The sequence below is a fragment of the Bufo gargarizans genome, chromosome 1 (assembly GCF_014858855.1).
Source record: "Bufo gargarizans isolate SCDJY-AF-19 chromosome 1, ASM1485885v1, whole genome shotgun sequence".
NCBI classification, from domain to species: Eukaryota; Metazoa; Chordata; class Amphibia; order Anura; family Bufonidae; genus Bufo; species Bufo gargarizans.
The window spans coordinates 36675142-36747230 of record NC_058080.1 but is presented as its reverse complement, the minus strand read 5'-3'; the positions used below and the strand labels follow the sequence as shown (position 1 = coordinate 36747230).

General features: G+C 45.4%; 1 protein-coding gene across 1 annotated transcript; it reads right to left on the bottom strand.

Moving 5' to 3' along the window:
• Positions 1 to 35179: 35179 nt before the first annotated feature.
• Positions 35180 to 49382, bottom strand: LOC122925095. The gene is made up of 2 exons (XM_044276648.1): positions 48301 to 49382; positions 35180 to 35556 (listed from the first exon to the last, which is right to left on the bottom strand). The coding sequence occupies exons 1-2, from the start codon at positions 49362 to 49364 to the stop codon at positions 35484 to 35486; spliced, it is 1137 nt and encodes a 378-aa protein (XP_044132583.1). The 5' UTR covers positions 49365 to 49382; the 3' UTR covers positions 35180 to 35483.
• Between the last annotated feature and the right edge of the window lie 22707 nt (positions 49383 to 72089).

Below are 72089 nucleotides of genomic sequence, written 5' to 3'. Positions count from 1 at the left end.
CGCTACTTTAAGGCCCAAATTCGGAGCCTTTGTGAATTAAATGAGTGGAAATTCTGGCATCATACTCCCAATAATTTTGTCCTTCCGGACTATATGCCAGTATTTCTTAATGATCTTACGAATTTTTCCGTATTGTTCATTATATGGCAAGATCATCCTAATCTGTTCATCCCCTTTCCCTTTTTGGAGTATAGTATTGTCGTCAAAAAAGGAGCTCCTATCCATATTACGGACCTTATCTATAGTTTCATCTAGCACTTTTAAAGGGTACTTTTTTTTTACTAAGAATTGTTGTTTCATTTTAATTGCCTCCTCCTCAAATTGTTGATCTGCTGTGCAATTTCTTTTTATTCTTCTAAACTGTCCTTGAGGTATATTAAGGAGCCATTTTGGAAGATGACAACTATTATACAGTATAAAACTGTTACGAGCTATAGATTTAATAAAAGTACTACATTTCATTTTTGTATCTTCTATCTGAATCTGTAAATCTAAAAACTCAAGTTTAGTTTGGCTAGTTGTGGAGGTAAATTTTAAATTAAAATTGTTATTATTAATATCAATTAAAAATTGGTCTAAATTCGGTTGGCCTGTCTGCCAGATAAAAAATATATTGTCGATATATCTTTGCCAGAGCACCAGGTCTGTCCCCAGCCTGGGAGTAATGAGTGACTCCTCCCAGTGGGCCATAAATAGATTGGCATAACTGGGGGCAAACCTGGTGCCCATGGCAGTACCCCGGGTCTGCAAATAAAATTGACCATTAAAATTAAAATAATTATGTTTAAGGATAAAATCAATCCCATTAATGATAAAGTAAATTTGTGCATTAGGAAGAACCCCATCTTTGAGAAGCATATGGATTGTTTTTTAATATAAACGCAACAAAGACGCACTAATACCAAATATGCGGTTTCTTTATATTTGGTGTATCCTTGACATATACAATCCAGATTCATAAATAGCATGCATAGCTAATGAAAATTATGAAAAGGATTATGGAGGATATTCTGTTTTATTGAAAACCATAATAGTGATTGATTTGAAGAGATCCCAACATTAAGATCCACTACAGATTTTGAGGAGAACCCGATCCATTTCAGAATTTGAGGAATACCTGGTTTATTCCCAAGTTGGACTGATTACTGAAGTCCTCTATAAAAGGAGAGACATTAAGGAGGGGAGGTCAACCACTGAGGAAGGGGCCACTAAGAGCCCCGAAACGCGTCTGGTACTGGACCCCCCAATTGGACTTAAGGACCACTTATTCTTGCAGTTCCGACCCTTCTTGGAGAAAATACACTGAAGGTTGATCGTATATCTGCAGAGCTGTGGACTACAAAGATACTGCTGGCACCAGTAAGTGAGGAACTCTGATTGTTCAATTGAAAAACAGCTTGTCTAAAACCCTTTGTGAAATCCACTGGGGGTTATCATATACCATCCTATTGTGAAGTCGAGGCTCACACGTGCAAGCGGAGATCATACCCTGACCATTACGTGGGACGCCGCGAATTGCTGATCTGAGCCGCCTAAGTACATCTATTATGTGAGTAGACTGAACTAAAATATAATCGACAAATAATTCATTTGGAAGTTAACGCTGTTACCTTGAACTGTGCAAATATATTCGAATCCACGATTACAATTATACAGACTACTAGTCTCTGCAACAGAGCCCAGCATATCGGATCGACTATTTCAATTGAAATTCCGAATATCATCCGTCTTTTCTTGTATATGGCACACCTCTGACATTGGACTGAACATTTGGATAGTTACGGATATATCCTATCCTCCATATATGCGAATTATTGGCCATATCCGCCTTTTTCATATATCAAATAGGTCCTTTTTACCATTGTGTTACAGTTAGAGTTGAGCGGACACCTGGATGTTCGGGTTCGAGAAGTTCGGCCGAACTTCCCGAAAATGTTCGGGTTCGGGATCCGAACCCGATCCGAACTTCGTCCCGAACCCGAACCCCATTGAAGTCAATGGGGACCCGAACTTTTCGGCACTAAAAAGGCTGCAAAACAGCCCAGGAAAGGGCTAGAGGGCTGCAAAAGGCAGCAACATGTAGGTAAATCCCCTGCAAACAAATGTGGATAGGGAAATGAATTAAAATAAAAATTAAATAAATAAAAATTAACCAAAATCAATTGGAGAGAGGTCCCATAGCAGAGAATCTGGCTTCACGTCACTCACCACTGGAACAGTCCATTCTCAGATATTTAGGCCCCGGCACCCAAGCAGAGGAGAGAGGTCCCGTAACAGAGAATCTGTCTTCATGTCAGCAGAGAATCAGTCTGCATGTAATAGCAGAGAATCAGGCTTCACGTCAGCCACCACTGCAACAGTCCATTGTCATATATTTAGGCCCAGCACCCAGGCAGAGGAGAGAGGTCCCGTAACAGAGAATCTGGCTTCATGTCAGCAGAGAATCAGGCTTCATGTCACCCACCACTGCAACAGTCCATTGTCAGAAATTTAGGCCCAGCACCCAGGCAGAGGAGAGAGGTCCCGTAACAGACAATCTGGCTTCATGTCAGCAGAGAATCAGTCTGCATGTCATAGCAGAGAATCAGGCTTCACGTCAGCCACCAATGCAACAGTCCATTGTCAGATATTTAGGCCCAGCACCCAGGCAGAGAAGAGAGGTCCCGTAACAGACAATCAGGCTTCACGTCAGCCACCAGTGCAACAGTCCATTGGCATATATTTAGGCCCAGCACCCAGGCAGAGGAGAGAGGTCCCGTAACAGAGAATCTGGCTTCATGTCAGCAGAGAATTAGTCTGCATGTCATAGCAGAGAATCAGGCTTCACGTCACCCAACATTGGAACAGTCCATTGGCATATATTTAGGCCCCGGCACCCAGACAGAGGAGAGGTTCATTCAAATTTGGGTAGCCTCGCAATATAATGGTAAAATGAAAATAAAAATAGGATTGAATGAGGAAGTGCCCTGGAGTCCAATAATATATGGTTAAGGGGAGGTAGTTAATGTCTAATCTGGACAAGGGACGGACAGGTCCTGTGGGATCCATGCCTGGTTCATTTTTATGAACGTCAGCTTGTCCACATTGGCTGTAGACAGGCGGCTGCATTTGTCTGTAATGACGCCCCCTGCCGTGCTGAATACACGTTCAGACAAAACGCTGGCCGCCGGGCAGGCCAGCACCTCCAAGGCATAAAAGGCTAGCTCTGGCCACGTGGACAATTTAGAGACCCAGAAGTTGAATGGGGCCGAACCATCAGTCAGTACGTGGAGGGGTGTGCACACGTACTGTTCCACCATGTTAGTGAAATGTTGCCTCCTGCTAACACGTTGCGTATCAGGTGGTGGTGCAGTTAGCTGTGGCGTGTTGACAAAACTTTTCCACATCTCTGCCATGCTAACCCTGCCCTCAGAGGAGCTGGCCGTGACACAGCTGCCTTGGCGACCTCTTGCTCCTCCTCTGCCTTGGCCTTGGGCTTCCACTTGTTCCCCTGTGACATTTGAGAATGCTCTCAGTAGCGCGTCTACCAACGTGCGCTTGTACTCGCGCATCTTCCTATCACGCTCCAGTGCAGGAAGTAAGGTGGGCACATTGTCTTTGTACCGTGGATCCAGCAGGGTGGCAACCCAGTAGTCCGCACAGGTTAAAATGTGGGCAACTCTTCTGTCGTTGCGCAGGCACTGCAGCATGTAGTCGCTCATGTGTGCCAGGCTGCCCAGGGGTAAGGACAAGCTGTCCTCTGTGGGAGGCGTATCATCATCGTCCTGCCTTTCTCCCCAGCCACGCACCAGTGATGGGCCCGAGCTGCGTTGGGTGCCACCCCGCTGTGACCATGCTTCATCCTCATCCTCCTCCACCTCCTCCTCATCCTCGTCCTCCAGTAGTGGGCCCTGGCTGGCCACATTTGTACCTGGCCTCTGCTGTTGCAAAAAACCTCCCTCTGAGTCACTTCGAAGAGACTGGCCTGAAAGTGCTAAAAATGACCCCTCTTCCTCCTCCTCCTCCTCCTGGGCCACCTCCTCCTGGGCCACCTCCTCTTGCATCATCGCCCTAAGTGTTTTCTCAAGGAGACATAGAAGTGGTATTGTAACGCTGATAACGGCGTCATCGCCACTGGCCATGTTGGTGGAGTACTCGAAACAGCGCAACAGGGCACACAGGTCTCGCATGGAGGCCCAGTCATTGGTGGTGAAGTGGTGCTGTTCCGCAGTGCGACTGACCCGTGCGTGCTGCAGCTGAAACTCCACTATGGCCTGCTGCTGCTCGCACAGTTTATCCAGCATGTGCAAGGGGGAGTTCCACCTGGTGGGCACGTCGCATATGAGGCGGTGAGCGGGAAGGCCGAAGTTACGCTGTAGCGCAGACAGGCGAGCAGCGGCAGGATGTGAACGCCGGAAGCGCGAACAGACGGCCCGCACTTTATGCAGCAGCTCTGACATGTCGGGGTAGTTGTGAATGAACTTCTGCACCACCAAATTCAGCACATGCGCCAAGCAAGGGATGTGCGTCAAACTGGCTAGTCCCAGAGCTGCAACAAGATTTCGCCCATTATCACACACCACCAGGCCGGGCTTGAGGCTCACCGGCAGCAACCACTCGTCGGTCTGTTGTTCTATACCCCGCCACAACTCCTGTGCGGTGTGGGGCCTGTCCCCCAAACATATGAGTTTCAGAATGGCCTGCTGACGTTTACCCCGGGCTGTGCTGAAGTTGGTGGTGAAGGTGTGTGGCTGACTGGATGAGCAGGTGGAAGAAGAGGAGGAGGAAGCCGAGATGGAGGAGGTGGCAACAGGAGGCAAAGAATGTTGCCCTGCGATCCTTGGCGGCGGAAGGACGTGCGCTAAACAGCTCTCCGCCTGGGGCCCAGCTGCCACTACATTTACCCAGTGTGCAGTTAGGGAAATATAGCGTCCCTGGCCGTGCTTACTGGTCCACGTATCTGTGGTCAGGTAGACCTTGCCACAGATGGCGTTGCGCAGTGCACACTTGATTTTATCGGATACTTGGTTGTGCAGGGAAGGCTCGGCTCTCTTGGAGAAGTAGTGCCGGCTAGGAACAACATACTGTGGGACAGCAAGCGACATGAGCCGTTTGAAGCTGTCTGTGTCCACCAGCCTAAATGACAGCATTTCATAGGCCAGTAGTTTAGAAATGCTGGCATTCAGGGCCAGGGATCGAGGGTGGCTAGGTGGGAATTTACGCTTTCTCTCAAATGTTTGTGAGATGGAGAGCTGAACGCTGCCGTGTGACATGGTTGAGATGCTTGGTGACGGAGGTGGTGGTGGTGTTGGTGGTACATCCCCTGTTTGCTGGGCGGCAGGTGCCAACGTTCCTCCAGAGGCGGAGGAAGAGGCCGAGGCGGCGGCAGCAGCAGAAGAGGCCGAGGCGGCAGCAGCAGAAGAGGCCGAGGCGGCAGCAGCAGAAGAGGTAGCAGGGGGAGCCTGAGTGAGTTCCTTGTTTTTAAGGTGTTACTCCACTGCAGTTTATGCTTTGCATGCAGGTGCCTGGTCATGCAGGTTGTGCTCAGGTTCAGAACGTTAATGCCTCGCTTCAGGCTCTGATGGCATAGCGTGAAAACCACTCGGGTCTTGTCGTCAGCACATTGTTTGAAGAAGTGCCATGCCAGGGAACTCCTTGAAGCTGCCTTTGGGGTGCTCGGTCCAAGATGGCTGCGGTCAGTAGCAGGCGGAGTCTCTTGGCGGCGGGTGTTCTGCTTTTGCCCACTGCTCCCTATTTTGCTACGCTGTTGGCTCGGTCTCACCACTGCCTCTTCCTCCGAACTGTGAAAGTCAGTGGCACGACCTTCATTCCATGTGGGGTCTAGGACCTCATCGTCCCCTGCATCGTCTTCCACCCAGTCTTGATCCCTGACCTCCTGTTCAGTCTGCACACTGCAGAAAGACGCAGCAGTTGGCACCTGTGTTTCGTCATCATCAGAGACATGCTGAGGTGGTATTCCCATGTCCTCATCATCAGGAAACATAAGTGGTTGTGCATCAGTGCATTCTATATCTTTCACCGCTGGGGAAGGGCTAGGTGGATGCCCTTGGGAAACCCTGCCAGCAGAGTCTTCAAACAGCATAAGAGACTGCTGCATAACTTGAGGCTCAGACAGTTTCCCTGGTATGCATGGGGGTGATGTGACAGACTGATGGGCTTGGTTTTCAGGCGCCATCTGTGCGCTTTCTGCAGAAGACTGGGTGGGAGATAATGTGAACGTGCTGGATCCACTGTCGGCCACCCAATTGACTAATGCCTGTACCTGCTCAGGCCTTACCATCCTTAGAACGGCATTGGGCCCCACAATATATCGCTGTAAATTCTGGCAGCTACTGGGACCTGAGGTAGTTGGTACACTAGTGTAACGGTCAGCAGAGGAAGAGACCGTAGAGCAGGACTCAAGTACAGTGCAGCAGACAAGGAGGCTGAAGTAGAAACCGGCTTTATTAAAAGAGAACTCTAACTGCCGGAGAAGCAGATTTACAATATGAACAGCTTGAGAATTCACAATAAAGATAATGGAAATTTGCATAAAGAACACAAATGAATCACAAACACAAGTACAGACAATAGCAGGCTACTCTCTTCTAGGTAGTCCTATCTGTCCCCGCTACCCGGGGTGCACCTCTACGGTGCACTAAACTAAATCCTATTCCACTATGTCCTAGCTCAGGTTAGCATCAGTGCACTCACAGTTCAGTGTCCGGCACATGCAGGCAGATACAGTCTGGGTCCCGATCTGGTTGCTTGCTTGCTTGCTTGCTTGCTTCAGCGTGGCTCAGCTCTGGCCTCTCTTTGTAGTCTCTGTAACTCTGGTTAGAGATAATCAGCAGCTCTGGACGTGTAATCAGGCAGGGCCTGGAATTCACTCACAGTTCCTCTGGTAAGTGCCTCACACTACAGCAGACAGCACACAGATACTGTGTCAGCAGGCAGGGAGAAATCGCTCTAATCTTCCCTGTGGATCTCCCTCTCAGTGCACAGCGTCCTTCTTCCTGTGTACTCAGACACCTTCAGCCCAGGCTCTCTGCTCAGCCCGGGAAAAACACTTAACTTCTTGTCCTCTGGAAACAACTCCTCTCACTGTCCTACTCAGCCACAGTGGCCTCTGGTGGCTGGAGGGAAACATGACAGTCTGATATATATATATGTGTTGGAAATGTTGCTGGATGATCAGGGCTGCCTCTTACATGCCTCCCCACTTAAAGGTGGCCGTCCTCGGCCTTGTTATATAGTCCATAGAAATAATGGTTAATGTAACTTTTTATACAGCAGTACAACATTGTCCACAATACATACAGGTGGACCAAATGAACTCATCAGCAGCGTACCTGTTTGGTGGAACCCCTGCAGTAAGCCTACTGGATCTCCGGAGGTCCTGGCTATCTGTTACGACCTGACTCTCTCCACTAGGAACTGCCAGTCTGGATTCATCCACCACAATAGGAGGTTCGGGTGTGTCCGAGGGCCCCTCTCCATTACGGGCTGGCAATGGTTCTGTGACAGTGCCTTCATCACCAGTAACCTAGGAGGCTTCTTCAGTGTTGGGAGCAGTCCACCAGTCTTCACCATAATCTCCATCAGAGATAACAAGTTCTGAGTATGGGGCAGGAGGAGGTGTCCTCTGAACAGGTGCGGGATCTTTGGACCGGCATGGCCGTAACATATTCCTATGTAGAGTCCGTGAAGCAAATTCCTCATTCTCAACCTGCACTTCGTAGACCGGACCATGTCACCCACCACTGCAACAGGGTACACTCTCTTGATCACTTTATACGGCTGTACTTCCCAACGCTCACTCAACTTGCCTCTGGGACATTTCTCTCGTACCAGTACCCGATCCCCAGGCTGCAATGGAACCTCCTGAACTGGAGGACGGTCTGTATGAGCTCTCTCCTGTAACCGCTGACCTGCCAACCGGCGAATGGTCTGGAGACGCCGACGGTGTTCTTTCACCCATGAGGTGGTTGATCGCTCTATTAGGTCTTCTGGCTGTTCTAGGTTTAATTCCACGATCTCTCGACCAGCCCTACCGAACAGTAACATGTATGGGGTGTAACCGGTGGTGGTGTGGACACGATTATTGTAAGCCCAGACTAATTCTGGCAGGTAGTCAGGCCAGTGTGCCCTCTTGTCTTCCTCTAGCGTCCTCAGCATTTGCAGCAATGTGCGGTTAAAGCGCTCACAGGCTCCGTTTCCTTGGGGATGATAAGGAGTTGTCCTGGATTTTTCAATGCCGTACAGTCGATGTAGCTCTTCCATCACTTTTCCTTGAAAGCACGCCCCTTGATCTGAATGGATCCGCTTTGGACACCCATAGACCCGAATGAAGTCTTGACAAATGGCTCGTGCAGCGGACTCGGCCGTCTGGTCCCGAGTTGGGGTGACTACTGCAAACTTGGAGAAGTGGTCGATCATGACCAGGCAATACTGTGGACCTCTTGACGATTGTCCCACAAGAAGATAGTCTATCATCAACACTTCCAGCGGTTCTGTGGTCTGGATGGACTGTAGGGGTGCTCTCTGTTCTGTACTCTTCGTGAGTTCACACACTCGACACTGTCGGCAAACTTCTTCAACTGTGGCCTCCAGTCGCGGACAATACACATAACGCTGCAGCCACTGGTATGTCTTGACTGGCCCGAAGTGAGCTCCAAACTCATGAGCCTCTTTGGCTATCTCCCGTGCCATTCTTCTGGGTATCACTACCTGCCACCTCGCCTCTAGGTCGGCAGGCTGTTGCCACTTGCGGAACAAAACAGCTCCATGCACTTCCAGTCTGTCCCATTGATGTAGAACGGACTTCATCTCGGCATCCAGATCAGTCCTTTCTTCTTTGTTGGGTTTCCTGCACTGGGTTACCCAGCTTTTCATTTGCTGCAGTCCAATGTCTTCATCTTGCAATCTGCCCCATTCTTCATTAGTTCTCCCCAATGCTTTGGGTAGCTTACGGGCCTCCCCACTTGTCTGGGCCGCGACTGTTGGGGGAGCGAACTTGCGGAAGTCAGGAGTTTCATCTTCTTCCTTTGGTTCATCCATATCCCCTACTGGAGTTTCAAAAGTAACCCTCGAGAGACCATCAGCATTAGTGTTCTCTGTAGCAGAGCGGTAGCGAATTGAGAAGTCATACTTTGCGAGGCGAGCCGCCCAGCGTTGCTCCAGGGCTCCCAACTTGGCCGTACCCAGATGGGCCAGGGGATTGTTATCCGTCCGTACGAAGATCTTAGCTCCTGTCAGATATCCTGCAAATTTCTCCGTCATAGCCCACACCAGGGCAAGGAGTTCCAGCCGGAAGGAACTGTAGTTATGGGGGTTTCGCTCCGTATCTCGCAAGGATCTACTGGCATAAGCGATCACTCTCTCATGTCCATCCTGTACCTGCGACAGGACTGCCCCAAGTCCGTAGAGGCTGCCATCAGTAGCTAAGATGAATGGTTTATCAAAATCGGCATAAGCCAAGATGGGGGCCGATGTCAGGGCTTCTTTCAGGGCCTGGAAGGCCTCTTCCTGTTTCTGTCCCCAGGGGATACTTTGGCCCTTGGGTTGCCCAGCCGTTCCTCTCAACAACTCATTCAGAGGGCCCGCTATTTTTGCGTAGTCTTTGATGAACCGCCGGTAGTACCCAGTCAGTCCCAGGAAGGCCTTCAAATCACGCAGTGTTCTCGGCACTAGCCATTGTCGTATTGCAGCCACTTTGTCTTGGGACGGTAGCACTCCGTCTTGGGACACCCTATGGCCCAGGTACTCGATCTCCCTCTTGAAGAGATGACACTTCTTTGGCTTTACCTTCAGGCCATGGGATCGCAGTCGCTCGAGTACCTGCCCTAGCCGATTCAAGTGTTCCTGAAAAGTAGCAGAGTATACGATGATATCGTCTAGGTATATCAGAGTGGCTTCAAAATTCAGGTCTCTTAGGCATCTCTCCATCAGCCGCTGGAAGGTTCCAGGGGCATTAGTCAGTCGGAATGGCATCCTGTTGAATTCAAATAACCCCATGGGGAGGATGAATGCTGTCTTTGCCTTGTCCTGCTCAGCCACTGGTACTTGCCAGTACCCACTTGCTAGATCCAGGGTGGAGAAGTATTTGGCTCGTCCTAGAGCCGTCAGAGACTCCTCGATGCGTGGCAGAGGATATGAGTCTCGCGCAGTGCAAGCATTCAACCGCCGGTAATCCACACAAAATCGAATAGTGCCGTCCTTCTTCTTGACAAGCACCACTGGGGCTGCCCAAGGGCTCTGGCTTCCCCGCACCACTCCGGAATCTATCATCTGTTTCAATAGCGTCTTCACTTCCTGGTACAACTTGGGCGGAATCTGTCGATATCTCTCCCGAATTGGTGGAGTGTCCCCCGTCGGTATCTCATGTGTGATAGCATTCGTGCAGCCAAAGTCATCGGCGTGGCGGGCAAACGCAGCCTGATTCTCCCACAGCATGGTTTCAACTGCTCGCTGTTGGTCTAAACTGAGAGCCTTAACATCTATCTCCATTTGATCCAAGATGGTTCCCCCATTCCATTCTGGGGTCGGCGCCTCTTCTGCACTGGCAGTAACTGCCAGGGTCCAACCAGCATCCCCTACCGGAGCTAGAGTCACTTCTCTCTGACTTAGGATTTCTCCCTGATGTAGGTACACACGAGCCAGTTCCACCCCTGGCGTCAAGGGAACTTCTAGATATCCCACATTCACAGCTCTTATGGGTACTCGTCCATTCTGGACCACTCCCAGTGTCCGGGCCACCAGGACGTCCTGACCCAGCTCTCCTAGGCCTGTTGGTTCAACGAACACCTCCATGCCTTCAAGATTACGGAAAGTTCCCACGGGTAACGTCAGCACGGTCTCCCGACCAGGGGGAAGGGTGAAGGTAGCCTTTCCTGGCGCTCGGATTGTTCCCACCGCCTGGTGTGCTGGTACACTTTTCTGTGTTCCACAAAAACGGATTAGCCGTTGAAATGCTTTCTGGGTAGGTTTGTGCGGGGTGGCTTGTTTCCAGTAACCCGGCCCCCGTTTGGTGAACATGATCTGATCCAATTCTCGCAGGATATTCATGCCCATTATCACCGGCACATCTTCTTTGAACGTTTCGGGGACCAACAAGATACCTTTCCGCCCCACTTCCTGTCCACACAGCCGTACATTCATCCACACGACCCCTGTGACAGGAATCTGTTGTTGGTTAGCCGCTGTAACCCGGACCAGTGTCTCTCGTTCTGGCTTGGCCAGCGCTTGAAAGTAACGGTAGAAGAATGACTCGGGCATAGTTGTCACCTGAGACCCAGTATCCACTAAGCAGTCGACAGGAACACCTTCGAACTCAGCTCGTATAGTGGGGCACCCTGCGACCAGGTGTTCGGAGCTTTGCTGGGTAACTTGGCTCTCCACCTCCCCTGCAGTACGCCCCACTACTGCAGGGGTCGGTAGTTTAACGGCGGCTCTTGGCGTCCAGCTGGATTATTCCGACACTCTCTGGCGAAATGTCCTAGATCTCCACACCGCCAACACTGTGCCCCTTGACGGCCCACTTTTAGCCTGCGAGTGGGAGGTGCCCTCAGAGCTTGGCTGGATGGCCCCACTGAAGGGTAATGAGGGGCTTGATGGTATGGTAAACTAGCATAAGGGCATTCGGGTGTAGGAACCCACGGAGTCGCCTGATAGGTTTGTTGTCGGGCTGGATAGGCAGCCTCAGTAGTATGGCGCGACTCTATCCGTTTCTCCAGGTGTGTCAACTTTTCGTGCATGGCACTCAGGGAGCTCTGCAAGTCTTGTACCACTCTGACCAGGGCTTCCTCATTTCTTGTAACCCCGGGGGGTGTAACGGTCTGGGTCCGTATTACTCCAGAAGCATAGCCGTCTTCTTTGTTTCGCGTCACGGCCTCTGCCAAAATTTGTCGAAAGGTTAGGGTAGGGTCTACTCTGACTCGTTCCCGCAGAGCCTGTTTCAGGGGATTGCTGTAGAGCCCCAGAATAAATTGTTCCCGCAGTATCCGGTCTATGGGTCCCATGCCAGTAACCCCATCTGCCTCTTTTTTTTGTACCTCGGCCAACACTTCCTGTAGGGCTGTAGCGTACTGAGAGACACCTTCGTCTTCCCGTTGAATCCGGTAAAAAAACTTCGCCCGGAGGTGCCCTGCACTGGCTGTTTCCCCATATATTTCTTCCAGGAATCTCACCATCTCTTGCAATGTATTGCGCGTGGCTTCTGGTTGTAGGAGAACATTTCTTCGGGCCTCACCCTCGAGAGCGGCCAAAGCAATTTCTACTTGTAGTTCTGGGCTGACATTGTAAATCCTAACAGCACTCTGTAACCTTGTCACCCAGTCTGACAGTGTCATGTTCTGGCCATCAAATTTGGGTAGCAAGTTGAACAACGTGCCAATAGGAAGGGCCCTTGCAAGGGTTCCACCATTGCCTGAGGTACTCACATTAACATCATGCACATTGCCTTCAGCCGCCTCCATCTCTGTGACTGTACCCTGCTCGCAGCGCCACTTGTAACGGTCAGCAGAGGAAGAGACCGTAGAGCAGGACTCAAGTACAGTGCAGCAGACAAGGAGGCTGAAGTAGAAACCGGCTTTATTAAAAGAGAACTCTAACTGCCGGAGAAGCAGATTTACAATATGAACAGCTTGAGAATTCACAATAAAGATAATGGAAATTTGCATAAAGAACACAAATGAATCACAAACACAAGTACAGACAATAGCAGGCTACTCTCTTCTAGGTAGTCCTATCTGTCCCCGCTACCCGGGGTGCACCTCTACGGTGCACTAAACTAAATCCTATTCCACTATGTCCTAGCTCAGGTTAGCATCAGTGCACTCACAGTTCAGGTGTCCGGCACATGCAGGCAGATACAGTCTGGGTCCCGATCTGGTTGCTTGCTTGCTTGCTTGCTTGCTTCAGCGTGGCTCAGCTCTGGCCTCTCTTTGTAGTCTCTGTAACTCTGGTTAGAGATAATCAGCAGCTCTGGACGTGTAATCAGGCAGGGCCTGGAATTCACTCACAGTTCCTCTGGTAAGTGCCTCACACTACAGCAGACAGCACACAGATACTGTGTCAGCAGGCAGGGAGAAATCGCTCTAATCTTCCCTGTGGATCTCCCTCTCAGTGCACAGCGTCCTTCTTCCTGTGTACTCAGACACCTTCAGCCCAGGCTCTCTGCTCAGCCCGGGAAAAACACTTAACTTCTTGTCCTCTGGAAACAACTCCTCTCACTGTCCTACTCAGCCACAGTGGCCTCTGGTGGCTGGAGGGAAACATGACAGTCTGATATATATATATGTGTTGGAAATGTTGCTGGATGATCAGGGCTGCCTCTTACACTAGGACGTGTGGATGTGGCAGAACGGCCACGTCCTCTCCCAGCACCAGAGGGTCCACTAACACCACCACGACCATGTCCACGTCCGCGTCCCTTACTAGATGTTTTCCTCATTGTTATCGTTCACCACAACAACAAAAATATTATTTGGCCCAATGTATTGTATTCAAATTCAGCTGAATATAAATTTGAGGCCTAGTATTTAGGCGCTGGGTGACAGGTATGGATTTACTGACAGAATTAGACTTGGAAATGCACAGTAGCGTGTGTGTGAAGTTATTCTGAATGACCCTATGTGCACCTTGAATATTATATACCCTTTTAGGGATAGATTTCAAATAGCTCTGATACAGCAGAAACCACTAAATTAGGAAATTGCTAAATTGGGAATTGTACTTCAACCCAGAACAAAAAATGTGCTTTGAAGGACACTAAATAACTTGCCCAGCCAGAACAGTACAGCGATAACGACAGATTTAGCTGGATATAAACTTGAGGCCTAGTATTTAGGCGCTGGGTGACAGGTATGGGTTTAGTGACAGAATTAGACTGGGATATGGCCAAAAAATAACCACACTATTGCTGGTTAAATGCACTTGGTGTCACAGCTTGACCAACCACACTACTGAGGGTTAAATGCACTTGGTGACGGGCGCAGCTTGCCCCTGATGTAGTATATGGCCAAAAAATAAACAGACTATTGCTGGTTAAATGCACTTGGTGTGACAGCTTCACCCTGATGTAGGCTTTAGCCAAAAAACAACCACACCATTGAGGGTTAAATGCACTTGGTCGCAGCTTGTGCTGGCGCACCACAAGACACAAAATGGCCACCGATCACCCCAGAAAAAAGTGACTGACAAACGCTCTGGGCAGCCTAAACACAGTGAGCAATTGAGTATCAGCAGCTCAATCATCCACAGCTGCAGATCGATCACTGGATGGAGTCCTTTGGAGGAGTTAATCTGCCTAATCTCGCCCTACTGTCGCAGCTGCAGCCTCTCCCTACGCTAATCAGAGCAGAGTGACGGGCGGCGCTATGTGACTCCAGCTTAAATCGAGGCTGGGTCACATGGTGCACTAGCCAATCACAGTCATGCCAATAGTAGACATGGCTGTGACGGCCTCTTGGGGCATGTAGTATGACGCTTGTTGATTGGCTGCTTTGCAGCCTTTCAAAAAGCGCCAAGAAAGCGACGAACACCGAACCCGAACCCGGACTTTTACGAAAATGTCCGGGTTCGGGTCCGTGCCACGGACACCCCAAAATTCGGTACGAACCCGGTTCGCTCATCCCTAGTTACAGTGACTATATATACAGGTCCTTCTAAAAAAAATTGCATATTGTGATAAAGTTCATTATTTTCTGTAATGTACTGATAAACATTAGACTTTCATATATTTTAGATTCATTACACACAACTGAAGTAGTTCAAGCCTTTTATTGTTTTAATATTGATGATTTTGGCCACAGCTCATGAAAACCCCAAATTTCCTATCTCAAAAAATTAGCATATTTCATCCGACCAATAAAAGAAAAGTGTTTTTAATACAAAAAAAGTCAACCTTCAAATAATTATGTTCAGTTCTGCACTCAATACTTGGTCGGGAATCCTTTTGCAGAAATGACTACTTCACTGCGGCGTGGCATGGAGGCATCAGCCTGTGGCACTGCTGAGGTGTTATGGAGGCCCAGGAGGCTTCAATGCGGCGTGGCATGGAGGCCATCAGCCTGTGGCACTGCTGAGGTGTTATGGAGGCCCAGGATGCTTCGATAGCGGCCTTAAGCTCATCCAGAGTGTTGGGTCTTGCGTCTCTCAACTTTCTCTTCCCAATATCCCACAGATTCTCTATGGGGTTCAGGTCAGGAGAGTTGGCAGGCCAATTGAGCACAGTAATACCATGGTCAGTAAACCAGTTACCAGTGGTGTTGGCGCTGTGAGCAGATGCCAGGTCGTGCTGAAAAATGAAATCTTCATCTCCATAAAGCTTTTCAGCAGATGGAAGCATGAAGTGCTCCACAATCTCCTGATAGCGGCTGCATTGACCCTGCCCTTGATAAAACACAGTGGACCAACACCAGCAGCTGACATGGCCCCCAGACCATCACTGACTGTGGGGACTTGACACTGGACTTCAGGCATTTTGGCATTTCCCTCTCCCCAGTCTCCTCCAGACTCTGGCACCTTGATTTCCGAATGACCTGCAACAGTCCAGTGCTGCTTCTCTGTAGCCCAGGTCAGGCGCTTCCTCCGCTGTTTCTGGGGAATGTGGCACCTGTAGCCCATTTCCTGCACACGCCTGTACACGGGGGCTCCGGAGGTTTCTACTCCAGACTCAGTCCACTGCTTCCGCAGGTCCCCCAAGGTCTGGAATCGGTCCTTCTCCACAATCTTCCTCAGGGTCCGGTCACCTCTTCTCGTTGTGCAGCGTTTTCTGCCACACTTTTTCCTTCCCACAGACTTCCCACTGAGGGGCCTTGATACAGCGCTCTGGGAACAGCCTATTCCTTCAGACATGTCTTTCTGTGTCTTACCCTCCTGCTTGAGGTGTCAGTGATGGCCTTCTGGACAGCAGTCAGGTTGGCAGTCTTACCCATGATTGCGGTTTGGAGTAATGAACCAGGCTGGAAGTTTTTAAAAGCCTTAAGAATCTTTTGCAGGTGTTTAGAGGTAATTAGTTGATTCCGATGATTAGGTTAATAGCTCGTTTAGAGAACCTTTTCATGATATGCTAATTTTTTTAGATAGGAATTTGGGTTTTCATGAGCTGTGGCCAAAATCATCAATATTAAAACAATAAAAGGCTTGAACTACTTCAGTTGTGTGTAATGAATCTAAAATATATGAAAGTCTAATGTTTATCAGTACATTACAGAAAATAATGAACTTTATCACAATATGCTAATTATTTTAGAAGGACCTGTATATTTTAGATACTTTTATTACTGTGTGTATGTGTATGTATATGTGTTTAAATATGTGGTTTTAATAATATAATATTTTATTTTATTCAATAAAGTACCACGGCTACCAGATATAGTGAGTGCCCAGCCCTTTCTTTTGTATAATGTGTTATTTTGTATTTCAGTACAAAAAGAAATATATATTCTCGGTTCACGTCTGCGGCGGTTATGCATCTTGAAAGCATTTAGTGACCTATTTCAGTACAAAAATGAAAAAAATATACGCACTTCACTGGTGCATTTATTTCTGCTAAAAGAATTTACTGGCCTTTTCCAGTACAAAAAAAATATATATACGCATTTCACTTCTGCAGTTATTATTTCAGTACAAAAACAAAATATATTCAGCGTTTACTGTTGCAGTTATATGTGGAAAAGCCTTTAGTCACGTATTTCGGTAGAAAAAAAAAATATATTCAGCGTTCAGCGCTACAGTTATATGAGGTAAAATCTTTATTGACGTATTTCTGTCGAAAAACTAATTTTATTCAGCGTTCAGCTCTGCGGTTATATGTGGTAAAATCTTTATTGACGTATTTTCGTCGAAAAACTAATTTTAGTCAGCGTTCCGCGCTGCGGTTATATGTGGTAAAATCTTTATTGAAGTATTTTGGTCGAAAAACTAAATGTATTTAGCTCTGCAGTTATATGGGCTAAAATCCCCTTGATGTCTCCATGATAAATCTGCAGCATGGGGGCCCCGTGTGGTTTCTACACATTTTCAAAATAATCCTTCAGCAGGGCGAATAGATGCCGGATGACCGGGACGCTCTATGACCTTCCCAGGAGCTGCAGTCAGGAGCAGCGGTTCATTTCTGAGACGTCTGTATAGTGCGGGGGGAATCCAAAGACCCTCTCCATCTCCGTGCTTCGTTATATGTGGTAAAATCTTTATTGACGTATTTCAGTCAAAAAACGAATTTTAATCAGCGTTCAGCGCTGCAGTTATATGCGGTAAAATCTTTATTGATGTATTTCCGTCAAAAAACAAATTTTGTTCAGCGCTGCAGTTATATGCAGTAAAATCTTTATTGAACTATTTCGGTCGAAAAACACATTTTATTCAGCGTTCAGCGCTGCGGTTATATGCAGTAAAATCTTTAGTGACGTATCTTGATGAACTTCGCGACTCTTCGGGGCTATCTTGATGCTTTGTCTTCTCATTGTCTGTAGCTACTAGAGGCCTGCTTATGCCAGGCAGGAGAGACATTTTTTGGAATGCTTTCTCCATCGTAACCACGCCGTTCGTTGAATAAACAGAAGATTGGCGTATTCTCTTCTGTCTTAGGCAACACTTAATTTTTATTATTACATTTATTAAATATTGAATATTTGAACGAAAACTTGATTAAAATTATAAGAAAGTAAACCTAAATTCACCAGTATTTTATCCCAATCTTTGAGGGAAATTCAAGGACAATCAATTTGCCAAGCCTTTTGTGCCCGAGAACGTGTATTAATAAATCATGTTTTAAGCAACACTTTATAAAGTTGAGAAATTTTAACCTTCTGTTCTGTTCCATATTCCCTATAAATGAACAGATGAAGTGGTTACTCTGTGGGCTTCTCCTGCTGCTGCCACCTCCACAATCTCTCGTCGTTGTACCACTATCTGGCCCCCTCATGCTGCTGCAACCTCCGCAATCTCTCGTCGTTTTGCCACTCTGTCAGTGGGCCACTCTGTGATCTCCTCATGCTGCTGCCACCTCACCACTCTTTCAATTGGCCACTCTGTGGTCTCCTCATGCTGCTTCCACCTCACCACTCTTTCAATTGGCCACTCTGTGGTCTCCTCATGCTGCTGCCACCTCACCACTCTGTGGTCTCCTGATGCTGTTGCCACCTCACCACTCTGTGGACTTCTCATGCTGTTCCCACCCACCCCACTCCATGATTGGGCCACTATTTTGCCTTTTTTGGCCTGGATGACATCACCATTTAATTGACCCTTCTTCTGATCTGTCAGAAGGGAGGAAAAATGAGACGCACAATGGATCCTGTTATAAGGCCTGTATGACATGGTCCCTATTTTGCATCAGAATTGGCTTATGATTTGGTAGCTAAAAGCAGGAGTGGATACAAATCTTAGAAGGCATGCAACTATTCCATTCACGTGTCATCTCTGTTTTGGATCCACTTCTGTTTTTTTTTTGATTTAGCAATACTGATGGACTACTGACTAAATGCTGGTCGAGTGAAGGCGCACCACAGACAGGATCCGTTTTTTGGGGGTTATTGTTCTTACAGATTAGAGGAAGGGCAAAATAATCAGTGACGTCAGCACATAGAAACATAGAAACATAGAATGTGTCGGCAGATCTAGTCTGCCCAATATACTGAATACTATGGATAGCCCCTGGCCCTATCTTATATGAAGGATGGCCTTATGCCTATCCCATGCATGCTTAAACTCCTCCACTGTATTTGCAGCTGCCACTTCTGCAGGAAGGCTATTCCATGCATCCACTACTCTCTCAGTAAAGTAATACTTCCTGATATTACTTTTAAACCTTTGCCCCTCTAATTTAAAACTATGTCCTCTTGTAGCATTTATTTATTTTTCTTTTTAATATTCTCTCCTCTTTTACCTTGTTGATTTTCTTTATGTATTTAAAAGTTTCTCTCATATCCCCTCTGTCTCGTCTTTCTTCCAAGCTATACATGTTAAGGTCCTTTAATCTTTCCTGGTAAGTTTTATCCTGCAATCCATGTACTAGTTTAGTAACTCTTCTCTGAACTCTCTCGAAAGTATCAATATCCTTCTGGAGATATGGTCTCCAGTACTGAGCACAATACTTCAAATGAGGTCTCTCTAGTGCTCTGTAGAGCGTTCAAGGGAACGGAGCTTAGCCGTGCCCAGGCCAGTGATACTAGTCGTGACATCACTCAGCCAGCGGTAAACAGTGAGAAGGCCACACCGCTGCTGGAGCACCGCTGCCTTCCCAAATAGCTGATCGGCAGGGGTCCCGGGTGTCGGAGCCCCGCGATCAGATGCTGATGATCTATCCAGAGGATAGATCATCAGTTTAAACAAAGTGCAGAAACCCTTTAAGTATGGTTTCCATTAATTTCCCCACTATTGATGTCAGGCTTACTGGCCTATAGTTGCCCGATTCTTCCCTACTACCTTTCTTGTGAATGGGCACATTTGCTAATTTCTAATCTTTTGGGATGACTCCTGTTACCAGTGATTGGTTAAATAAATCTGTTAATGGTTTTGCTAGTTCACCGCTAAGCTCTTTTAATAGCTTTGGGTGTATCCGATCAGGCCCCTGTGACTTATTTGTATTAATTTTAGACAGCTGACTTAGAACCTCTTCCTCTGTAAAGACACATGCATCAAAAGATTCATTAGTCTTCTTTCCTAACTGAGGTCCTTTTCCTTCATTTTCCTTTGTAAAAACTGAACAGAAGTATTCATTGAGGCAGTCAGCTAGTTCTTTATCTTCTTCCATATATCTTCCTTCTTTTGTTTTTAATTTGGTAATTCCTTGTTTTAGTTTCTTTTTTTCATTTATGTATCTGAAGAATGTCTTATCGCCTTTTTTCACTGACTGAGCTAATTTCTCTTCTGCCTGTGCTTTAGAAGCTCTTATAACTTGCTTGGTCTCTCTCTGCCTAATCTTATAAATTTGCCTGTCAATTTTTTTTATTATTACTAAATGCTATCTTTTTGTTTTTAATGATTTTGGCCACTTCTAGGGATGAGCGAACCCGAACTGTATAGTTCGGGTTCGTTCCGAATTTTGGGGTGTTCGTGACACGGACCCGAACCCGAACATTTACCTAAAAGTTTGGGTTCAGTGTTCGGCGCTTTCTTGGCGCTTTTTGAAAGGCTGCAAAGCAGCCAATCAACAAGCGTCAAACTACTTGCCCCAAGAGGCCATCACAGCCATGCCTACTATTGGCATGGCTGTGATTGGCCAGTGCAGCATGTGACCCAGCCTCTATTTAAGCTGGAGTCACATAGCGCCGCACGTCACTCTGCTCTGATCAGTGTAGGGAGAGGATGCAGCTGCTGTTAGGGTGAGATTAGGCAGGGATTTACTCATCAAAAACACTTAATGAAGTGATCGATCTAAAGCTGTGAATCATTCAACTTCTGCTATTTAATTGCTCACTGTTTTTAGGCTGCCCAGAGCGTTTTTCTGTCACTTTTTTCTGGGGTGATCGGCGGTCATCTCCAATTGTATTTTTGTTCCGTAAAAGGGTATATTACACAAACTGGTGGTGATGTAAGCTTCAGGCTTTATATCTCCTTTGGCGATAGGAATATGGTTCCTTCCCCTCCCTTTTCCCTTTCCCTCTTCTTTCTTCTCTTTCTTTCTCTTTCTTGTCGGTCACTCTTCCTACTTTTTTTTTTTTTGTTTTTTCTTTCTTTTTTCGTTCTCATTTAGATTTATGTGCTTAGTTGACAATCTGAACAGCAAATTATGACAGGACGGAATAAATTTGATAAGATTGTGCAATTTATGTAAGTTCTTGCTGTCTTGACATGTTGTAACAATACTGTCATAAATTGTCATGGCGCTCCTACTTGGGGCTTTGTTATTTTGTAAAGTTTAATCTGAAAACTTTAATAAAACTTGATTAATCTAAATAGATAGTGTTAGGTGCCTGTAAAAAAAAGGCCTGAATTTGAATACAATACATTGGGCCAAATAATTTTTTTCTTATTGTGGTGAACAGTAACAATGAGGAAAACGTCTAGTAAGGGACGCGGACATGGACATGGTCGTGGTGGTGTTAGTGGACCCTCTGGTGCTGGGAGAGGACGTGGCCGTTCTGCCACAGCTACACGTCCTAGTGAACCAACTACCTCAGGTCCCAGTAGCCGCCAGAATTTACAGCGATATTTGGTGGGGCCCAATGCCGTTCTAAGGATGGTAAGGCCTGAGCAGGTACAGGCATTAGTCAATTGGGTGGCCGACAGTGGATCCAGCACGTTCACATTATCTCCCACCCAGTCTTCTGCAGAAAGCACACAGATGGCGCCTGAAAACCAAGCCCATCAGTCTGTCACATCACCCCCATGCATATCAGGGAAACTGTCTGAGCCTCAAGTTATGCAGCAGTCTCTTATGCTGTTTGAAGACTCTGCTGGCAGGGTTTCCCAAGGGCATCCACCCAGCCACTCCCCAGCGGTGGAAGACATAGAATGCACTGACGCACAACCACTTATGTTTCCTGATGATGAGGACATGGGAATACCACCTCAGCACGTCTCTGATGATGACGAAACACAGGTGCCAACTGCTGCATCTTTCTGCAGTGTGCAGACTGAACAGGAGGTCAGGGATCAAGACTGGGTGGAAGACGATGCAGGGGACGATGAGGTCCTAGACCCCACATGGAATGAAGGTCGTGCCACTGACTTTCACAGTTCGGAGGAAGAGGCAGTGGTGAGACCGAGCCAACAGCGTAGCAAAAGAGGGAGCAGTGGGCAAAAGCAGAGCACCCGCCGCCAAGAGACTCCGGCTGCTACTGACCGCCGCCATCTGGGACCGAGCACCCCAAAGATAGCTTCAAGGAGTTCCCTGGCGTGGCAGTTCTTCAAACAATGTGCTGACGACAAGACCTGAGTGGTTTGCACGCTGTGCCATCAGAGCCTGAAGCGAGGCATTAACGTTCTGAACCTTAGCACAACCTGCATGACCAGGCACCTGCATGCAAAGCATGAACTGCAGTGGAGTAAACACCTTAAAACCAAGGAAGTCACTCAGGCTCCCCCTGCTACCTCTTCTGCTGCTGCCGCCTCGGCCTCTTCTGCTGCTGCCGCCTCGGCCTCTTCCTCCGCCTCTGGAGGAACGTTGGCACCTGCTGCCCAGCAAACAGAGGATGTACCACCAACACCACCACTCCCTGTTGGGACTCTGGCACACATGGCTGACTTTATGTTAGGCTTCCTTTCCCGTGACCCACTCGTTTTACGCATTTTGGACAACACCAATTACTGGTTGTTCACCCTTTTCAATCCCCGCTACAAAGAGAACTTCTCATCTCTCATTCTTGTGGTAGAGAGGACGAGCAAAATGGTGCAATACCAGAAGGTCCTTGTGGAAAAAAAATTCTAAATTTTCCATCTGACAATGATAGCAGCAGAGTATGTAGTTCCTTGGGCAACTGAGAAAGAGAGACGAGGGGAACACACAGCAGTTACAACAGAGGCAAGGCAACACTCTCCAAGGCCTGGGAGAGTATCATGACACCCCGCCAGCACCCCTCACCAACTTTTGTAAGATGGCGAAGGAGTACGTAACAGACCGTGTCAGCGTCCTCAATGATCCCTCTGGGCCTTACAACTACTGGGTGTCCAAGCTGGACACGTGGCATGAACTGGCGCTCTACGCCTTGGAAGTGCTTGCCTGCTCGGCTGCCAGCGTTTTGTCAGAGCAGGTATTTAGTGCTGCTGGGGGCATAATAACTGATAAGCGCATCCGCCTGTCAACTGAAAATGCTGACAGGTTGATTCTTATAAAAATGAACAAGGCCTCGATTGCCCCTGACTTCTCTACTCCACCAGAGGAAAGCAGCTGAACATAAAGGCACTTTAAATGTGTTTTTTATAATGTACTAAATACACTGTATTCACATACACTCCTTCCACCACAAAAATGGGCATATAGTTTAATCTTCCTTTTCTCATCCTCCGCTTCCTCTTCCATCATATCAACATGCTTATTAGTCTGACCTCGCTCCTAATGTTTTAGAGGGTCAGCTCACCTGCAAGCCCTCACCCACAATTTTTTAGAGGGTCAGCTCACCTGCAGGCCCTCGCATGTAATGTTTTAGAGGGTCAGCTCACCAGCAGGCCCTCATCTACCATCTTTAAGAGGGTCAGCTCACCTGCAGGCACTTACATATAATGCTTTTGAGGGTCAGCTTACCAGCAGGCCCTCAACCAAAATGTTTTAGGTAGTCAGCTCAGCAGCAGGCCCTTGCCCGTAATGTTTTAGAGGGTCACCAGCAGGCCCTTGCTCCTAATGTTTATGAGGGTCACCAGCAGGCCCTTGCTCCTAATGTTTTTGAGGGTCACCAGCAGGCCATCAATCATAATTTTTCAAGGGTGTATGATGCCCTCCTTTATGTGTAATAAAGGGTGTATTGGAGTGCCAGTTCCTTGTAATTTTTGGCAGCCCTTTCCCTTGCATATGCTTTATGAGTGTAGGAGTCCCACTACCTAAACAATTGTACCATAATGTGAATGAGGCCCTCCATTATGTGATATACAGGTTGTATCGGAGAGCCTCTTCCTTGAAATTTTTGGCAGCACTTGCACTTTATATATAAGTAAATATACAGGAAATAATGTTTCCTAACAATTTTTCCTCTAAAATCTATTTTATCTTCGGTTTTGTGCGTTTTATTGTCAGTTTGTAAAAGTTGCATACTACTCGGACAACATCGTTCTAGGCAGCGACCTGGGAGTCCAAGTTTTCATCAATTTCTGAGCTTTTCCTATGAACTAGACACCCTCCCCTCTTCAGAGCAGGGGTTGCCTGGTTTAATGCTCGGCTTCTCCCATTGACTTCCATTGTGCTCAGATGCTCGGTAAAGCACCTAAGCATCCCGAGGTGTTCGACCCGAGCACCCGAACACTCGAGCACTTTGGTGCTCGATCAACACTAATTACTGGATAGCCATGCTTATAGACCCTTACTAACAAAGAAAAATGTATACACAGCTTGCCTCAGCCACCAGTGTCTCTGACTGGGAGACCCCTAACCATCCCCTACATAGTCACCTATCTCCTGCCATCTGTATTATCACAAGCAGAAGTCACAGCAGCAGCAGACAGTTCAGTATTAACATGATGGAGCATTTTTTCCATGTGCTACTCCAGGCTGAGGTAAATCAGTAAATGGTGACCTACCCCTCGAGACCCACGTTCAGTCCTACCTGGACCCTGCCCTGTCTCTGGAGCATACCCTGTTTCCTGACTTCATGGACTTCTGGGCAGGCAGACTGGAACAGTGGCCCAAAGTGACCCAGTAGTTTGTCTCTTGTCCAGCCTCTAGTGTCATCTCGGAGAGGGTTTTTGGTGCGGCACATGGCTTTATCACAACCAATCACAGTTATCCTCCATGGATCAGTGAGGATAAACACACTCTTCTGACTGAGACCGATGAATAGATCTGCCCCTGCTGGCACCATCATTCCACTGCAGCTGTGTGCCTGCCTACCATCATCTTCCATAACATATGGTTGCTGCTGCCGCCTTTGATGCATCTCCCTGGTGGCCCTACTGCCACTTCTACTATGATTAGTACCTCAACATAGCCACACAAACATGTATTGCTTTGTCAGTACATACAATGTTGTCAACTAGCGCTACACCACGTAGAACTCGCAGCGGTGTATTAGCAGTCCCGTAACCTGCTATGTGAAGTAGTGTGCAGACCAGCTGTACAAAACGCAAATATATAGCTGTATAAGATAGTGTAACACCGCGCGCTATAGTGCGACTAATACCAAAGAACTACACAGAGCGCCTTCCTCCTTATCACGTAATTAGCAGACCGCTACAAACATATATCTGTGTCCAGGTCCTACCTTCACTCAGATGTGTCTGCTGCGGTGCAGTGTTCTGTGATGGTCCACGTGTCTATTCTGTATCTGGTACAGGGCAGGGGGAGTGGATCCAGGGGAGGATGGCTGTAGCATCGGCTTTGTATTAATATTTAAGTATTGGGAAATTCGCCCCGGCCGGTGGCGGAATTTGCCCTTTACCTGTTAGATTAACGCTCACGTCTGAGCTGGTGACGTCACCGCCGGTGAGCTACGGGTAGCAGTGGAAGTCAATCAAACCGCCTACGCGTTTCGAGTACAAACGGTACTCTTCGTCAGGGAATGTTACACTCACTGCATTCGTTCTTGTCATTTATAGTCCATGCTGTCCATCTCTCCCTCCCCCCTGTCTCCGTAATTACTATTCAAAACCAAATAATTAAATTTCTGAGTTTAAGCCCTTTGGCAACATTGTGTCTAGATTAAATATCCATTCTGTCTCTTTTTTTGATTGCTTCTTTATATAGTCTCCACCCCGAGCATCCATTTCTATCTTTTCTATACCCATAAAAGACATACCTTCTAATTGTCCTCTCTATATACCTCCGTAAAATGCCTAGATAAGGGATGTCCTATAGTTTTTTTTCTTTATATTGTTCATATGTTCACTAATACATTTTTTTTAGTTTTCTCTTAGTACGTCCAATGTACAGCTTATTACAGGGGCATTTGATGGCATAAATTACCCCTTCTGTATTGCAGGAGATATTGCCACTTATCTTTTGTTCAAAACTGCCCTCATGGTTTTTTACGTGCTGTATTTTAGCTGTATTCTTTGCTGTATTTCTGCAAGGGGCACATCTTTTACAGGGAAAAAATCCTTATGGGAGATTTCCTTTTGTATTTGTCTTTTTCCCCAATATTCCTGCACCTTTACTAGTAGAAGCGATCTTACTACCTATATTGGTTGCCTTTTTATATATGAAGACTGGTCTTGCTGGTATGAGGTTACCTACAATTTTGTCTTCTTTCAATATATCCCAATATTTTCTTACAATTTTTTTTTAAGTATATAGGTTTGTGCGTTATATGGGATTATAATAGGTGGTATTTTGTCTTTCATTTCCATTTCTTTCTGTTTTTCATCTTCATTTTTCTTTATTATTAGTTTTTCTCTTTCTATCATTTTTATTTCTTTTTTCTGAGCTTCCGCTATATCAACATTATATCCCTTTGCTGTAAACTTTTTTCCTAAAATTTCTGCCTCTTTCTCATATTCTTTGTTTTCGGTGCAGTTTCTTCTTAGGCGAAGGAATTGACTCCTGGGGATATTATCTAACCATCTGGGCAGATGACAACTTTCTCTATTAATATAACTGTTTGAGTCTGTAGGTTTTGAATAGGTTTTTGTGCTGATATGGTCCCCTGTAACATAAATAGTGAGGTCTAAAAAATGTATTTCATAATTACTGTGCGTCAAAGTAAAATCCAGATAAAATTCATTTTTATTAATATCCTCTAAAAATAAATTAAGTGCACTTTCCCCTTTATCCCAAATAAAAATCACGTCATCAATGAAACGCCGCCAGAGGACGAGGCCCGCCCGGAGCTCGCCGTTGGGGTGTATATAATCCGCCTCCCACCGTCCAACGTATAGATTAGCGAACCCCGGTGCGAACCTCGTCCCCATCGCGGCCCCCCATATCTGTAAGTAAAATTCCTCCTTGTGTTTAAAATAATTATTTTCTAATATAAATAAAATACATTCCCCTATGTACTCTATTTGAACACTATAAGTTCCCCTTTTTGGTATAAAAAATGCTTCGCCACTGCGCATCCTTTTTGGTTCTCAATAATAGAGTATAGAGATTTTGCATCTAAAGTTCCCATTATATATCCTTCTTTCCATTCTATATCTTTTAAAATCTGCAGTACATGATTAGTGTCTTTTAAAAATGATGGTAACGCCTGTGCGCATGGTTGTAGGAACTGATCTATATATTTTGATAGTGTACTGGTCAGACATTCGATCCCAGACACTATTGGTCTACCTGGGGGTCTCTGTGTATCTTTATGAATTTTGGGGTTTTAATAGAAAATTGCTGTTTTTGGATTTTCTATATATATACTTTAGTTTTTATTTAAGATACCTTTCATCTTACCTTTTTGTATCAATTGTTTTAGATCTTTTTTATAATCTTCTGTGGGGTCCTTTTTAAGGCGTTTATATGTTTTCTGATCGCCCAAGACTTCTTTTTCATAATCTTCATTATTTAATATCACAATACCACCCCCTTTGTCTGCGGGGCGGATGATTATTTCATTATTTTGTTGCATATTCCGTATTGCGTCTCTTTCTGCCTTAGTTGTATTACCCATATCATTTTTTCTGTGTTTATTGACATCTTTGGCTTTTCTTATTTCTCTAGTAACTAGGTTTGAAAAGGTATTTATTGGTATAGAATATTCGTTCAATGGATCAAATCTAGATTTTATTTTCAAGTTTGTATGTATATATGTATTTTCATTAGCATCTTCATTATATCTCTTTGCTATATTATTTTTCTCTTTTTTCTTATAATATCTTTTCAGGGCTAATTTTCTCATAAATTTCCTTATTCCCAAAAAGGCTTCAAATTTATTGAAATAGGCATTAGGGGCAAATTTTAGCCCTTTTTTTAAAATGTCATTCTCTGCTTTTGTCAGAATATGCTTACTCAAATTATATATTTTCTGTCCTAAATTTTCAATACTTCTATCTTCCTTTATTTGTCCCGCTGCTATTTGTTTACTTTTTTTCCTTTTGTTATCTTTGCCCCCTCTACATCCTCTTTTTGTATGTCTTTTTTGTATATCCTGAAAAAATCCTGTTGTGTTGTCTTTTTTACCGTTTTTTTACTACTACTATTATTTTTCCTCATACTTCTTGTTTTACTGTTATATTCCGTTACTCGCTTTTCTTTCGGGCTCACGGCCATCTCCATTTGACTATTAGCTCCCCTTTCTCCCTGGTCTATGTTACTTGTATCTTCCAAATTTGTATTATTTTGTCTTTCCTCTCTGTTTTCTCCAAGCGATCTCTGTTTGTTTTCAAATGGCTGCTCATTATTTATTTCTGTTTCTGTATCTTGTCTCTGTTCATTTTCTAATGGCTCAAATCTATTTTCTGTTTGTATTGAAAATATTTCACTATTTGTATATTCTATTCTAGAGTTACTTTCTTTATGTTCTTTATTTCTCCCTTTTCTTATCTCTGGGGTGTAATGACTACTTCCCTCCTCTGCATGAATTGTAAAGGCGGATGGTAGCTCTTCTACTTCCTCTTCTTCTGTTTTCTCTACTTCGATGCTGCATTCATCTACTGTCTGGAACGTGTTTCCCTGGCTTTCCTTATCATCTATTTGATATGGTATGTGTAATGCAAGGCACCAACAAACAGACCAGTGATGAAAGCAAAAAGGTGTTTATTCACCAGAAACATAAACGTCCAGGACACTTGCTGGTAACAAGGAATAATAACAAAAAACCAGGCAAGGTGATTCCAGGAATAGTCCCAACCAGTGCTGAATGATGCTGTGCACTTGGCAGTCGAGTCACTCCAGATCTTGGGTCCGCTGTAAAGGACAAAGTTCCTGGCAGTCTTCAGTCACTAGGAGTTGTGACCTATACCTGGTTGAGGGAAAATAACAGTGGGCACTGATCACCCTGAGAGACCTCCTTTTAAATGCCTGCCGACCAATCCCAGGGTGCCAAGTGTCCACTACCATAGGTGAACAAATTGCCCTGCACCTGAGTACAAGGCCTAAGGCAATCACAAGTTGATTAACCCATGGCTGGCTCCCTAATCCACTTTGCTCTTGTGAGTCAGTATAATATGCGCCACTGGTCGGCGAAGTGCATAAGAAGCGCGTACTCGCGACCGTGTATCCCTTTGCGAACCTGCCCTCGTGCGTACGCACGGACGCATGATTGACTCAGCGCGAGTATGCGAGCGCGTGGACCCAGATGCGGAAACGGAAGTCGCAGGAGACACCGGAGACAACCCTGGCCGCGGCGTCTTGTCACTCGCCTGGCCACTCTGTCCCCGGGACTCCGACGGTCCTCCCCTCCGATGTCCACGCGAACGCATCTCCGCACTGGCTCGCAAAGGGGTCAGCGCTGGTGCATCAGAGACACGCATAACCTGTCCCGCAACTCCACGAGGACCCCTCTTGGTTCCCCTGGAGTGCAAAGCAGGTGAGGATCTTACAGTATGTAGTCTCTATTGAACTTCCTTCTTTTTTTCTCTCTAATTTCATCTTCTCTATTATGGATACGCCTCTTGATGTTATCTACTAACCCTACAATGTCGGGGTCATCTTTCCACGGACGCAGGTCTTCAAATAGTTGTTTTATAGTGTCATTTGTATTCATCAATCTTTGTTTCCTTTTCCTAATTATAAACTCTATTGTCTGCCGTGCAAAGTCATGTAGCATTTGTTTCCATTCTTCCATTATGTTATAATCTCCCATATCTCCTGATAGTGTTTTTTCAATTTTCAGACCTTTTGGAATTATATCGGATTCTAGATATTTTTCTAGGGATACAATTTCCCATAGATCTCTCATTTCCAATAGCAGCATGTTTTCTAGTTGTATTGTATTGTATGTATTGCTTTGTCTGTTCCATCCACACTGCACTGCTGCTGCTCCCAACTAAAAGGGAGATTTTTTCAGGCTGGTTCAAAATATCCACTCTTTCTTCTGACAATTAACACTTGTGAGTGTATAAATAAGGACAGGCATTCTGCCCCCATTAAGGTATAATTCTTGGATGCTTGAGCCCAACAAGCCACAGTTTTTCTCCCATAACACCATGTTTGTTTAACCCTTTCATGACCAAGGGTCATTGATGCCCCAGTGTCCAGGTCAAAATTTACAAATCTGACATGTGTTACTTTATGTGGTAATAGCTTTCGAACACTTTTACTTATCCACGCCATTCTGAGATTGTTTTCTCGTGACACATTGTACTTTATGACAGTCATATATTTGAGTCAATATATTTCACCTTTATTTATGAAAAGATCCCAAATTTTCCCAAAATTTTGAAAAATTCACAATTTTCCAAATTTCAATTTCTCTGCTTCTAAAACAGAAAGTCATACCTAATAAAATATTTATTACTTAACATTCCCCATATGTCTACTTTATGTTGGCATCATTTTGGAAATGTCATTTTTTTTTTTAGGACGTTAGAAGGCTTAGAAGTTTAGAAGCAATTCTTACAATTTTTAAGAACATTTCCAAAACCCACTTTTTAAGGACCAGTTCAGGTCTGAAGTCACTTTGTGGGGCTTAAATAGTGGATACCCCCATAAATGACCCCATTATAGAAACTACACCCCTCAAGTTACTCAAAACTGATTTTACAAACTTTGTTAACCCTTTAGGCGTTCCACAAGAATTAAAGGAAAATGGAGATGAAATTAAAAAATTTCACTTTTTTGGCAGATTTTCCATTTTATATATATTTTTTCTTTAACACATTGAGGGTTAACAGCCAAACAAAACTCAATATTTATTACCCTGATTCCGCGGTTTACAGAAACACCCCACATGTGGTCGTAAACTGCTGTATGGGCACACAGCAGTGCGCAGAAGAAAAGGAATGCCATACGGTTTTTGGAAGGTAGATTGTGCTGGATTGTTTTTCTGAACGCCATGTGTTTTTAATTTTTCTGCCGATCGTCTTGTGCAGGGGCTCGTTTTTTGCAGAAAGTGTTGAGGTTTTTATTGGCACCATTTTTGGGTACATAGGATTTTTTGATCATTCATTATTACACTTTATGGGGCAAGGTGACCCAAAAATTGGCTGTTTTGGAACAGTTTTCATTTATTTATTTTTACAGCGTTCATCTGAGGAGTTAGGTCATGTGATAGTTTTATAGAGAATATCAATACCTAATATGTATACTTTTTCTTATTTATTTAAGTTTTACACAATAATAGCATTTCTGAAACCCCAAAAATGATGTTTTAGTGTCTCTATAGTCTGAGAGCCATAGCTTTTTTACTTTTTGGGCGATTGTCTTAAATAGGGTATCATTTTTTGCGGGACGAGGGGATGGTTTGATTGGTACTATTCTGGGGGTCATAAGCCTTTTTGATCGCTTGCTGTTGCACTTTTTGTGATGTAAGGTGACAAAAATAGCTTTTTTGGCACAGTTTATATTTTTTTTATGGTGTTTATCGGACGGGGTTCATCATGTGATATATTTATAGAGACGGTCATTACAGACGCGGTGACACCTAATATGTGTATTTTATTTTATTTTTTCATTTTTTTATAGGAAAAGGCAATGTCTTTTTTTATTTACATTTTAATTTATTTATTGATTTATTTTTACTTTTATTATTTTCACTTTTTTTTATCAGTTCCCTCTTGGATCTTGAAGATCCAGTGGGGCTGATAGTTGTACAATACTTTACAATGCTCTTGCATTGCAAAGTATAATACTTCCAGATTGCCTGTAGGTGGCAGCACTGGACACCTTTGCCATGGCAACCATCGGGTGCTGCAATCACAGCGCTGCAGCCCCGATGGTGGAGAGAGGGAGCTCCTTCCCTCTGTTAACCTCATGGATGCCGCAACCGCGGCATCTATGGGGTTACAGGAGAGTGTCAGCATAGAGCTGACACTCTGCTGATGGCGGCGGCTCAGGAATGGAGCCGCCGCCATCACACACAGAATGGGGAATCGGGGGCAGCGCTGGAAGGGGGGGGATAAGTCGTGGGTACAGACTACAGGAGGGGCGGAGGGGCGGCTAGAAAATTAATGCAGGGGGCGGGGAGGGGGCGGATCGCATGGCAGGAAGGAGATGAGGGCACAGATCGGCGAGGCACAGAGAGGCACCATGGGCTTAGAGCGGCACAGATCGGGGGGGGGGGCATGAGGAACACTATCTGCTTTCAGGCTCTGATCTGCAGAGCGCAGATCAGAGCCTGAAACCGGCATTTTAACACTGCCGCGATCCGATTGGTTAGTCTGCACAGACTAACCAATCGGATCGATTGCCGGCAAGGTGCCACTCTGATTGGTCCCTTGCCGGCATTACTGCACTGTATGCTGTCCGTGACAGCATACAGGGCAGGGGCAGAAGCTTTAATCCAAGCGCTTTGCAGCGCTTGGATTAAAGAGCTGCCAGAACGTATATATACGTGGTAGCTGCACGGCGTATGTGCAGCTATCATGTATATATACAGATTGCAGTCGTGAAGGGGTTAAATACTATCTGCCCCCAATAAGGGACAATTTTTGGAAGCTTTGTTATATGAACAAATATAACACGTGTAACGGTGCACTGTGTTTTTAACCGCTTCATTACCATTAGCAATGGACCTATTTAACTGCAAATAACTATTTTCTGAGTCGACCTAAATTTATTTGATATTATTTTGCAAGGAAAAACTGTGAAAATTATGAAAAAAAATCAATATTTTTCTTTCTTGGCATTTTTTAACTGTTACAAAATATTTCAAAACAAACCTTCTCTAATTTTTTTTATGAAAGCAAAAAGGAAGAAAAGTGAGTATTGCTAAAACTAATAAATATGTTTTTTAATTTATTTTTTATAAAAAGAAAAATGGGGAGAAATGTGTGCGTGTGTGTACATAGTCTGCTATACTATTGCTAAAACTAGTAATTATAGCTATGTGTTTAATTTTTCTATTTTTTTAGCCTACTTTCTATTCATTTTATAATTATTTAGTTTTTTTTTTTTACTTTTTATGTAATTTTTAATGGAAAAAAAGTGACTAACTGTGGCAGGAAGGAGTTAATTCAGACTGCAAACTCACAGGTAATTTTACAGCCAGGTGTTTCCTTGCTAATTTTTACTCTTTACACTGTGATGAATTGTTGTAATTCCCAGCTACAACAGTGCCAGTGAGACCACTTTGTCTGGTCTCATGGATGCTTACTGTGACCACACGGTCACAGCTATCTGCAGTGCAATAGATCACCGGCAGATTGCACTGTAACCTGGTGCCTTTATACGCCAGGTTGCAGTTACAAGCCTACCACCACAACATATAAAATCATGTGGTGGTAGCAAAAGGTTAAACACGCTGCTTGTTAACACCGTCAACCATGCGTTTACCCATAGCTATGTATGTCAGTGTCACTTGGACATTATCTACTATTGCTGTCATTGCGTTCAAGAGCTTAAAAGTTAGGGGGGAGAAAAAGAGCAAATATTTGAAAAAAAGAAGAGATAATGAAGGCATAAAAAAGCTGAGTCCTAGGAGACCTCACAGTGTCATATATCAATTTTCAGGTCAATTGGACCTTATTTGATTTGTGTAGCATCGATTCAGACAAGAAGTAATTTTTTACTTTATTTGATGACACAAAACAAATTTTAAAAAGTTTGCTCAGTGAATTCTGGGTTAATAGAAGGGGGTCCTCTGTTCTGGATCCTCATCTCTTGCCGTTGGTATGGTTGATATGAAGGGACTCTATCTTGGTCCTGTCCATGGTTACACAAACAACCCATTGATGTGAATAGTTGCTGTGTAATGCTTAATTTCTCCTGTGGAGGCGCTGCAGAAAACTGAAAACTTACTGTTACAGATCACAGCTGATCACTGAGGTCCCAGAATATGATAGGGGGAAGATGACTGGCCGGAAATCCACAGAGCCCAGGTGTTCATGCATTGGGTGGAGGCCTCTGGAGTCAAAGTGCCTCTATCATCTGTGTCAGGATAACCTCCCCAAACCTATCCTCTTCAGGGGGATCATTGATTTTCATTGTAGAGATGACTGCCATGTCTTGGCCACTTGTAGAAGGTGGCATATTTATATTATATGTTATAGAGGACATGAAGAGGAGGGAGACCTCAGGAGAATTGGGGATAGAAGTCCTCACCACTTGTTGGATAATGTAAAGAATTACAGACCAAATTTGATGTAGGGTAGGGCACCTTGACAATATATAGGTCACAATGCCACCTGTCTCATCTGTAACAGGTATCGAGATGGATGGCTACCATTTATGAAGGACTGTTGGGGCACAATACCATCTCATCAGAATGTTAGAACTTTGACTTGTTAGAGATGACAGCTTTATGTGATGGTGCTTAGCACATCAGGCTTCTGTAAACTGATTACCTGGTCCAGTCTCCCAGACACCGCAAGATGGTAAAGGTAACTGGGAGCGAAAAGATGTCCTTATCTAATGGTAACTGCAAGTGGTGGAGGCATAATGAAGAAAGACACAATTGTCCGAAATCCATAAAAGTGCGAAAATGGTCATCAAGACGTCACATGTGATGATGGGGGACGTAGTCAAGGAGGAGGGGTGAGAAGGCTCCAAATTCCATGATTCCACCAATAAAGATTACAGATGACACCTCATTCTCTCTGAAACCAATCCCATAGCGATGAGTCCTAAACTGGCTTAATCAACAACACGTAGCCCGAGCGCGAAGATGCTTCTGCCCTCTAGTGGAAAAGCATCAAACAACCCGATGAGACATTAATATCCAGCAATGTCCCAGCACATCCACAGGAATAGACAGAAGGACCTTTTTATGATTTACTTTATGCTTCGTCTGATAGTCCAACCGGTCTGAGGACTACACCACCTGTAATCGTCAGGAAGGGGTTAATCTACAGATTATGGCCATTTTTACACTGCTGCTCCCCCATCAACCGCTTCTAAAAGAAAAAGAAGAAAACTCAGAGAGCCACGTGCAGCGTTATCTCCTGGGGTCTGAAAGGCGTCCTATAGAGCAGCCATCGCTGTTTTCAGTCTTGATTGTAGTGAAGCTTTTTGAAATATTTTAGGCTGAACAGAAAATTCTAGAAGAAAAGAGTGTCAGAGAGTAAGATATCGATAACGGCGTTTATTAGGAAAAGGAATTGATGATTAATAAATGATTAGAACATTCTACAAAAACATAGAAAATCCATAGAAAAGAAAGAGTAAAGTACTTGCGAAAGTTGCGAAAGTACTCATACCCAGGAAATGGCTCCAGGAAGACCCACCCACTATATCGGAGTGGAAAGCGGAATTATACAAAATTCAGAACTTTGAGAGACGTAAATGGACTGTCCTACACAATGTTGATAAATATGAAGATATATGGCGTAAATGGATAAACCATCTTTCAAAAGTTAATGATGACTTTGAAATTTGTCTAGGATGATTTATTCTTGTTGAATTAAAATGTTATCCTTGGCTCATAGATACATAATTTGTATATGCTCATGTTTTAGATACTTTAGATATTAAGGCTTCTATTAAATGACTGGTACTTTTCCATATTTTTGTTCTCCCCCCTCTCTCCCTTCCTCCCACCCTCCCTTCCCTTCTTATCCTACCCCCCTTACCGTTAACTTTTCCCACACCCAACCTTTTATTTTATAGTTCTACTTTATAAAATGTTTTTATTTATTTGACATTTTGTGCTACTATACAATTGTGGAAGTGTAACCTGATCTTAACTTTTTGTTTATGTAACAGTTGGAGTGAATTAACTCTGACGCATGTATATCTCATACACTTTCCTAAAATAAAGAAAATTTATAAGAAAAGGAAGAGTTAATGTGACGTCAACAAGATATAAGAAATCCAGAAAGTTACAAATAATCAATTATAAATCCAGTGATCAGTGAGGACGCCATGTGACGGCATATCTGCTGCTGCGTCATCTTCTCTTGTTTTGCTTCATTTTCTGAGATTTTTTTTCATATTTTTTTCTTTTTGGTGAAACTTGTGTCCTGGTAAGAGGAGGAAAAAAACAACTTAATTTTAAACTTTTAAAACATAAATCTATCTATTATCTATTATCTATCTATCCAGAAAAAAATGAGAGTTGGGCAGCACTGCAGTCTCTTGCGTATAGAGGAGACGATCCTGCTCCAAATGAATAAGTAGAAGAAATTCCACGGCACATCCGAGAGATAAAATAAATGGAGTGACTTTATTCACCAGGCATGCAACGTTTCGATCCGCTTCCTGGGATCTTTCTCAAGCAATGGCAAAGTAACATTGTGCTGTGTACATATTTATACAAGTCCATATAATCAATGAACCAATAATGAAATCAATCCAGTAATTAATCAATTGTGCAAAAATACAATAATTATCGCTTAAAACATAGTGTATATAGTGATTTACAATAACCATTATTCATGATATAATAAAGTGACAATAGTGCAATGATTCAACTTGCTTAAAGAATCATCGATATGGACATACATTCATATAACATAAAGTAATTCTCATGATTAAAACCCAATTCCTGTGTGCTGTGATTATCAAATACCTTACTGCAGGTGTGCGGATAAAAACAATCAGGGAAGAAAGGGGGGATCCAAGGGAGAGCGGGGGATGTGGTCCGCGTGGATGTCGGCGTGTTCATTTTCTTACTGCGCATGTCAAAGGACCTGTATAAGGCTTCAGGTCACATGATCACACAATCGGTCACGTGATTGGGGCTCCCATGTCACATGATGTCCTCTTTATTATCGCGAGACCGCATACTATGATGTGTGCTGCGTTCCACCAACTCAGAGGCGTGAAACGCAAGCCACATATTAGAAACCATCAACCTAATCCATACATCCCACTGGGAGGCGCAACATCCGACTGAGTCCATAGTCAAATCAGGTTGAAACTCAGGATCCAAAGTACGGTATTCAAAATAATTGAAATAGTCAGAGACAGCAAAAGAATCAATATAATGTCTATAATGATCAGGAATAACAGGAGGGTCAATATAGTATATATCAGTGGTGCCCAACCATTTTTCGTCTGAGGGCCGCACTAGACCGTATAAATTTTGCGGGGCGGAACCAGGTAGCTTTGCCAGAAAGAAATGCAAGTGCTGTGAGGGGGCACGTGTGAGCATTACTACTGTGAGGAGGGCACATATCAGGGAATAAATACTGTGAGGAGGGCACATATCAGGGCATAACTACTGTGAAGAGGGCACATATCTGGGCATAACTACTGTGAGGGGGCATGTGCGAGTATTACATCTGTGAAGAGGGCACATAGCTTGGCATTATTACTGTGAGGGGGCACATATCTGGGCATAACTACTGTGAGGGGGCACATAACAGGGTATAACTACTGTGAGGAGGGCACATATCAGGGAATAACTACTGTGAAGAGGGCACATATCAGGGCATAACTACTGTGAGGGGGCACGAGTGAGCATTACTACTGTGAAGAGGGCACATATCTTGGCATTATTACTGTGAGGGGGCACATATCTGGGCATAACTGTGAGGGGGCACATATCTGGGCATAACTACTGTGAGGGGGCACATATCTGGGCATAACTACTGTGAGGGGGCATGTGTGAGCATTACTACTGTGAAGAGGGCACATATCTTGGCATTATTACTGTGAGGGGACATGTGATGTATACATGTGTGTAATGTATGTAATGATCACACACTGCACTACATACATTACACACATGTATACATCACATACTGCGCTGTCACCTTCTTCTGCAGGTCTACCTTGATGTCTGGTCTTTAGGCTTCAGTCAGATCCTCCACCGCCATGCTTGCGCAGTGTGCCCGACACCACCAGGAGCAGGTCCCTCCTCCTTTCATCTCCCGCCGGCTTCTCCTACAGCAGGGCGCTCTATCGCTCCAGTGCCCGCCCAATCTTATCAATGAGGGGCTTAGCTAGAAATGACTGGGTCCCATAGCAAAAATAATTATGGGCCCCCCCTCCTGGATCTCCCACCCCCACATACCTATCGGACCTCCCACCCCTTCCAGAGCTCCCACCCCAACATCACCACACCCCTCTCTAGATCCCCCTCAGTGTCATCCACAGATTCCCCCCAGTGTCATCCACAGATTTCCCCCTCAGTGTCATCCACAGATACACCCCCCCAGTGTCATCCACAGATCCCCCCCTCAGTGTCATCCACAGATCCCCCCCTCAGTGTCATCCACAGATATACCCCCCTCAGTGTCATCCACAGATCCCCCCCTCAGTGTCATCCACAGATACACCCCCCCTCAGTGTCATCCACAGATCCCCCGCTCAGTGTCATCCACAGATACACCCCCCCTCAGTGTCATCCACAGATACACCCCCCTCAGTGTCATCCACAGATACACCCCCCCTCAGTGGCATCCACAGATCCCCCCCTCAGTGTCATCCACAGATCCCCCGCTCAGTGTCATCCACAGATACACCCCCCCTCAGTGTCATCCACAGATACACCCCCCTCAGTGTCATCCACAGATACACCCCCCCTCAGTGGCATCCACAGATCCCCCCCTCAGTGTCATCCACAGATCCCCCCCTTAGTGTCATCCACAGATACACCCCCCCCTCAGTGTCGTCCACAGATCCCCCCATCAGTGTCATCCACAGATATACCCCCCTCAGTGTCATCCACAGATCCCCCCCCCTCAGTGTCATCCACAGATACACCCCCCTCAGTGTCATCCACAGATACACCCCCCCTCAGTGGCATCCACAGATCCCCCCCCTCAGTGTCATCCACAGATATCCCCCCCTCAGTGTCATCCACAGATATCCCCCCTCAGTGTCATCCACAGATATCCCCCCCTCAGTGTCATCCACAGATACCCCCCCTCAGTGTCATCCACAGATATCCCCCCCTCAGTGTCATCCACAGATATCCCCCCTCAGTGTCATCCACAGATATCCCCCCCTCAGTGTCATCCACAGATATCCCCCCCTCAGTGTCATCCACAGATATCCCCCCTCAGTGTCATCCACAGATACACCCCCCCTCAGTGTCATCCACAGATATCCCCCCCTCAGTGTCATCCACAGATATCCCCCCTCAGTGTCATCCACAGATATCCCCCCCTCAGTGTCATCCACAGATATCCCCCCCTCAGTGTCATCCACAGATATCCCCCCCTCAGTGTCATCCACAGATATCCCCCCCTCAGTGTCATCCACAGATATCCCCCCCTCAGTGTCATCCACAGATATCACCCCCTCAGTGTCATCCACAGATATCCCCCCCCTCAGTGTCATCCACAGATATCCCCCCCTCAGTGTCATCCACAGATATCCCCCCCCCTCAGTGTCATCCACAGATATTCCCCCCCCCCCCCACCCAGAGCCGCTTCCTAGCTAATTTATTCACTGCACTTCCCTTTGTGAAATTGAAGAGAAGCGCCATAATCTCGCACAGGCGCACTGGCAGAGGCCAGGAAGATGGTGCATGTGCACTTCAATGCCTCTGCCAGTGCGCCTGTGCGAGATTACGGCGCTTCTCTTCAATTTCACAAAGGCAAGTGCAGTGAATAAATTAGCTAGGAGGCGGGGCTGGGCGGGGAGATTGCAGGCACAGGAAGCATCGCTTTGCTGCCTGTGCCGTTCGCAGCGCTCCCTGCGCTGATAAAGTCCAGGTCACTGCGCGGGACGCATGACATGGCTTCGCGGGCCACATTTGGCCTGCGGGCCATAGGTTGGGCATCACTGGTCTATATGATAGGCATACAATATTCTGGGATTTGAACTAATACCCAGAATGTGACCTGAAGCCTTATACAGGTCCTTTGACATGCGCAGTAAGAAAATGAACACGCCGACATCCACGCGGACCACATCCCCCGCTCTCCCTTGGATCCCCCCTTTCTTCCCTGATTGTTTTTAACCACACACCTGCAGTAAGGTATTTGATAATCACAGCACACAGGAATTGGGTTTTAATCATGAGAATTACTTTATGTTATATGAATGTATGTCCATATCGATGATTCTTTAAGCAAGTTGAATCATTGCACTATTGTCACTTTATTATATCATGAATAATGGTTATTGTAAATCACTATATACACTATGTTTTAAGCGATATTTATTGTATTTTTGCACAATTGATTAATTACTGGATTGATTTGATTATTGGTTCATTTATTATATGGACTTGTATAAATATGTACACAGCACAATGTTACTTTGCCATTGCTTGAGAAAGATCCCAGGAAGCGGATCGAAACGTTGCATGCCTGGTGAATAAAGTCACTCCATTTATTTTATCTCTCGGATGTGCCGTGGAATTTCATTTGGAGCAGGATCGTCTCCTCTATACGCAGGAGACTGCAGTGCTGCCCAACTCTCATTTTTTATCTCATAGCTATCTATCTCTTATCCATCTTTATCTATCTATTATCTATCTATCTTCTATCTATCTATTATCTATATGTCTCATATCTATCTATTATCTATCTATCTATCTATCTATCTATTATCTATCTATCTATTATCTATCTATCTATCTATCTATCTATTATCTATATGTCTCATATCTATCTATTATCTATATCATATGTATCTATGTATTTATCTATATCTATCTCTCATCTATCTATTTATCTACAGTGGGATGTGAAAGTTTGGGCAACCTTGTTAATTGTCATGATTTTCCTGTATAAATCGTTGGTTGTTACGATACAAAATGTCAGTTAAAGGGAACCTGCCACCAGTTTTATGGTGTCCTAACTAAGGGCAACATAAATAAGTGACTGATTCTCTTAGCAAAATGCTGGGTCCCTTTCTTTAATTGACTCAGTCAATCTGCCAACATCTTGTATTGAAAAGCTCCAGCTGATAATGATGAGTCCTGAATATTCATGAGCTCCTGACTCTCCCCGCCCACCTGCTGCTGATTGACAGTTTGTTTCCAGCAGGTGGGCAGGGGAGTGGCTATAGCTGTTAATTAAATATACGCTGGACTCAATGACATCACGCCGGACTCCAATCAGCTCATTAGCATGCGGCATCTTTGTGCGTATATTATGAGGCAACCATCTGTCACACCAGTAAGTGAATACATCTAAGGCACTTTTTAGTAGTTAATGATTGTATATAATTAGTTAGATTATAATCAAATATCCACATGACAGGTTCCCTTTAAGTATATCATATAGGAGACACACACAGTGATATCTGAGAAGTGAGATGAAGTTGATTGGATTTACAGAAAGTGCTATAATTGTTTAAAAAAAATTAGGCAGGTGCATAAATTTGGGCACCACAAAAAAGAAATGAAATCAATATTTAGTAGATCCTCCTTTTGCAGAAATCAGCCTCTAAACGCTTCCTGTAGGTTCCAATGAGAGTCTATATTCAGGTCTGGGGACTGAGATGGCCATTCCAGAACGTTGTACTTGTTCCTCTGCATAAATGCCTTAGTGGATTTTGAGCAGTGTTTAGGGTCGTTGTCTTGTTGAAAGATCCAGCCCCGGCACAGCTTCAGCTTTGTCACTGATTCCTGGACATTGGTCTCCAGAATCTGGTGATACTGAGTGGAATCCATGCGTCCCTCAACTTTGACAAGATTCCCAGTCCCTGCACTGGCCACACAGCCCCACAGCATGATGGAACCACCACCATATCTTACTGTAGGTAGCAGGTGTTTGTCTTGGAATGCTGTGTTCTTTTTCCTCCATGCATAACGCCCCTTGTTATGGCCAAATAACTCAATTTTAGTTTCATCAGTCCACAGCACCTTATTCCAAAATAAAGCTGGCTTGTCCCAATGTGCTTTAGTCCACCTCAAGCGGCGGAGAAAAGGCTTCCTCTGCATCACTCTCGCATACGGCATCTCCTTGTGTAAAGTGCGCCGAATGGTTGAACGATGCACAGTGACTCCATCTGCAGCAAGATGATGTTGTAGGTCTTTGGTGCTGGTCTGTGGGTTGACTCTGACTGTTCTCACCATTCCAACGAGGGTCAGCCGGCACTCCGTTTGTAGGCGTGGTGCACGAGTCCAGGGCCGAAGTCCAAGTACAAGTGAAAGAAAAGACCGGCACTCACTTATCTTCAAAGGTTTTTTTCTTTTTATTTGCCACACATAAATATGTTCAGTGACGCGCGTTTCAGCTCTGTTGCGAGCCTTTCTCAAACCAATGGCATATAACGAAGTCATACAATACAGGTGATTTAAATAGACCGCCAAAGCGGAAATGACATCATGTAGTCATGGTAATTTAGACAAACAAAAATGGAGTAAAAAGGTAAAAAAAGAAAGAAAGAAGAAAGAGCAAAGGGGAGGGAACAAAAGAAAAGGGGAAACACAAAATAACAATTTAAATAATCAGATACACGTGAGAAACAGCCCAATCGCAACAGCATCAATGAGAATGATAGCAATCATAAATTCTTTAGAAGTTCTCTAGATATTCGTACTAGCTTGCAATTCAGATGATGCGGTTGGGGGGTTCCTCACGTTTTCTGTAAAATACAAGAAAACAAAGTATAAATTTGACATACATGTAGGAGAAACAGACATCTACAGAAAGCTTTGGAGATCATAGTCCCGGTTTAACCCCATGGGTTCCAGTGTCTGAAGTGTATGAATCCAATAGGATTCACGCTTCTTTAGCATTTTCAAGCGATTACCGCCTCTACGAGGTTGTTGTACCTGCTCAATGATTTGGAAGCGCAATTGCGCAATATTGTGCTTACAGCGATCAAAGTGATGAGGGACGGGTAGGAGTAAATTATTTTTTCTAATAGTGGACTTATGCTTAGAGAAGCGGTCCTTCATGCGCATGGATGTTTCACCTATATATAACAGTCCACAAGGGCACTTGAGTAAATATATGATGAAACTACTATTGCATGTGAAAAAGCCTCGAACTGGAAAGCGCTTGCCTGTATGGGGATGCGTAAAATATTCCCCTTTAATTACACTTGAACAGTGTATACACCCTAGGCAAGGGAATGTGCCCTTTCTAGGAGTTGATAAAGTCTGCTGACGCTTCTCAGTTTGAGCACTGCCCACATCCGCCCTTACCACCATATCGCGGATATTTTTGTTACGCTTATAGCACAATAGTGGAGGATTTTTAAACTCCTCAATGGAGGGATAAGCCCTTGACAATATATTCCAATGTTTAGAAAAAATAAGTCGACACCTGTTCACCCATGGGTGGAACTTAGTAACGAACGGTATACGCGACCCCCTAGACTCCTGTTTAGGGGTCAAGGAGGTAACCCTACTCCTCTCACTATCCAGCAGTGCTGTGGGATACCCTCTATTCTCAAATCTCATAGACATTTCATCAAGACGTTTTTCTTTCACTTCAGTATTAGAGACAATCCTACGTACCCTTTGAAATTGGGAATGGGGTAAGGCTTTTTTTACTGTGGGAGGATGATAACTTGAGAAATGGAGAAGAGAATTTTTGTCGGTATTTTTAATATACAAATCAGTCACAATTGACCCACCTGCACCCTTAATGACCAGGGTGTCTAAAAAATTAATCTCATGATCACTATAATGTAAAGTAAACTGCAGCTCGGGCCAAATTGAGTTCAGAAATTCTGAAAAGGCACGAAGGGATCGAATGCCGCCCCGCCATACACAAAACACGTCATCGACGAATCTTCGCCAAAAAATACAATGAGTTTTAAATAGATCATTGGTGTAAATATACTTGTCTTCAAACCATGACATGTATGAGTTTGCATATGGCGGTGCGGCATTCGAGCCCATCGCGGTCCCACAGCACTGCTGGTAGTAGGTGTCCTGAAATAAAAAATAATTCTCAGTTAAAATAATTTCAAGAAGTTTCAGAAAGAATTCTTTGGCACCTTCACTGTGAGAGGAGAAGGATAGAAGCCACTCTACAGCCCGTATACCCTTCCAGTGAACAATAGAAGTGTACAGAGAACAAACATCGAAGGTAACTAACAAATCATCATCCTGTAACACCAGGGTCCCAACCTCACGCAAAAATTGATTCGTATCAAGCAGGAAAGACGGCATGTTTTTGGTCAGGGGTGTCATAACCTTTTCAAGCAAAATAGCTGGTGGAGACAAAATAGAGTCAGTCAAGGCCACAATAGGCCGACCCGGTGGTTGGGACAAAGATTTGTGCACTTTGGGCAGTGTATAGAACACTGGTGTTACAGGATGATGATTAATCAGATATTCCCCCAATTTGGGGTCAATGATCTGCTGTGCAATAAATGTATCAACCAAAGTACACAATTTCTTTTTTATAATGTATACCGGATCGCCGTCTTAAGGCACATTTCTCAGGCTTGCAGTCCACTAATGTTGAAAAAAGCGCAAGTACAGCAACCACCAGCGACACTGGCTTATCATTGAAGGATTTTGGACTGAGAACCAAGAGTCATTTTCAACCACCTAAGTGTTATCATCCTGTTGAAACGTTTATTTTATTGGTCCAACGTGACATGTCAAAATCTCTGCAGGAGATACGGCAGGGTGGATTTCATGTTAACCACAACTTGTCGCGCATTGAGAAGCAGGCTATCGATAACTTATTGGGGGACGATAGCCTGATTTTCAAGCCTGCTGACAAGGGGGGTGCTCTTGTCCTTATGGACAAGGAGTATTATGTCAGTGAAATTTTGGGCCAGTTGGCCAATACCGTTGTATATCGTCCTTTGGACGGCGATCCGGTATACATTATAAAAAAGAAATTGTGTACTTTGGTTGATACATTTATTGCACAGCAGATCATTGACCCCAAATTGGGGGAATATCTGATTAATCATCATCCTGTAACACCAGTGTTCTATACACTGCCCAAAGTGCACAAATCTTTGTCCCAACCACCGGGTCGGCCTATTGTGGCCTTGACTGACTCTATTTTGTCTCCACCAGCTATTTTGCTTGAAAAGGTTATGACACCCCTGACCAAAAACATGCCGTCTTTCCTGCTTGATACGAATCAATTTTTGCGTGAGGTTGGGACCCTGGTGTTACAGGATGATGATTTGTTAGTTACCTTCGATGTTTGTTCTCTGTACACTTCTATTGTTCACTGGAAGGGTATACGGGCTGTAGAGTGGCTTCTATCCTTCTCCTCTCACAGTGAAGGTGCCAAAGAATTCTTTCTGAAACTTCTTGAAATTATTTTAACTGAGAATTATTTTTTATTTCAGGACACCTACTACCAGCAGTGCTGTGGGACCGCGATGGGCTCGAATGCCGCACCGCCATATGCAAATTCATACATGTCATGGTTTGAAGACAAGTATATTTACACCAATGATCTATTTAAAATCTCATTGTATTTTTTGGCGAAGATTCGTCGATGACGTGTTTTGTGTATGGCGGGGCGGCATTCGATCCCTTCGTGCCTTTTCAGAATTTCTGAACTCAATTTGGCCCGAGCTGCAGTTTACTTTACATTATAGTGATCATGAGATTAATTTTTTAGACACCCTGGTCATTAAGGGTGCAGGTGGGTCAATTGTGACTGATTTGTATATTAAAAATACCGACAAAAATTCTCTTCTCCATTTCTCAAGTTATCATCCTCCCACAGTAAAAAAAGCCTTACCCCATTCCCAATTTCAAAGGGTACGTAGGATTGTCTCTAATACTGAAGTGAAAGAAAAACGTCTTGATGAAATGTCTATGAGATTTGAGAATAGAGGGTATCCCACAGCACTGCTGGATAGTGAGAGGAGTAGGGTACCTCCTTGACCCCTAAACAGGAGTCTAGGGGGTCGCGTATACCGTTCGTTACTAAGTTCCACCCATGGGTGAACAGGTGTCGACTTTATTTTTTCTAAACATTGGAATATATTGTCAAGGGCTTATCCCTCCATTGAGGAGTTTAAAAATCCTCCACTATTGTGCTATAAGCGTAACAAAAATATCCGCGATATGGTGGTAAGGGCGGATGTGGGCAGTGCTCAAACTGAGAAGCGTCAGCAGACTTTATCAACTCCTAGAAAGGGCACATTCCCTTGCCTAGGGTGTATACACTGTTCAAGTGTAATTAAAGGGGAATATTTTACGCATCCCCATACAGGCAAGCGCTTTCCAGTTCGAGGCTTTTTCACATGCAATAGTAGTTTCATCATATATTTACTCAAGTGCCCTTGTGGACTGTTATATATAGGTGAAACATCCATGCGCATGAAGGACCGCTTCTCTAAGCATAAGTCCACTATTAGAAAAAATAATTTACTCCTACCCGTCCCTCATCACTTTGATCGCTGTAAGCACAATATTGCGCAATTGCGCTTCCAAATCATTGAGCAGGTACAACAACCTCGTAGAGGCGGTAATCGCTTGAAAATGCTAAAGAAGCGTGAATCCTATTGGATTCATACACTTCAGACACTGGAACCCATGGGGTTAAACCGGGAGTATGATCTCCAAAGCTTTCTGTAGATGTCTGTTTCTTCTACATGTATGTCAAATTTATACTTTGTTTTCTTGTATTTTACAGAAAACGTGAGGAACCCCCCAACCGCATCATCTGAATTGCAAGCTAGTACGAATATCTAGAGAACTTCTAAAGAATTTATGATTGCTATCATTCTCATTGATGCTGTTGCGATTGGGCTGTTTCTCACGTGTATCTGATTATTTAAATTGTTACTTTGTGTTTCCCCTTTTCTTTTGTTCCCTCCCCTTTGCTCTTTCTTCTTTCTTTCTTTTTTTACCTTTTTACTCCATTTTTGTTTGTCTAAATTACCATGACTACATGATGTCATTTCCGCTTTGGCGGTCTATTTAAATCACCTGTATTGTATGACTTCGTTATATGCCATTGGTTTGAGAAAGGCTCGCAACAGAGCCGAAACGCGCGTCACTGAACATATTTATGTGTGGCGAATAAAAAGAAAAAAACCTTTGAAGATAAGTGAGTGCCGGTCTTTTCTTTCACTTGTTCTCACCATTCGTCGCTTCTGTCTATCCGAGATTTTTCTTGGTCTGACACTTCGAGCCTTAACTTGAACTGAGCCTGTGGTCTTCCATTTCCTCAATATGTTCCTAACTGTGGAAACAGACGGCGGAAATCTCTGAGAGCTTTCTGTATCCTTCCCCTAAACCATGATGGGGAACAATCTGTGTCTTCAGGTCACTTGAGAGTTGTTTTGAGACCCCCATGTTGCTACTCTTCAGAGAAAATTAAAAGAGGAGGGAAACTTACAATTGACCCCCTTAAATACTCTTTCTCATAATTGGATTCACCTGTGTAGGTAGGTCAGGGGTCACTGAGCTTACCAAGCCAATCTGAGTTCCAATAATTAGTTCTAAAGGTTTTGGAATCAATAAAATGACAACAACAGAGACCACGTGTCTGCACCGGCCTGATTGTGTTTAAACAATTATAGCACTTTCTGTAAATCCAATAAACTTCATCTCACTTCTCAGATATCACTGTGTGTGTCTCCTATATGATAGATTTACCTGACATTTTCTATCGTAACAACCAACGATTTATACAGGAAAATCATGACGATTAACAAGGTTGCCCAAACTTTCGCATCCCACTGTATATCTATCGATCTGTCTCTCTGAGCAACTGCACAAGAGTTTACAATACACCTCCTTGGCCTCGTATGCCTCCTTAGCTCCCTCATACAGTAGTTATACTCCCATAGTCTCTGGTGAAACCCATGTGATATTCATAAAATATAAAAGAAAAACCTAGTCCCATTCCCCCGATGAACGAAGCACATATCACGCTTTTCCCAGCAGCAGGAGCAATGAAGTGACATCATTGCACCTGCCGAGCTGAGCAAGAGAACACACGGGCCAGGGATGGATGACAAATACAGCAGCTAGACTCGGCCCCAAATTCAGGGTTTGAGTCTAGCTGCTGTGCCTCTCACCCAGTAGAGACACACATAGAGTAATCTTTATTGTGTATGTGTTCTGGTATGCAAGGCCTGATGGCCCTGGCCCCTGTGCTAATGTGGACCCTGGAGCAGCGTCTATGGCTGCTATGGTGGTGCTTCCACCCCTGCTAGTGGGGTTTTGGTGTACTAAAAGTGGGAAACTTGTATGAGGTACAAGGTTCAGGAAGCTTCAGGATGAGCTTTGCGAAAATGGTGGAGTATATTGTCTGCAGACTACTTTAAAAGGATTTCCATCTTTGAAAATGGCAATGATGCTATTAAAATAATAATAGATGCCTTCAGTCCAGAATCTCCTTCATTCCATCATCACCGCCCCGATCCTCCAGCCGAGCTGAAGCAGTGGGAGGATGGGAGCAGCAGTGCTGGAGCAGAGGGGGCTGGCAGTGGGGAATATGACTGTAATACCGTTAACCAGACTGGTGAAGCACACGTCTACCTGCATTCTTACTCATTGTATAACTTTTTGATGTATGTTCAATCATGAAAATTGTACATTTTATCTACAATTTCAAAACTTTTGGAATGAAAATGGACATTTTATGGACCCTAAATTTAATTCTTTATCATGAAATTACACAAAATGTTAACCTCTGCAACTAACAAAAACGCTAATTGTCATCAAACTGAAATCTTCTCAGTAAATGTCTTGATAAATGACAACGTTTTCACACCAGTCAAATGCTGGGCTACGTCTCAGACTGAGCTTCTGTCTCATTTTATTTGTAATACAAAATGCAATTTTGTGCCGTAAAATGTTAGCCCTCAGGGTAATTACTGATGAAATGTGGTCCTCATCATTGTGATCGGAGCTGTGATCTAGAACATGTTTTTATCAGAGGTCACTTATTACACGTGTCTCTTACCTACAATCCAGAGATGACCTCTTCATCTTCTTCTTATATGTTCTAATTACTTCTCTTGCTTGGTATTTCTGAATTGGATCCTCTCTTAAGAAGGGCTGCAGTGCGTGACAAGGTGTCAGGTTCCGAAGTATATAGTGGTGTGGGATCTTGAGTTCTCTATCACTTGGGAGGTAGAAAGCCAACACCAGGTGGTTCCACACACATCTAGGCACATAAGGACGCTCTTTACGAAAGGGTCTGGATTCTTCCTGCAGGTCACAGCTTCTATCTGAGCAGGAATTCCCAGATATACTTAAAAGTAAGGAATTGGAGGTAGATTCTGGTCTCCAGTACAAGGTCTCATCCATCCAAGAGACAACATATGGATTATGGGATCTATTTGGCTTGTTCGGTACCAACGGAAGCTCATTGAAGTTCTCAGTATCAATGTCAGGACTATGCACTAGGATGTAATGGGCAATCTCCTGCTTGTAGATATCAGTGCCCAGTATCCTGAGTTGGGGTTCTCTACCCTTACAGTGCTGTGTCTTGTATCTAGATAACAGAACAGACAGAGGGAAAGAGAATTTAAAGTTCCCATAACGAGAAGCCGATTTATCAAATGCTGGAGAGTTAGCAAATTGTTCCATCATCTCTTCATGGAAAGTCTCAATGTCTTCTGCTTTCACCATGCTCCTCATTGTCTCATAAGCCTGGTGACGAGCCTTCTGAATGTCATCTGAGGAGATATCTGCACTCCAGAAGAAAAGGCTATTAAATTCAGGTCTTTCATGTTCCCTTCCCTTGAACGATTGAGAGTCCAGAATTTGTCTTGCACCTGCCTGAGATGTGATATGCTGAAGAGCATAGACAGGGAATTCCAGAGGAACATGTAGAAACTCATCAGATATCACACTCTCAATATTGCTCTTCATGGTTTTCCCTGCAGTTTTTATATCCTCTAAAGATAGTAAACACGTATGAACCATTTTAATGGTAAGAAATTTTCCTCTTTGATAGTAGCCTCTGATTCTTTTAGGTGTTCCTATTATTCTTAAATTCATCTGCAGAGAAACTGAAGACATCTCTCCTGACGATGCTGCCACCTCCCTCTGTCTCACGCTCTCTGTTCTTTTCTCTCACAGGACAAAGGAATTAAAGAAATTTTTATCCAAACAGGAAATGACAAATCTTCAAAAGCCAAATGTGAATCCACAGCACAGAAGAAAACATTCATAAGTCCTACATGATATAACCATTAGATAAATAGGATTTCAATCTGTGCAGCAGAATATAAGGCAGAAGGGTCATTGCAAACAAAAAACATTTGTTCATCTTTTATCATAGCTCCCTGTACCAGTTTTTGGTGTAAAAAAGTCATACAGCACTGTTGTGTGAAATTTGTGGGCCTACATTTAGGTTTACACCATGTTTTACGTCATTCTCGCCACTGTGGAGTGACGGGTGGGGTGGGCCATGGGCCCTGACATTTACGCCTGCTTCTCGCCACTGTGGAGTGGCGGGGGACCCAGAGGAGGTGGTTAGTATTGATTTTCAGAAAAAGGGCAGACTACCTTGTTCCTCCCCTCTTGGTAGGAATGGACTTCCTGCCAGGAGGGGGAGTTCTTGTTTAGCAATCGAGAGGAGAGGAAGCACAATGCAGAGCTCCTGGAAGAAGATTCTCCAGAGAGACCAACAAAATTCCATTCAAGAAAGCACCTGATAGACAAGACAGCAAAATAATCAGCCTAATATAACTTTACAGGCACTGCAGCAGAGGGACTACAGCTCAATTACCAATACCACCACCAGGCCAGATAAAGTCATTAATCACTAAGAAAAATGCCACCACTAAAGGATGGACTGTATGTAGTACCCCAGACCTGGGGTACTACTATTGTGTTCTTCAATTGCTGCATTTTATATTTCCTATATGTAATGTCATGTATTTTACGTCTACCATGTCATTTTATTGAGCAGAAGAGGTACTGGTTGGCAATGGCTGTCTGTAATAGGGTTTACTACCCTGTTCCACGCCTCTTGGTAGAGTATGCTGGTCCAACTTCCGGCCAGACAGGGGAAGCCTGGAGTAGATATTCAGTCTAGAAGTGCTAGGAGGAGAGGGGACATGAAAGGTCCTGTCCTGATAGTTGGGAAATTGCTCATGTCACCCTCTCTTAAGAACTGTATCAAGGTTTAGGATACATATATCTCTCTCCTGCCAGAACATTCCAAAAAACAAGTGATCGGTGAAATACGGCTGTAAAGACAATGCTGCAAGGTGAGGGATGGCTGCCAAGCCACCCGAAACCACACAATAATAAAAATAAGCCATGGGCGTTCAAACACAAACATAGCCACAATGGCTCTATTGAACTACATGAAGCAGCATCAACAGTTACTGTGAGAAAATAGAGGTGGCTGCCAGCGAGTGTCCTCCTTCGCCCGGTGTCTTTTGCGGCAGCCAGGCCACATCCACAAGCAGTACATGGTCTTTCATATCATCACTTACTGCCTATCCTATTCAGACTCTTCCTCATCTGCTCTATCATCAGCCATTGATAACACAATGTTTGGTCAGGAAGAATTTCTATGAGACAAGCAATCCGCTTGTGTGCAATCTGAACTCCCACCAAGCCAAGTTGCTGGCAGTGCAGTTGCAGTGGCCAGGTACAGGTGGATGAATATCCTGTATTTGTCGTGACGCCAATTGCAGCGTGCGCAGGGTACTATCCCAGGGCCCTTCCAAAGGTGTTATAACGCACGTCCCAGACTAGGAATGCCAGAGTGTTGTGAATGGCCTATAATGTCTCTGTGGTGGGACTCCTGGCTCACTTGAAATAAATAATTTGAATGTAGTGATAGTAGGAGTAATAGAGAAACTTTGCAGAAGAAAGGATGTCCAGACCTTTAGATGAAGTTCAAACGTTGCTTTACTTGAAATAACTTGCATCCAAGCGGCATACAGCTTTGGTTTCTTGGTCCCAGCAGGTTTTGGCAATCATCGGCAGGAATAAGTACTTCTGCTTTAAATGTGGAGCTTGCAGGATAAAACGTCTGCTTGGTGGCTCTGTAGTTGTGGCAGGGTTAGCTTCTGTACTTATCTGTACCTTCTGCTTTGTGGGGACAGACTAGCTGAGGAGAAATTGGCTTCTCCTAGGTCTCTGGACTTATCTCACAAATAGATTCTCAGGGGATGTTTTCTTCCTGGAACTTCCTGGAGGTTGTCTGTAGTTTTCTGCTTTTCTCATCCAGCTGGGCTGAAGGAGCTCAGACTGGGAATATGGCCAAGTCTCAGCTGAGACTAGGTCCTTGCTGTCTTCCCTATGCAGAGGGTTACTCAATCTGGTTCTAACTGGATTTTCCCTCCCTTGCTGCAGGAAGCCGGCTTAGCCCACCTCTCTCCAGAAAGGGGGGTGGGGGGCAGAATACAACATGATTGTTCAACTCTGAACTGCCATAACATTAAGACTATGTCTGCCAATGATGCTGCCACTTACTGGTAACCAGGTAAATGACTTGAATATAGGTTTATGCACATTTGTGGAGGACATAGGCAAAATCACATCTGATGACAGTGTAAAAGCTCTTAGGAGATAATAGAGGGGTAGAGGTGTGTAGTAACACAAGTCTGGGGTGTTACATTCCCCCTTACTTTGAGTTAAGCAGTCCTTGGCTTGTGCTTAGGATAAGACGATAAGCTCTGGGGAACCCAATTAATTTCAACATGCTGAATGAGATACATATAAAGACATATGAAGACAAACATAAAACAGCTACCCTAAGGTTCCTGCCCGCACTTATTAACAGTTTCCCTCTTGGTATACCCAGTGAACCAAAGGTCTGCACTAAGCAATCATTATTTGCTTTCTTTTGAGCTCTAGTACGAAGAAAGCATGGGGGTGTCTTTACTCTGTAGTCCCACCATTGTGTAATGAATTACCCGCATATAGAAGGGTGGCTTTATCCTGTATTCCCTTCCCTGCACCAAAGTCTGAAAATAAGGCTTATAGCACGATCACTATGGTGACTATGGGTAGCTAAATGGCTCTAAGGCGGTGCACTAGGGTTTAAGCAAATGCACAGACGGGGAAGGTATCCGCTTCTCCGAACGCTTCTGGCAATATCAGGAGGAGGGTATAATAATCCCATAGAACTCCTGGAGAAAACCCAGGATGGGGGTTTAGTAGTCCCATTTCCAATCCTGGCTCATATAAAAAACAGGAAGAATATTATTCCCCTAGCCATTTCATGAAGCAGCAGGGTTACCCTTGTAGTTGCTGGACCTGCCTGGGACTTACCACTTGGTTATACCTGGGTACCTAGGATACATGACACCAGGAGTAGGCCGCTAGTATTAAGCATCCGCAGAGGCAGTCCGTATAAAGAGAACAGAGCTGTAAAGCAAAGTGACACAAAAGAAAGATGCTACTGATCTGACTAAGTGCAAAAGTTTGTGAAATTTCACAAAAAGTGCATAGATTCACATTGTGGCACCTGGAAAAGAATACACACAAATGGGCATAACTGCTTGAACTGGAGGTGCCATAACTGCTTAACTGCAGGTGCCATATTCGATTTCGTCGAAATCGAATATTCGTCATTATTCTAGTTATCGCGATTAATATGCGATTTAAATAATCGCGTATTGCGATTTTGAACTTAAAGGCTACTCTCCTATTGAAATAGCAATGCGATTAATTCAAGTTATAATAATCGAATTTCGATTTCAACTTAGCACTGCTATATTCCATATTCGTTAATTCTAGCCTAATATGGAATATAGCAGTGCTAAGCTAAAATCGAAATTCGATCAATTCAAGTTATAATAATCGAATTGCGATTTCAACTTGGACCTGGTTTACTATGGTTGGCTTGGTAGAATTAGCGAATATGACGAATATATTCGTTGTATTCCACAAATCGAAGATAACGAAGTATTCTGCATCTTCGTTTTTGCTACCTATTCATCAACTTTGCGAATTCTAGCAATCATATAGGAAAGTTTACTATAGAGACAGCTAAGTTTAATTCGCTATGCGGGTATTATCAGGTATTATAATTATTCTATTTTTAAAAAAAGCAAAGTAATATAATCGCATAGCGATTATGACATTCGTCATATTTGCTAATTCTACCAAGCCAACCACAGTAAACCAGGTCCAAGTTGAAATCGCAATTCGATTATTATAACTTGAATTAATCGGATTGCGATTTCATCTTTAGCACTGCTATATTCCATATTAGGCTAGAATTAACGAATATGGAATATAGGAGTGTTAGGATCGCCGGGCTGGGGGTCGTCCAAGACTTGCTTAACCCATTCCTCCACTGCCGTTTTATATTCCCACTGACTTTGGGCATGGCAAGTGATTTCGAGAAAGACCTTGGATTGAGGTGGCTTGGTTTGGGTTCGGTTTGCTGGGCAGCAGAGTGGAAACTCCAGCCGCCTTCGCCGCGCCAGCGGGCGTGCAGAGCGGGACCTCTCTGGGCCTAGTAGGTAAGTCGGGTACCACTGGGTGCGGTGCAGGGGCAGCTACAGGTTGGACCGGGTCTCAGGGAGCGGGGCTGCTACTATCTGATATCGCGGCCGGGCGGCCGATTCCGGTGTCTCCTGCCGGTCATCGTCGGCGGTCGCGGCTGTCTTCGGAACAGCGGTCAACTCCTCCGAGGAAGCAGCTGGTTCCTGGGCCAGGACATCGGTCGCTGGCGATGACTATAGAGCGCTTGAGACTTGAGTAGCCTTGTCAATGGCTTCTGCAGCAGCAGGTTCAAGAACGGCAGCCATCTTTACATAAGCTGCGGCCGTCTCGCCACCAGACGAGGAATCCACAGCCTCCAGGGGTAAACCAAAGGCACTGGGGCCAGCTCTCTTCCCGAGCTGGGAGAACCGGATCTCCGGTGGGTGAGTCTCATAGACAAGTTCTCCCTGCACAGCCATTTGATCCCATTTTGGTTTTGGGAGCGCCATCTTCCTCGGCTCCTAGGTCAGGCTGAATGCAGGAAGTGAGGGTGGAGCCTATGGGGAGGAGACTTCACTCCCCTGGCTCAAATTGCAAAGTTCTTGGTGGGCAGGCTTCAGTTTTCCTGCTCCTAGGAGGGCATAGTAATAATTGTTGCGCTCTTGAAGGCCATGAAGACACTGCGCCATTAGGGAAAAATAGTGGATTAATGCTTGAAGTCCTGACGTGCACAATGCAGAGTTTTCTGGTCCCGCAACAAAAGTAATAAAGTCAATTTTCAGGGTTTCCGACACAACTCTTGCAGTAGTGTTAGACATACAATTCGATGCTGTTAGGCACACAATCCGATGCTGTTAGGCACACAATTTGATCCTGTTATAGTAGTGATAGGCACACAATCCGATTCTGTTAGGCTCACAATTCGATACTGTTCATCAGAGGTGGTGGTATCCCTAATATGTAATTCGGCATTTGGCTTCCTCCACTGTTTGGAGTGATAGGGCCGCAGCAGTAGGGGAATCCAGGATATGTGATATAGGCAGGCCATTGGGTAGTGTTTTTTTTAATTTCACAGCTTCATCACCTAGATTGACTAAGCATATGGGGACCTTTCCTTGGGACACAGTGACCACACTCCTAGCAGCTATGACAAGGGGAGTGATCCTGAAGATGTATTGGTTCCACAAGGGCCTGATAATCCTGACCTTGGATACCGATGCAAGCCTTGCACCATATCAGAGTCTCTTCTCCAGGCTGGAGTTTGATAGGGTGAGCATCCTTGATGCGTACACGGAAGATTTTGCCCCGTTGATTGCTGAATTTTCGTTGGGTGACTAGCACTTTGATTGTCTGGTTTATAACACATTGAGTTGCATGGGTGCAGTCAGTAGAGTTTTCTTTAAGGCTTTCAGCCCTTCAGGGTAACAGTTGCCGAGTACATTCATCCCCAGGCCCACAGGGCAATGGGCATCTTCCGGGACCTGAATCACGACTAACCCTTGGCATGGGAGTTCAGTAAGTACAGTCTTCAATCTGTAAGGTAGGTTCCCAATAACCTAGTATAGGCACCGGTTTGCCATTGGTAGCTATTATGTGCAGCCAAGATTCAGGAGGTTGCGTCAGCTGGGCTCCGTTTCGGCATGTGTCAAATGCTGCTTGGCAGATGGCAGTCACTTGAGATCCGGTATCAATTAAAGCAGGAAACTTCACTCCGTTGATGTCGACTTCAACCACGGGGCGGGCGCCCACATACCTAGGCATAAAGGCTGGATCTTTGTGACCTAGTATTTTTCCTCCCGAGGGGTGGTCCTCGACCTCAGGGGATACCCGTTTAACTGACGGCAGTCCTTTTCAGTGTGTTCGTACCTCTGACAATGCAGGCATCGGTGTTTCCTAATGTTTTGATAACCGGGGTCTGACAACCTACTGATTGGCTGGCGCCGATATTCTTGTGGACCGGGTGTAGGGCGGTCTCTGGTTGCAGAAGTCCCTTTCTTCACCTTGGGCTGCTGTTCCAGTCGCTCTAGCTGTTTGCTCATCCTCTCCATATTCTCAGCTAAGAGGGAGACTTGAGCGGTCAGAGCTGCTACAGAATCTGGAATGGGTGCCTGAGCCTCATGCTCAGCTATTTGGCTGTGAGTAGCAGGCTGTAGTGTGGGCCCTGCCCTCTTGTTTTCAGGAGGTTCAGCCTGGTGACTTTCCCCTAGGATGCCAATAGCAAGTTCCTTAAAGTCCAAGAAAGGGGCATCTGGGTGCTGAGCTGACAGCATCTTCAGCTGACGTTTGAGAGATTCGTCAAGGACATCTTCAATAAACTGTTCCCTGAGGGTTTGATCTTGTCCCTCAGCTTCATGGGGATCAATCTGAATAACAGCTCGCAGGGCTTCCTTCAGAGACAGGGCAAAGTCTCTCAAGGTCTCCTTTGACTGCTGCTGCTTTCCAAAGAAGCGCATTTTAAGCTCAGAGGCGGTCTTAGTCTCAAAGGTGGTACTGAGTCGGTCTAGGATCTGCTCAGCGGTTTTCCACTCTGACTGGGGCCAGGATTTGACCTCTCGGAGCGCAGCTCCCTGTAACTGGCCAATCAGGATTTCCGCTTTCTGATCCTGTGATACTGGATATAGCTTAAACGTGGCTAGCATTTTATCACGGAATTCCCTGAGTGAATGGGGTTCTCCTGAGTAACTTGGGAGCCAGGGTGCCCCAAAATAGTATGGCATAGTGAGAGGCATGATGCAGGTGGCTGCCGCTGCTGCTGGTGGATCACTGCGGTCAAAGTGGGTGCTATCTTCATTGTCACATGGCCCTTGATACCCAGTACCAGACTAGAGGGGTCAGTATTGGCTACAATGCAATTTAGATGCAGGTTGCTATGGGCGACTGCAGCAGAATTAGTGTGTCGCTCTTTTAAGAGTCGCTGCAACTGCTCAATTTCGGGGAATATGGTTCTCTGGCAGACATATTATAACCCTTAACAGTATTTAGCAAGTTATTTGCACAGCAGTACTCACTCAGATCCACGGATGGTGTTTTTTTCCAAAGTCCATGGCAGAAAAGAGCTGTGTTTTCCCTTTTCCAAGATGGCCGCCGCTTCACTTCCTGTATGGGCAAATGCAGCGATTTCTCTGTCCTCCTGGGAATTTTTATTCAGCACTTTTGTTCCTGCTGCTGGAGGAATGCTTTCTCTGTGGAGGTGGGCTGTTTGGTTCCCTCCTCTCTGCTGGGTGGATGTATATAAGATGGCCGATTAACCCCTGCTCTGCCACTGTCCTGCAACTGATGCAGACCCACACTCTTCAGCTGTAGGTACATGCAACAAAAGTCTCTTTTTCTGGGGGTTTGGTGATTACTGTAGCCTGTGGCATATAGGCACAAAGGTAAATCCTGTCCCCTGACGCCACTTATGCTGCAGCCAGGTATGGGTGGATGAATATTCTGTATTTGTCGTGACGCCAATTGCAGCGTGCGCAGGGTACTATCCCGGGGCCCCTCCAAGGTGTTATAACGCACGTCCCAGGTTAGGAATGCCAGAGTGGTGTAATGGCCTATAATGTCTCTGTAAGGTAGTAATAATTGTGACACGGTGTCTCCTACCTTGGTATGGCCGGACTCCTGACTCCTGGCTCACCTGCAATACATTTGAGTGTAGTGATATTAGGAGTAATAGAGGAATTTTGCTGAAGAAATGATGTTCAGACCTTAAGATGAAGTTCTTGAAACAACTTTACTTTAAATAACCTGCATCAGCGGTATACAGCTTTGGTCTCTTGGTCCCAGCAGGTTTTGGCAATGATTGGCAGGATCGAGTACTTCTGCTTTAAATGTGGAGCTTGCAGGATAACCGTCTGCTTGGTGGCTCTGTAGTTGTGGCAGGATTAGCTTCTGCACTTATCTGTACCTTCTGCTGTGTGGGGACAGACTAGCTGAGGAGAATTTAGCTTCTCCTAGGTCTCCGGACTTATCTCACAGATGGCTTCTCAGGGGATGCTTTCTTCCTGGAACTCTGGAGGTTGTCTGGAATTTTCTGCTTTTCTCATCCAGCAGAGCTGAAGGTGCTCCGACTGGGAATATGGCCAAGTTTCAGCTGAGACTAGGTCCTTGCTGTCTTCCCTATGCAGGGGGTTACTTCATCTGGTTCTAACTGGTTCTAACTGTTTTTTCCCTCCCTTGCTGCAGGAAGCCGTCTTAGCCCACCTCTCTCCAGAAAGGGAGGGGGGGGGGGGGGCAGAATAGAACAGGATTGCTGCCACCTACTGGTAACCAGGTAAATGACTTGAACAATTACATTTAACATAGGTTTATGCACATTTGTGGAGGACATAAAGCAAAATCACATCTGATGACAGTGTAAAAGCTCTTAGGAGATAGTAGCGGGGTAGAGGCGTGTAGTAACACAAGTCTGGTGTGTTACACAGTCGCTGTCGCATTACTTAGTGGATTCTGCTGCCTTTAGGGAGCTGATGGCGTGTGCGCTCAGCCGCGCTGGAAGATACCTAGCTGGTATATCCCCAAAAAAGCCATCTCTGCCTTGTATTCTCATGTGGGCCTGTCCTTGCATGTGTTACTGTTCAGCAAGGTGCATGTTGCTGTGGACAGCTCAGCCTGGTCCACATACCCGGCACTTATTGGCCTCCTCCACGTCCTCCTCACTGGAAATCTTTCCATCCCTAAAACAGAGTAGTGCATCGCAATACAATCCGTCCCCAATAACAGAGTATAGACAGCAATGATGGAGGCTGTAGTACTTCTCTCTATCTCTCTTCAGGTAGCCAATGAAGTTCTGGTTAAAGTATAACTGTCATATATTATTTTTTTTCCATATTATGATAATGGCGATTAGTAGAACCTTAGTGGCCATCTTCAAATTTTATATTAATTCTTACTAAACAATTAAAATCATTCAATTCATCCCTCATAGCGCCTATTCTCACCTTACCCTAAAACTGCGTAGCTAGGAGAGGTCTGTCTATCTGCTGGAGGACGGGAGACGCACGAGCAGGCTGCCCTGCTACGTGCGTGCGCGTTCATGATATTCTAACCTCCAGGCGTTCCTATGGTGACGGGGACGCTTGCCTGGGGGTTAGAATATACCATCAGATCTGAGTTTTCACGATCTCAGTAAGATCATGAAAACTCAGATCCGATGTTATATTCTAACCCCCAGGCGTTCCCATGGTGATGGGACGCTTGCCTGGGGGTTATAAAATACATGGCCCCGCAGCTCAAAGGATTATACAATTATTAACTGTAATCTGTGGGTCTCACGATTAACCCCTACTCTGCTGGTCCACACCAGTAGCCATACACAAGCCGTCCCCAGTCACAGCCATCACCTACCCCGGACGACAAACAGGTAGGTAAGTACATGCATACGGCACCTTGTACATCAGGTCGTAGATGGAGCTCTGGCAGCGGCTCATTTTCGGGTGGGTGAGCAGACAACTCGCCGTTCACAGGCCCGGTGCTATAATAAGGCAGACCAAAGGGTCGCCTTAGGGCGCTGAGAAGGGGGGGCGGAAAAATTTAACTTTATTTTTTCATTAATCACTGGCATGCCGCCGGCCTCCTGCGGCTGTTCTCCTCAGTGTGGTGGTCCTCATATCTTCTCTCTGGGCTCCCGAGTCCTGACAAGTTGTTTGAGGACCTTTCCCACTCTTCCAATCAGTGGCCGCAGCTGTGTCACGTGTCAGGGCAGAGATTTCCCGCTGAGCCAATCACTGGTCTGACACATGACACAGCTGCAGCCACTGATTGGTTGAGTGGGAAAGGTCCTCAAAGTCTTGTCGGCAGCACAGAGAGAAGATACCAGGACACAGAGGAGAAGGGGAGCTGCTGCAGATGGGACCCGGCCCAGCTGAGGAGCATCATTTTTTTTTTACACAACATTAATAGAGGAGGGAAATGTGCCATGGATGGGGGGGGGGGGGAGAAATGTGCCATGGAGGGGGAGAAATGTCACATTTCTCCCCCTCCATGTCACATTACCCCCCTATGTGACATTTCTCCCCCTCCATGTCACATCACCCCCCTATGTCACATTTCTCCCCCCTTCATGTCACATCACACCCTCCTTTTTCATCACCCCCACGGAGTTGTGGGGGGGGGCGCCAAAATGTAGCTTCGCTTGTGTGTGCAAAAATCCTTGCACCGGCCCTGGCCGTTCAGCATCTCGGACATCTTATCGGGTGACAGCCAAACACTAACCAGAAACTGGGCGGAGACTGCGTCCGTACTCCAATAGAGTGGGTGTGGTGTCGGGAGACTGCGCCCGCCTCCTTAGTATGCGCCGCCCACATTCTTACCACTAGTCGCTGGTTGCTTTACCATGCCCCGCCCGCTTTAAAATTATGCCCCGCCCTTTAGGTTCTTCTGCGCGAGCGGCTCCGCCTCATGTGTGTATCCGCCCACCTGCGGTCAGCTCACCTGTACGGCTGAGAGCAACGCAGGTGAGCTGCCACAGGGAATATTCAGATGGTGCGGTTTTACCGTGGTTCCTTAAGTAACATAGCTGAAGCTTATTAAAATAGTAGCAATTCGCATAAAACTGTGTGCAAGTGCTGAGTGTCAGAAGGTGCCTGCCAGAAATGCCAGCTGCAGGGTCTCATTAGGGTGTATACAGATGGTGTGGTTAAATCGGCACTGAAAAAAGCATGCTGTGTTTTTTGCCCAGTTTTAGATGCAGTTGCGTTATTTTAAATTTACTCATTTAATCATCGCTGATCTCTTTACTTGGATACCTTACTCTCAGTCCAGGTAACAGCAGGCAGTGCGGGCGGCGCTCACTCACTGATGTCACGCGCCTGCGCCGCCTAGTGGAAGGAGCAGGCACGTGACTTCAGTGAGTGAGCGCTGCCTAGTGGGAGGAGCAGGCACGTGACATCAGTGAGTGAGCGCTGCCTAGTGGGAGGAGCAGGCACGTGACATCAGTGAGTGAGCGCCGCCTAGTGGGAGGAGCAGGCACGTGACATCAGTGAGTGAGCACTGCCTAGTGGGAGGAGCAGGCACGTTACATCAGGGAGTGAGCGCCGCCTAGTGGGAGGAGCAGGCACGTAACATCAGTGAGTGAGCGCCGCCAAGTGGGAGGAGCAGGCACGTGACATCAGTGAGTGAGCGCCGCCTAGTGGGAGGAGCAGGCACGTGACATCAGTGAGTGAGCGCTGCCTAGTGGGAAGAGCAGGCACGTGACATCAGTGAGTGAGCACTGCCTAGTGGGAGGAGCAGGCACGTGACATCAGGGAGTGAGCGCCGCCTAGTGGGAGGAGCAGGCACGTGACATCAGTGAGTGAGCGCCGCCAAGTGGGAGGAGCAGGCACGTGACATCAGTGAGTGAGCGCCGCCTAGTGGGAGGAGCAGGCACGTGACATCAGTGAGTGAGCACTGCCTAGTGGGAGGAGCAGGCACGTGACATCAGTTAGTGAGCGCTGCCTAGTGGGAGGAGCAGGCACGTGACATCAGTGAGTGAGCACTGCCTAGTGGGAGGAGCAGGCACGTGACATCAGTTAGTGAGCACTGCCTAGTGGGAGGAGCAGGCACCTGACATCAGTGAGTGAGCACTGCCTAGTGAGAGGAGCAGGCACGTGACATCAGTGAGTGAGCGCCGCCTAGTGGGAGGAGCAGGCACGTGACGTCAGTGAGTGAGCGCCGCCCGCACTGCCTGCTGTTACCGGAGCTGAGAGTAAGGTATCCAAGTAAAGAGATGAGCGAGGATTAAAGTTAAAGTTACGGATTCCAGTCTATAAATGTACTCCTGTGAGCGTCGGGGAGGGGGATCTGTGGATGGCACTGTTTAGGGGGGGATCTGTGGATGGCACTGTTTAGGGGAGGGGGATGTTCCTAAAGTGAATGTGATAGCAGGAGGGGGTCGTGTTTAAGTGAGGAGAGCACCGATTGGTTGAGGTGCAGAAGCTGGTGCACGAGGAGCTCAATGCATTGTGGGTAGTGAGGGCAGGCTCAGGCGGGATCAGCTTCAGGATGAGTCATCAGCGGCCATCTTAACTGAATAAGGAAATTGCAGTTTTGTGCAGACTGGTTGCTAAGGGCTGGATCTTATGAAATATGGGGTAAGTCAGTCTAATAGTTAGTGATTCTGGAATATCAGGGTAATAGTAACTACTGTAAGGGATCGCCTCTTATTCGGGGGTCATTCTCACAATGATCTTCATCGACCACAGGGTTAGGGGCCAAACATTGCTTTTATTTGGCACCTCAGCAAAACCAAAACAAACAATACAAATAAAACACCTGCCCGGCTGGGCTCTAACTAAACATGAGGACTCCCTACCTCACTGAAAGCCCCGTTCACACACGGGAAGAACATGCGGGTTTTCCCAGCCTAACAATCCAGCACTTCCAGGCTGTAACAAAGTCCAGCACCTTTTGGGGGATTGTTGCCCAGAAGTCCTCCTGACTCTGGCCTAGCGACCGTCGATTCCAAGACCTCGCAGAGTCCCCCAAAGTTCAGGCTAACACCTAGCCCCGGGGCCCCTCAGCCAGCTCGGCTGAGCCCACCTGTACAGAGCCTTCCAAGGCCTCTGCTGCCCACAGACTCTCCAGAGTGAGACCCACCCAGGATCCAGTAGCAGCAGGATTCAATAGGATCCCTGGACATGAGCATGCCCTAAGTCCCGTACTGGAACCTGGGGAAACAACACCTCAATGTTCACATTGCCACACTACATATATGAACATTGAAATTAGGGTCCAAAGGTGACAGTTATCCTTTAAATATTTCTGCACATTCTCAGGCTGAGGGGTGGAGATGGCTGGCCAAACTGTCTCAAAGTGTGGAAGGTGGTGCTGGCAATATTCCCTCACAGTAGTTAGGACTCTTTGCCATAAACATGCACAATACCTTGGTGACTGACTCCAATGCATTGTGGTTTCTATGCCTTCCAACATCCTTCTCTCTGGAGCACTTCGATGCAGCAGATGTTCTCAGAGATGGTGATTCTCTGGAAACCGAGGCCTTGTTTGCAGAGCTTTCTCACACATGTCTATCCTCTTGCTCGACTCACAATAGACTTCTCTAAGTGGCAAAGCCAACTTGTGAACACAGGTTTAACCCTTAATTGTCCATACAATGCCATTAGGTACACAAATACAATAAATCACAAAATTTCAATTAACTATATAACAGTACTTCAATTCGCCATTTGCAGTGTCCCTGTCCTGGGTACTACACCTAACTCATTGCCATACCCCATGGACTTTTGGTTATAGCGAGTAGACCTCCAGTTAGTAGTAGCAGGCACGAAGCTTACTATGCGGCTTTAAAGGGGTCTTCCGAGTGTTTAATACTTGTGACCTATCCTCAGGACAATTCATCAATATCTGATCGGTGGAGCTCCGACCCCCGGGATCCACACCTGAGGAGGAGGCCGTGGTCCTCTGCTCAGCACTGCAGTCCACTGATATGTGTGGCGTAAACCGTAACCTTCAATCTTATAATTAATAAAAGGCAGCTAATAAATAGAATAGAGAAATTAGGGGCAAGAAATCCCAGTGCCGGAAATTCAGATGACCCAGGGCCCATGAGTCTTTACCTACGCCCCTACACAGAGTATAGGTCGGATGTACCTAGGATCCGGCTCATATATTAATCATGGGTTCATCTATTGGCCCGCACTGTGGTACTGTGCTCCAGCAGGGCATACGGGCCCCCACACAGTGGTGGAGCTATACTGTCGAGCAGAGGGTCAACGCTAGGATACTGGTGGAACCCAACAGCAAATGAGACAGCTGTGAGTATAGTCCTGCCTTAACCCTATGCTCCCTGCTAGAGTGAACAACCCAAAGTAGCACTATAGCAGTACTTGATTGTTATATGAGCCGGATCCTAGGTACATCCGACCTATGGATACACTGTGGTTGGCTCATCTTGGACTCACTGCACTTTCCACTGTACAGGACGTCTAAGGGGTCATCTGGGTCCTTCAGAGAGACATCCCCATAGGGTCTGTCACATTTTCTCATACAGGGTTTCATGTTTTACTGGGTCACCTGATTTTTCCCTCACTGAGATATCTTGTCCCTACTTTTACTATTCTATTTAATTAAGCTGCCTTTTTTCAATTATAACTTATAAGATTAAATGTTCAGTTTTAACGCTGCACATCTGTCACAAACGTACCGAGACATACGGACATCCCCGCGACAGTGGGTGACAGAAGATCTGTGAGGCTGGCAACACATGCTTTGATCTGACAGGTTTCCTTGTGGATCAATAGACGTCTGTGTTGTTTCTTAAACTGGCCAGTAAAAATGGCCTTGCAGTTCGCCTGGCGGTAGTTTCGCGGTGAACTTTGTTTGTTCGCGATTTGACGAACATACGAATATATGGCGATATTTGCACGTGCCATATTCTTTTGCATTGCTCTGAACTTTGACCCATTACACATCCATCAGGTGGGACAAGACAGCAAAATGAGACATTTCAGCACATGGACACCCCCTACCCTATAACAGAACCTAATCTGGCAGCCATTTTACATTCTGTGTTTTGCCAGCTGTTAGGGACACCAAACACTAGCTAATAGGGCCACAAAAGTCCTTTTAAGGACTGGTATAGGTGTGCTATCGATAGGTGTGACATATTTACATACTTATAATATACTTTCTAACATAAAAAGTATATTATAGTGCATTTGTATTGTGCAGTAGTTGCATGCAGTTCTACTGTGATACCTCAGGTATATAGAGGGACCAGCGTTATTGGAACAACTATTTGCAACAAATGTGATATACCTTCTCCCACAAAATACTGATTGAGGGGTTCAATACACCGGCTTTCACAAAATACTGATTGAGGGGTGCGATATACCTGCTTCCACAGAATTTTGATTAAGGGGTTCTATATACCTGTTTCCGCAAAATACTGATTGAGGGGTTCAATACACCGGCTTTCACAAAATACTGATTGAGGGGTGCGATATACCTGCTTCCACAGAATTTTGATTAAGGGGTTCTATATACCTGTTTCCGCAAAATACTGATTGAGGTGTTTTATATACCTGTTTCTACAAAATACTGATTGAGGGGTGCGATATACCTGCTTCTACGAAATACTGATTAAGGGGTTCTATATACCTGCTTCCACAAAATACTGATTAAGGGGATTGATATACTTGCTACCACCAAATATTGATTGAGGACTGCGATACACTGGCTTTCACAAAATACCGATATTTCGCAAATATTTTGTAGAATATTCGTTATATATTCGTGAATTTGCAAATTCGAGATTATATTCTTGATTGCGAAAATCGGCAATGTATTATTCACGTAATGAGAGCGAAATACCGGCGTGGGGTAGGCAACTTTTCTATTGGTTGCTAAGCTGTGACAAAGCCTTCTCATTGGCCCACAAGCTAGAAGAAGGGAGGGATGATCGCCTGATGTGTACTGTGTTAAAAAAAAAAAAAGAAAATGTGCTTTTCCAATATTCGCGTTCATCTGGCAGAATGCAGGTTTCCGTGACCCAAATGTTCGAGTGTAAAAAGTTGATGACGCCGGATAACCCGCTGGCTTGTCAGAAATGATAGCCCGCCAACTACTGCCATTTAAACTGGTGGACTCGGAGGGCTTTAGAAAATTTGTGGCCATTGGCACACCGCAATTGAAGGTCCCCGGAAGGAAATATTTCTCCCAGAAGGGCATCCCAGAGCTATATGGCCATGTTCAGCGGCAAGTGAATATATCTCTGACACAGTGTTGGTGCCAAGATTCATCTGACCACAGACAAGTGGTCTAGCAAACACAGGCAGGGAAGGTACATAACTTTTACTGCCCACTGGGTGAGCCTTCTGACGGCTGTCAAGCATGTAACCCGTGGCACCCATGTGTTACCACCACGGATTACATGCAGGCCTGCCTCTTCTTCTCCTCCTCCTACTCCATCCTCCGTCTCCTCCTCGGCTGACTCCTCCTTTTCCACTGCTACTGCCTCTTCCGCTGCACCCCCCAAGCTCCCCAGAACTTATTCGACATGCCAGGTGAGATGTTGCCATGCTGTGCTGCGTCTTTTGTGCCTGGAAGCCAAGAGCCACACAGGTGCTGAACTCCTTTCAGCTTTGCGGTCACAGGCCGATCAGTGGCTAACCCTGCTTAAATTGACAGTTAGTAAAGTGGTGTGCACTGAAAAATGACACACGTGCCGTGCATGGCACACGTCCTAAACTTAGTCATGCAGCGATTCGTTGCCAAATACCCCGGGGTCCAGGACGTCTTGCGGCAGGCTAGGAAAATCTCTGGCCATTTTAGAAGATCTTACATGGCCATGGCTCGCCTTGCTGACGTTCAGCGGCAACACCACCTGCCCATCAGATGTCTGATTTGTGACAGCCCGACGCGCTGGAACTCCACCTTGTATATGTTTGATAGACTGCTCCAACAGCAACGTGCCGTTAACGACTACCTGTATAAACTCTGCAGCAGGAAAGGTTCTGGGGAGCTTGGTTTCTTTCCACCGCGCCAGTGGCTGCTCATGCGTGATGCATGCAGACTTCTGCGGCCATTTGATGAGATCACCAAACTGGTCAGTCGCAGCCATGGCTCCATCAGAAAAATCGTACCTTACGCCTTCTTTCTGGAGCGTGTATTGCGTTGTGTCATTGATCAAGCCTTCGAGGAACAGGAGCAGGAAGATGATGAAGTCGCAATGCTGAATGAATTCCCAGGGGGACTACTCCATCTGAGACAAGTCAGCATGGAGTCTGAAGAGAGTCAGAGGAGGATGGTGGCTGGGGTGGAGGAGGAGGAGGAGGAGGAGCAAGGAGAGCATGCTTTAAACTTTTCTGGGATCCCTGGTGTTGTCCATGGCTGGGGGGGAGGAGACCGAGGACGACATTCTCCTGGGCAATGAGCAGGAGCCAGGGAGCTCCACTGCTTCCAATTTAGTGCAAGTGGGGGCCTTCATGCTCCAGTGTTTGAAGAGAAACCTCCGTATAAAAAGCATAAAGGGCAAGGACCAGTACTGGGTGGCATCGTACTTAGACCCCCGATACAAACACAAAATGGCAGACATGTTACCAGCATCACAGAGGGCTGGCAGAATGCAGCATTTCCAGGCCTTGCTGCGAGAAATGCTGCATTCTGCTGTTGCGGGTGCTAACAGAGGAATTTCCACCCACAGCAAAACAGGTGCGGGTACCAATCCTACCATGCCTGCAAGAAGAGGGCTGTTTGAAGATGTGTTGATCACTTTGGATATGAGATCATTCTTGCAAGCAACCCATCGACAGCCGCCCTCCGGATCCAGCCTCAGGGAACGCCTAGACCGACAGGTGTCCGACTACATAGGGTTAACGGCCGATGTGGACGCTCTGAGAAGCAATGAACCCCTGGACTACTGGGTGTGCAGGCTTCACCTGTGGCCAGAGCTGGCACAATTTGCCATGGAACCCTCGTCGAGTGTATTGTCCGAAAGGACGTTCAGCGCAGCAGGGGAGATCGTGACCGAGTAGCGCACTCGCCTAGCTTACGACAGTGTGGACTACTTCACATTTCTAAAAATGAATGAGGCATGGATCTCAGAGGAATTCAATACCTGTGGTGACCACATGTAATTAAATTTCCTCATTCCAGCCCACACATATCCGCCACCACCCAGAACAAACAATGGTCCTTGTCTTATGTACATACAGCGGCATAAAAGGCCTTTTCTGTGTGGTGAATGCATAATGTTTGGGGCCTGTACTCCACTGGCCTGCAGTAAAATTTTTATCCACTGACCGTCTTATGTACCTCCAGCCACATAATCACTTGTTCTTTTCTGCGCGGTGAATGCCTAATTTTTGGGGTACATACTCCCGTGGCCAAAAATAAAATCTTTCTAGGCTCCAGCAGGGCATATTTTTGAGAGTTTCCATTTAAGATGCATAAAAATGGCCCCTGATTAAAATACATATTTTTTGGTGGGAATTTTTGCCATTGACCCCCCTCTGGTATGTCACTGTCCATGTTGTGGGACTATTTATGCACTTCGAGTAAGTATTTGGTGGCTGCAAATATGACCTGAAGGTTTTTCAGGTTCGCCTGCCATTAAAGTGAATGGGGCCCACCACGAACGCGTGGTTTGCGAACATTTGATCGCGAACGTGCTTTTGCGTTCGTGAAACGTCCCGGCAGATTTTTTGTCCATCACTACTGACCACACCTCTAACCTCCAGGTGTTGCTATTGTGGTCATTTAACTTTCCTTATTTATAGCTGCTTCTCCCACAATGCTGTGCAGTTTATAGCTTCAGTGGTATCTGTGGTCTGCTGGTGTTTGGTTCTCAGCTGAGTTCCTGTTGCTGCCATAGCTACTGGAAAGTTAAGTGTTTCCTTTCCCTTTTTCATTTTTGTTTTGTTTATCTGTGTGTTGTTTTTCCCCTGCCCTTTGTTGTAGGCCTGAGGGAGACTCCTTGTCATCCTTCCTTTCTGGAGGAACAGGTAATCTCAGTCATGTCACTATCGGTCTTATAGGGCGAGTTAGGACGCTAGGTACTCCTGTGTATGAGCTAACCTATCTTTGGAGTCTGTTCATACTGATAGCCAGTCAGGACTGTGACTAGGGATTTGACTAGGAGGTGTCCTTCTTTATTTGCTAGCTTTCAGGTCATGTTCCTTGTTCCCTCTCCTTCTTCGTCTGGTGTGGTGTCTCCCTCCCACACACGGGCGTGACAACATCTCAGTGATCTTACAATAGTGAGCTCCAGCACTGCAGTTTACCAAGCACAGTGCCGCACATTTTATAGTGGTTGTGCTTGGTATTGCAGCTCAGGTCCATTTACTTGAATGATGAATATGATGTCACTGGCCTAGAAGGTGAGCACTGCAGACTGTTCAACAGCTTATCGGCAGGGGTGCTGAGTCAGACCCCCCACTATTCCTCCTCAAATACCCTCTACTATACCTCTTTTAGTTCTGGTTTGCTTGGAAATACTATTCTTGAACCATCATTCTAAACCTTCCTCCATGTGAGCAAGATGCTTTCTACATTGAGGATACTTTGATGATATTTTCCAGTCTGATATATTAAATGTCCAAATTATGGTGACATATTAACCATTTTTCAAGAGAGGCTTGGACTGGAAATGGTTAATCTGGAAAGGACTAGATGGTTAAAATTTAACCTTGGTACAAATATTTTCTGTAGGTGACCACACAGTGACATTTACAGGTTTACATTGTTTATGGTTATTTATAGTTAATATGCAACACTGATACATTCCGGAATCTTTGGGAGATGGATGTTCTTGATAAAATATGAACTTTTTATCAAACCATTTCACATTCCCAGATGGACCTTTATGAATCACATTAGTTGGACCATTAGAGAAACTACCTAAAATACCTCTCCTTTTGTCCAAGTCATCACTGATTCAGATGGAATCTCTGATCTTGTGTTGCATTTTAAATATAATGGATCTGTTTCTTCCTGAATATTCACCAATGTTGGAGAGATTTGAACTTCAGGATTAATAACATTTGTACCTATGAAATTTATGGTTATATTAACTCCGACAGGTTCCCTAATTATTTGGAATCTCCAATTTTTCACCCAATCATCATCAACCTTTCCTGTTATGGGAAGAATTGATGGATCCTTTATTTTTACATAATTCTGGGTTTGAAACCAAATTTCCTCTCGAGATTTTCCCACTCTTCCTAATGATATCATATCATTTGTGAGGTCTCCAGACCATGTAGCTGACTCATTTCCTTTTATCACGATACTCCAGTACAACATATCTATCGATGTACGCTCCCATGTACCTGTTCTATTGTTGAGTGTGAATGTTCCATGTAATTGAGTGAACTTTGGGTTTGGGTCCTGCTGTTGCATGTAATTCAATGTGTGCATCATGTCGGAAATGTAATTCAATACAACAGCGCCAAAACCCATACAAAGACTTGCGGAAAATGTCTCTGGAATTATCCTGAATTTGTTCTTCCAGAAAATCCTCAAGATGAAATCCTCTTCTTCTTCGTGCAAGAATTTAAATCTCTGTATCATAGTCACTCTTTTTATCATGAAGGAATTCTGTGAACGTACAGATGTAGCCGCTAGCGCTCATTGTTTTCGCATAGCGTTGCTAACTAATCGCGACTTCTCATCACTATGAATGAAAAAACAACTGTACCTCCCCTCCTCCACCACCTTTCTCTACACTTCCCTCCACATCGTCCTACGCTGCTGTCTGACTGGCACTGGAGGGATCTGTAGCGGCATTACAGGGTTTCGGGGGCTACACCCGAGCGCTGCCCTATTTACTTGGCTTCTCCCCGATGTCTGAGCTCAGATTATCTCCGGCAGTGACGGAGCCGCTTCATCCCTGATACCGGCTACCCTCCCGCATCCCTACCCCGGGCTCCCTGCTCTCCCTAACACCGGTACCGCTTGGTCGCCCCTGTCAGTGCTCCCCCACTGAAGATGTCCGGCTGGCAGGATTACATGGATCTGTTGATGGCCGATGGCAGCTGCCATCCAGACGCTAACTGTAAGGGCTATGTGATGATGCCGGTGCAGGCGGCGGGGGGCGCACATACCGGCATCAGCGATCCCAGGCAACCAGGCATCAGCGACCTGATACCTTCCTCTGCAGCGCTCTGAATTCTCCCCGCTCACACATAGCGCTCACACTCCTTCATCCAGGCATACGGCCCGCTTCCCCAGGCGGTCAGTCCAAGTCACCTCCTCCTAACACATTAACCCTAACCCTTCTTCATGTGCTTCTATCCACAGCAAAATATTACAAAATAGTCTCATTTTGTGTTTGTATATATATACTATTTATAGTACTTGAGTATATTGGGCAGACTAGACGGGCCAAATGGTTCTCATCTGCCGACACATTCTATGTTTCTATGTATGTAATTATACCTTCATATATTATCAGCAACACAGCTCATGGTATAATAATGTACAGAGACCGACAGGGCAGGACAATGGTGTGACGGGGACGCAGACTACTTCTGGTGAAACGTTACATTTACTTCTCCCACTATGATCCTGCGATGGACGGCCCCGTGTGTGAGCGCTAGCAGTGCCCCCCGTCCCAGGACCATACTCTGCAAGTTGTGTTGTGGGGGCTGGGACATGGGCAGGAGGAGACGCATCATCAACTTAGTATACACATTAGTCTATGTGGGTATATGTATGGCTTAGTTATGTATATATAGGTGTGTGTATGTATATGTCTTCCCATATATATATAAGTGCAGAATACGATGCGTCTTCCATAGGTTCCTTTATACTGTATATGACATCTCTGAGTACAGTAAGTCACCAGGCACCACCATCCTGTGATGGAGAAGGGGCCAGTGATTTACTGTATCTGTGAACCATTCATTACATCGTGTGTATATATATATATGTGCATGTATGTAAGTAAACCTTCATGTAGCGCAGGATTGTCCCCTAGGAGAACGGCTATCTGCCATTTATGTCATCTGGCAGGAAGCCTTTTTTGTAGTGGACAATTCTGTGCAGTTAGTGATATAATTAGGCCCCTTTCACACGGGCGAGTATTCCGCGCGGATGCGATGCGTGAGTTGAACGCTTTGCACCCACACTGAATACCGACCCATTCATTTCTATGGGGCTGTTCACATGAGCGGTGATTTTCACGCATCACTTGTGCGTTGCGTGAAAATCGCAGCATGCTCTATATTCTGCGTTTTTCACCTAACGCAGGCCACATAGAAATGAATGGGGTTGCGTGAAAATCGCAAGCATCCGCAAGCAAGTGCGGATGCGGTGCGATTTTCACGCACGATTGCTAGGAGACGATCGGGATGGAGACCCGATCATTATTATTTTCCCTTATAACATGGTTATAGGGGAAAATAATAGCATTCTGAATACAGAATGCATAGTCAAATAGCGCTGGAGGGGTTAAAAAAATAAAAATAATTTAACTCACCTTAGTCCACTTGCTCGCGCAGCCGGCATCTCCTTCTGTCTTCATCTTATCTTTGTGTAGCAACAAGGACCTTTGGTGACGTCACAGTAATCACATGGTCCATCACATGATCTTTTACCATGGTGATGGACCATGTGATGACCGGAGTGACGTCACCAAAGGTCCTTGTTGCTACACAAAGATAAGATGAAGACAGAAGGAGATACCGGCTGCGCGAGCAAGTGGACTAAGGTGAGTTAAATTTTATTAAATTTTTTTAACCCCTCCAGCGCTATTGTACTATGCATTCTGTATTCAGAATGCTATTATTTTCCCCTATAACCATGTTATAAGGGAAAATAATACAGTCTACAGAACACCGATCCCAAGCTTTTTCTGTGAAGAAGTTCGGGTTTGGGTACCAAACAGGCGTTATTCTTCTCACGCGAGTGCAAAATGCATGACAA

Coding starts and splice junctions, on each gene's coding strand:
- LOC122925095 (XM_044276648.1), bottom strand. CDS start 49,364: ATGTCTTCAGTTTCTCTGCAGATGAATTTAAGAATAATAGGAACACCT. Junction 35,557..48,300: donor AGGTCATCTCTGGATTGTAG/GTAAGAGACACG, acceptor TCCTCTTACCAG/GACACAAGTTTCACCAAAAA.